Here is a 55,516-nt window from a genome sequence, read left to right as displayed (position 1 = left end):
GTTTATTTTTCACTGTGATTCGCCCTTGTGGCAAATGCCCACCGCCATCATTAGGGAAAAAAATCCCGCCAAAAATAACTTTGAATATGGTTGTTCTACGCTAATGACCATGGTCGTTTACGAGGTAGTTATGCGAACTGATGGATTAATAGGGATATTACGACTATTATCGTTAATAGAATGTTATTTCTTGCTATTTGAATTGAGTTTTACTCTCATAACATAATGGATGTTGTGGGGATACGAGTATAATGCAAATTATTATGATTTTATCACAGTCTTCCCCCCAGTGCAATGGTTAAAGTAGATAGACCAACGACACTTAATTAGGTTGGATACATGCTGGCAATACACTGTACCAACTGCCTGTATTTCTCATTATGTATTCATGACGCGATGGCTAATTGGCCTTAACGATTGTTATCAAAAGGTTTGGGGTTAAAGGGGGAGGAGATTCAGGACGCAAACACTGCGACACTCGTTACAACGGCCTGAAATTATGTGGTTCGTGACCCAATCACAGAATCCTGTAAGTGACGTAGTAACCATTTACAGAATCCTGTAAGTGACGTAGTAACCATTTACAGAATCCTGTAAGTGACGTAGTAACCATTTACAGAATCCTGTAAGTGACGTAGTAACCATTTACAGAATCCTGTAGTAGATTTTGTCAAATTAGGCTACAATACTCCTGTAAGTGACGTAGTAACCATTTACAGAATCCTGTAAGTGACGTAGTAACCATTTACAGAATCCTGTAGTAGATTTTGTCAAATTAGGCTACAATACTTAAGTAGATTTTGTCAAGTTAGGTTATCATAATTAGATTTTTTGTCAAGTTAGGGTATCATACTAAAGTAGATTTTTGGTCAAGTTAGGTTATCATACAGAAGTAGATTTTGTCTAGTTAGACTATCATACTTAAGTAGATTTTGTCAAGTTAGGCTATCATAAGTAGATTTTGTCAAGTTAGGCTATCATACTTAAGTAGATTTTGTCAAGTTAGGCTATCATACTAAAGTAGATTTTGTCAAGTTAGGCTATCATACTTGAGTAGATTTTTGGTCAAGTTAGGCTATCATACTAAAGTAGATTTTTGGTCAAGTTAGGGTATTATACTTGATTAGATTTTTGGTCAAGTTAGGCTATCATACTAAAGTAGATTTTTGGTCAAGTTAGGCTATCATACTGAAGTAGATTTTGTCAAGTTAGGCTATCATACTAAAGTAGATTTTTGGTCAAGTTAGGATATCATACTAGAGTAGATTTTTGGTCAAGTTAGGCTATTATACAGAACTAGATTTTGTCAAGTTAGGTTATCATAAGTAGATTTTGTCAAGTTAGGCTATCATACATAAGTTGATTTTGTCAAGTTAGGGTATCATACATAAGTTGATTTTGTCGTACAGAATTACTTTATGAACCTAAGTTGTGGACGCTATAACGAATGGTATCATACACTATACATATAACGTATCAAACACTGTACATACAACGCAGGGAGCAACTGGGCAAATGAGTACATACGTGGTGCCTAACTCAACCTTATCTTATCTTACGTTGATAACAGTGGGGAGGGCCATGGCTGTCTCGTCTGATATCCTTCCTTTAATCAGTCAAGTCGTTGATTTGATCACAGTCTATTCCCCTTAAACCATTTCTTTCTTTTTTTTAAAGTTATTTAAGGAAAACTTAACAATTAAAAGTTAGGATTTTGTGTGTTAGGGGGAGGTTTATAGTTAGCCACTTGTGATCATAAGATGGTTTAGGTTTAACGTTAATGTATATAATTGTTTAAAAACCTTGCCATTTTTTGGGGGGGTGGTTATATGAGTGATTTTATGAGTTTTACTTTGAGTTGAGGCAATAATTAAGATAATGCTAGGCTAACCAACCCTATGCTTTACTTACGAGTTTATCTATTACAGTTGTCTAATAACCTGACCCTTTTGATTATATGTTTTCCTCAACTTATTACGGTTTCCCTCATAACACCACATGGTACAATTTACCTCATAACCTGTTATGTATATATATATATATATATATATATATATATATATATATATATATATATATATATATATATATATATGTATGTATACCACATGGTACAATTTACCTCATAACTTGTTATATATATATATATATATATATATATATATATATATATATATATATATATATATATATATATATATATATATTCTTTCATACTATTCGCCATTTCCCACGATAGCGAGGTAGCGTTAAGAACAGAGGACTGGGCCTTTGAGGGAATATCCTCACTTGGCCCCCTTCTCTGTTCCTTCTTTTGTAAAAAAAAAAAAAAAAAAAAAGGAAAAAAAGCGTTTAACAAACAGCTTTCCTCCTCATACTTCCTCATAACAGCCCTCACCTCACAAGTCCTCATGAAAAAAAAAAGAAAAAAAGGAATTTTCCCCTCACAACACCTTCGTCTTTGGCCGTTCCAATGAAGCGACATACCCATCACCCTTTCTGTCGTCCTGTGTAAACAAGTGGTATTTCTCATGATGTTGCTATCCTGTCACCTAATTTCTTTCTGATCTCTTCTCTTTCATCATCTGACCCTCATTCTTCTTTCATTACGACGCTCATCACTCCACCGTACACCTTTCATACGACAATCCCTCTCCTTTTCTATTCAATGCTCTTGATCTTTTTCTCGTACTGAACACACTTTTTCTCTCACTCCGGACCTGCGCAACTTTATAGGCAAAAGGTCAAGCCGTAACAGGGTTAAAAACAGGTAAAAAATAAACGTCATTTCACCCCCAAGTATTTAACTATCCCCAATTTCCATTCGCCCATTTTCAGAACTGTCCAATTCAACCCAGTAAATAACCTAAAAAAAAAAAGAAATTAGGTATAATAACCATGTCCACCGCTCTGGGATGGACGTTCCAAATGATCAATACCAGAAAGTTCTGCACCCCCCCCCCCCACACAGCACCTAGTATGGGTTAGGGCCGCTATACATCGCCAGACTGACTGGTCCTCTCTAATGATATTTTGAACCCACATAACATCTCGTATCTTCCGGTATTACATAAAAGATTTCTATAAAAAAGAATTGATCTAATCATTGAACTGTTTTTTATCGTCCTGATTTATGAGCGAAAAGTAAACACGGGAATCGCTCTACATTATCTTTTAACACAAGCCTAATTTAAGAAAAGCGCGAAATTAGATTAATGAGCAAAACTCATTAGGTTAGCTAATTACATTTTATATGATAATATGCGGGATAACAATCTGAGAGACTCCAGCAGTAATGTGTACTGTATAACCCCAACATAAAAAGATTAGGTTGGTAAACTTTCCGCCATCTTGGATTTGTGTGTGTGTGTGTGTGTCGCCCTTCATGCCCAGTTGCCACTCCGGAATATCTTATTTGATTTCCTTTCAGCTCTGCCTTCCATATTCTCGCACAACAAAGTTGTAATTTAATTGACATAATTATTGTAAATATGGCAAAAGGGTTAGGGTTGGATCCGCAACATTTTTGGAGATTTTTATTTAAACTGGAATTTATGACAATGTCGAAACGGCGTATACGCGAAATCATTTTTTCATGGTCGCCTTTAACGTCCGGGGATTTAAATGTCAAATCACGAACTCGTCTCCACGTCTCTATTTTATTTTTCTCTCTTTTCGTCTATGTCATTGCTTTATCTCTTTCTCTTCCTCTATCTTTCTCACGGTATTAATTTATATATATTTTTTTTTCCAGTTATTAATTTCATACTCGAATGTCATCGAGTGTGGAAGGGGGAACTGCCATGGCGCCAACTGGAGTGGCCCAGCCAGCTGGCTGCTGACGTAACCCTATTTATAACCAGTTCTCTCCCGCCCAGATGTTATGTGTGGGGAGAGAGAGGGCGGGCGGGGAGCAAGTGTGGTAATACTGGGGAGAGAGAGAGAGAGAGGGCGGGGAGAGAGAGAGAAACGCCACATAAACAGCAGAACAACTCACCCCCAAAACAACTGGGGCCAACCTAACATGGCGGAAGCGTAGCCCAATCAATATGATGGCGTGTTTGACTCCTTTCAAAGAGCAACAACAACAACAACAACAGTAGCCCCCAACCCCCTAGTGCCTAACCTAGCCCCCAGCCCTAGCCCCCAGCCCTAGCCCCCAGCCCCACAGTACCTAACCTAGCCCCCCTCTCCCCCTCCCGCCCTAGTGCCCACCCTAGTCAGCATACAACGACTAGTGTGGACATCGACCGGCAGAGGCCACTGTTATCAAAATGGGTCATCATATTAGGGCAAAAAATGCCCCATGAGTGGCCCTCTAGGGCAAAAAATGCCCCATGAGTGGCTCCCTAGGGCAAAAAATGCCCCATGAGTGGTCCCCTATGGCAAAAAATGCCTCATGAGTGGTTCCCTAGGGCAAAAAATGTTCCATGAGTGGCTCCCTAGGGCAAAAAATGCCCCATGAGTGGCCCCCTAGAGCAAGAAATGCCCCATGAGTGGCTCCCAGTGGGTTGTAAAAGGCGCCATGAGTGACGATCATGTGTGTTCATGATTTCCCGCGTGTGGGCCATCATCCTAAGATGCGCTGTGAGTGGCCATCATGGGTTGATAATGAGCGATGAGTGGCCAATATGGGTTGATAATGCTCCGTGAGTGGCCATTATGGATTGATGATGCTCTGTGAGTGGCCATTATGGATTCATAATGCGCGGTGACCCCCATGGGTTAATAATGCCCTGTGAGTGGCCATCATAGGTGCTAATGCCCTGTGAGTGGCCATCAAAGGTGATAATGCGCTGTGAGTGGCCATCATGGGTTGATAATGCCTGATGCGTTGTCTTCACAAGGAAAAATAACGCATTTGAGTCATCCTGCGTTGAAATTACCCTGAAAATGACCTTTAAACGCCAAAAAAATGCCCTCTGAATGACCCTCATGGCGCACATGCGCTGTAAGTACCCCTCGGTCGTTTAAAATACCCTGCACCACGCGTGACCTGAAACTGAACTGTGGCCACCACGTGGTACCTAAATATGCCCTGTGAGTGGCCCGCACGTGTTTGAAATACCCTATGAGTGGCCCGCACGTGTCGGGAATGCAGTGAGAGGCCACCGTATGAGTGGCTCATACTTTCAAAAAACTTGGTCTATGTGGCCCCTAACACTCAGGAAATGCTCTGTGAGCGGCCCGATGGCCTTATAACGCCTCTTGAGTGGCCCCGCAAGTGTTAAAATTCCCGCTAAGTGGCCCCGCACGGGTTAAGATACCTTGTAAATGGTCATCACGTTTTTAAGTGTCCTACCAATTGCCATAATGCGGTAGAAATACTCCATGAGTGGCCACCCGACGGGCTGCGACAGACTGCGACTGGCTGCGACAGACTGCGACTGGCTGCGACAGACTGCGACTGGCTGCGACAGACTGCGACTGGCTGCGACAGACTGCGACTGGCTGCGACAGACTGCGACTGGCTGCGACAGACTGCGACTGGCTGCGACAGACTGCGACTGGCTGCGACAGACTGCGACTGGCTGCGACAGACTGCGACTGGCTGCGACAGACTGCGACTGGCTGCGACAGACTGCGACGGGCTGCGACAGGCTACGACGGGCTGCGACAGACTGCGACTGGCTGCGACAGACTGCGACTGGCTGCGACAGACTGCGACGGGCTGCGACAGGCTACGACGGGCTGCGACAGACTGCGACGGGCTGCGACAGACTGCGACTGGCTGCGACAGACTGCGACTGGCTGCGACAGACTGCGACGGGCTGCGACAGACTGCGACTGGCTGCGACAGACTGCGACTGGCTGCGACAGACTGCGACTGGCTGCGACAGACTGCGACTGGCTGCGACAGACTGCGACGGGCTGCGACAGGCTACGACGGGCTGCGACAGACTGCGACTGGCTGCGACAGACTGCGACTGGCTGCGACAGACTGCGACTGGCTGCGACAGACTGCGACGGGCTGCGACAGACTGCGACTGGCTGCGACAGACTGCGACTGGCTGCGACAGACTGCGACGGGCTGCGACAGACTGCGACTGGCTGCGACAGACTGCGACGGGCTGCGACAGGCTACGACGGGCTGCGACAGACTGCGACGGGCTGCGACAGACTGCGACTGGCTGCGACAGACTGCGACGGGCTGCGACAGACTGCGACGGGCTGCGACAGACTGCGACGGGCTGCGACAGACTGCGACGGGCTGCGACAGACTGCGACGGGCTGCGACAGACTGCGACGGGCTGCGACAGACTGCGACGGGCTGCGACAGACTGCGACGGGCTGCGACAGGCTACGACGGGCTGCGACAGACTGCGACTGGCTGCGACAGACTGCGACGGGCTGCGACAGACTGCGACGGGCTGCGACAGACTGCGACGGGCTGCGACAGGCTACGACGGGCTGCGACAGGCTACGACGGGCTGCGACAGGCTACGACGGGCTGCGACAGACTGCGACGGGCTGCGACAGGCTACGACGGGCTGCGACAGGCTACGACGGGCTGCGACAGACTGCGACGGGCTGCGACAGGCTACGACGGGCTGCGACAGGCTACGACGGGCTGCGACAGACTGCGACTGGCTGCGACAGACTGCGACGGGCTGCGACAGACTGCGACTGGCTGCGACAGACTGCGACGGGCTGCGACAGACTGCGACGGGCTGCGACAGGCTACGACGGGCTGCGACAGACTGCGACTGGCTGCGACAGACTGCGACGGGCTGCGACAGACTGCGACGGGCTGCGACAGGCTACGACGGGCTGCGACAGACTGCGACTGGCTGCGACAGACTGCGACTGGCTGCGACAGACTGCGACGGGCTGCGACAGACTGCGACTGGCTGCGACAGACTGCGACGGGCTGCGACAGGCTACGACGGGCTGCGACAGACTGCGACGGGCTGCGACAGACTGCGACGGGCTGCGACAGACTGCGACTGGCTGCGACAGACTGCGACGGGCTGCGACAGGCTACGACGGGCTGCGACAGACTGCGACTGGCTGCGACAGACTGCGACGGGCTGCGACAGACTGCGACGGGCTGCGACAGGCTACGACGGGCTGCGACAGGCTACGACGGGCTGCGACAGACTGCGACGGGCTGCGACAGACTGCGACGGGCTGCGACAGGCTACGACGGGCTGCGACAGACTGCGACTGGCTGCGACAGACTGCGACTGGCTGCGACAGACTGCGACTGGCTGCGACAGACTGCGACGGGCTGCGACAGACTGCGACGGGCTGCGACAGACTGCGACGGGCTGCGACAGGCTACGACGGGCTGCGACAGACTGCGACGGGCTGCGACAGGCTACGACGGGCTGCGACAGACTGCGACGGGCTGCGACAGGCTACGACGGGCTGCGACAGACTGCGACTGGCTGCGACAGACTGCGACGGGCTGCGACAGGCTACGACGGGCTGCGACAGACTGCGACGGGCTGCGACAGGCTACGACGGGCTGCGACAGACTGCGACGGGCTGCGACAGACTGCGACGGGCTGCGACAGACTGCGACGGGCTGCGACAGGCTACGACGGGCTGCGACAGACTGCGACGGGCTGCGACAGACTGCGACGGGCTGCGACAGGCTACGACGGGCTGCGACAGGCTACGACGGGCTGCGACAGACTGCGACTGGCTGCGACAGACTGCGACGGGCTGCGACAGGCTACGACGGGCTGCGACAGACTGCGACTGGCTGCGACAGACTGCGACTGGCTGCGACAGACTGCGACGGGCTGCGACAGACTGCGACGGGCTGCGACAGACTGCGACGGGCTGCGACAGGCTACGACGGGCTGCGACAGACTGCGACGGGCTGCGACAGACTGCGACGGGCTGCGACAGGCTACGACGGGCTGCGACAGACTGCGACTGGCTGCGACAGACTGCGACGGGCTGCGACAGGCTACGACGGGCTGCGACAGGCTACGACGGGCTGCGACAGACTGCGACTGGCTGCGACAGACTGCGACGGGCTGCGACAGACTGCGACTGGCTGCGACAGACTGCGACGGGCTGCGACAGGCTACGACGGGCTGCGACAGACTGCGACGGGCTGCGACAGACTGCGACTGGCTGCGACAGACTGCGACTGGCTGCGACAGACTGCGACTGGCTGCGACAGACTGCGACGGGCTGCGACAGACTGCGACGGGCTGCGACAGACTGCGACTGGCTGCGACAGACTGCGACGGGCTGCGACAGACTACGACGGGCTGCGACAGACTGCGACTGGCTGCGACAGACTGCGACTGGCTGCGACAGACTGCGACTGGCTGCGACAGACTGCGACTGGCTGCGACAGACTGCGACTGGCTGCGACAGACTGCGACTGGCTGCGACAGACTGCGACGGGCTGCGACAGACTGCGACTGGCTGCGACAGACTGCGACTGGCTGCGACAGACTGCGACTGGCTGCGACAGACTGCGACTGGCTGCGACAGACTGCGACTGGCTGCGACAGACTGCGACGGGCTGCGACAGGCTACGACGGGCTGCGACAGACTGCGACGGGCTGCGACAGACTGCGACTGGCTGCGACAGACTGCGACGGGCTGCGACAGACTGCGACGGGCTGCGACAGGCTACGACGGGCTGCGACAGGCTACGACGGGCTGCGACAGACCGCGACAGGCCGCGACGGGCTGCGACAGACCGCGACAGACTACGACAGACCGCGACAGGCTGCGACAGACCGCGACAGGTTGCGACGATCCCCATACACGAAGGGTAACTATGGATTCCAACATGGACCATCGTGTGGACCATACCCAGGCCCACGTCTGAGGTGGGGAGGGGACGGACCATCATCATCACCTAACAGACCAATAGACAGACCTCCTCAGTTGCTATGGTCTTCGTCGGGCCCCTCTGCAGGTCGAAGACCACACAGGGACGCCCTTGCCTCACTTGTGTGGATAACCTGGAAATGTGGAATACCTGGCTAGCTGGAGATATAGAAATGGTAAATGCTATAATACTATAAAACTAGTGTCTTCCCCCATTTCCATCTATAGTGATGGGTGTGGAGGAGCCCTCGGCTTCACTACATCTCCATCTACATCTACGACAGATCTGGGGATACAGTCCTTCCTTCCCCTTCCCTCCCCTTCCTTCCCCCTTCCTCACAGACGACCTCGCCCTAGATGAGCAGGTCTCCCGTCATCCGTCTCTCTCCCCAGAGACTCCCGTCTCTCTCCCCAGAGACTCCCTCCCCAGGTAGCGCACCGTCTCCCATCTCCCACTGAGTTCATCAAGGACACCCACCCATCTCCCCCATCATCCTCACAAAACAAACTCCCCACAACCCCATTTCTCCTCCTCCTCTTCCCCATAATCACCCAAATGAAGGCGCACGATAGATAGCTCTGGGGGTGATCTCTACCCCCCCAGATAAACCCCCCGTACACCCCTTATCTGGGGTGATGATGGTGGAGCTACCCATCATGAGGGAAGAGTCAGTCAGTCACCCAATCGAACTCACAAATGGGACATGATGACCTTCAACCCCCTGCAAGGGTTCGATTCCTGGACGCGGCAGTTGGCCCACAGTCAACCCAGCTGTTCATCATTCCTCTTCGGGGCTGTGGTCGTCTAAATGGGTGTGTACCTGGTGGCTTAGGCTGGCGTGGGGTGTGGTTGCCCCTCTGTCTGCACACGCCCGGGTGTGTCTAGGGAGTGTACTGCTGGACAGTGTATATATATATATATATATATATATATATATATATATATATATATTTTGGACAATCACATGTTTACCAAATGGCGTCGTAGCTTCGTCTCTTCGATGTATATCAACTGATTTATTTCTCTCTTGTGTCTCCCCCTGATGATGTGATTATGACACGAAAGTGCACTTGGGAACTTATCGTGTTTCCTTTTCCCCCGTGGACTCATAGGAATATATATATATATATATATATATATATATATATATATATATATATATATATATATATATATATATATACATATATATATATATATATATATATATATATATATATATATATATATATATATATATATATATATATGTATATATATATGCCGTGTAAGGGTATGTATATATAACCCAGGTGACAGGATACACGCCCGCCCCCCTCACTGAGGTAGTCTGGCTCAGCGGTATGGACATGAATGGTTTGTGCTGAGATCATTGTGGTGGTATGTTGATAAGCGACCTCCACCCACCCACCCCCGATATATCCCTCACTCCCTCCCTCCCTCAGCCAACCATCGCTGGCCAGTTTGGTTTTTTCTCTTCTGTTGAGCTGATCCTCGACGCCATCGCTACGAGCCACTCCCTCCCTCCCCTTCACTCCCTCCCTCCCCTTACTCTCCCCTTCCCTTCCCCTTCCCCTCCCCTTCCCTCCCCTTTAAAACCACAACCCTGACCGGTGGTTAAGACTCTATTGCTCCAGATTTCTCTCTCTCCACCACCTCCCCTCCCTCCTCTCCTCCTCCTTCCCTCCTCTCCCTCCTCCCCCTCCTCCCCCTCCTCCCCTCCTCCCTCCCTCCCTCCCTCCCTCCTTCCCTCCCTCCCTCCTCTCCCTCCCTCCACCACCGCCAACTCCTGGACCAATTGATGGCTGGGCAGGGTTGCCAACTAAACAGGGTTGCCCCCATAAGCAGGGTTGCCAACTGATCTGGTATACCCCCTATGAGCAGGGTTGCCAACTAAACAGGGTTGCCCCCATAAGCAGGGTTGCCAACTAAACAGGGTTGCCCCCATAAGCAGGGTTGCCAACTAAACAGGGTTGCCCCCATAAGCAGGGTTGCCAACTGAACAGAGTTGCCCCCACAAGCAGGGTTGCCCCCATAAGCAGGGTTGCCCCCATAAGCAGGGTTGCCAACTGATCTGGTATACCCCCTATGAGCAGGGTTGCCCCCATAAGCAGGGTTGCCAACTAAACAGGGTTGCCCCCATAAGCAGGGTTGCCAACTAAACAGGGTTGCCCCCATAAGCAGGGTTGCCAACTAAACAGGGTTGCCCCCATAAGCAGGGTTGCCAACTGATCTGGTATACCCCCTATGAGCAGGGTTGCCAACTAAACAGGGTTGCCCCCATAAGCAGGGTTGCCAACTGATCTGGTATACCCCCTATGAGCAGGGTTGCCAACTAAACAGGGTTGCCCCCATAAGCAGGGTTGCCAACTGATCTGGTATACCCCCTATGAGCAGGGTTGCCAACTAAACAGGGTTGCCCCCATAAGCAGGGTTGCCAACTGATCTGGTATACCCCCTATGAGCAGGGTTGCCAACTAAACAGGGTTGCCCCCATAAGCAGGGTTGCCAACTGATCTGGTATACCCCCTATGACCAGGGTTGCCAACTAAACAGGGTTGCCCCCATAAGCAGGGTTGCCAACGGTTCACGTATACCCCCATGAGCAGGGTTGCCAACTAAACAGGGTTGCCCCCATAAGCAGGGTTGCCAACTGATCTGGTATACCCCCTATGAGCAGGGTTGCCAACTAAACAGGGTTGCCCCCATAAGCAGGGTTGCCAACTAAACAGGGTTGCCCCCATAAGCAGGGTTGCCAACTAAACAGGGTTGCCCCCATAAGCAGGGTTGCCAACTAAACAGGGTTGCCCCCATAAGCAGGGTTGCCAACTAAACAGGGTTGCCCCCATAAGCAGGGTTGCCAACTGAACAGAGTTATCCCCACAAGCAGGGTTGCCCCCATAAGCAGGGTTGCCAACTGAACAGGGTTGCCCCCATAAGCAGGGTTGCCAACCTATGGCAACTTTTCAGGGTTACCAACTGGACAGGGGCGCCCTGTTGGCAGGGTTACCAACTGAACAAAACTGGGTAGTCTGATGATTCTGGTTGCCATGCAGTATGATGCTGGTCATGTTGCCATGCAATGAATAGGTGGAGTTTGTTGCCATGCAGTTCATCTCTGGCTGTGGTTGCCATGCAGTGCATTTCTGGCTGTGGTTGCCATGTAGTGCATTTCTGGATGTGGTTGCCATGTAGTGCATTTCTGGCTGTGGTTGCCATGCAGTGCATTTCTGGCTGTGGTTGCCATGTAGTGCATTTCTGGATGTGGTTGTCACGCAGTGCATTTCTGGCTGTGGTTGCCATGCTGTGCATTTCTGGCTGTGGTTGCCATGTAGTGCATTTCTGGCTGTGGTTGCCATGCAGTTCATTTCTGGCTGTGGTTGCCATGCTGTGCATTTCTGGCTGTGGTTGCCATGCAGTGCATTTCTGGATGTGGTTGCCATGTAGTGCATTTCTGGCTGTGGTTGCCATGCAGTGCATTTCTGGCTGTGGTTGCCATGTAGTGCATTTCTGGATGTGGTTGTCACGCAGTGCATTTCTGGCTGTGGTTGCCATGCTGTGCATTTCTGGCTGTGGTTGCCATGTAGTGCATTTCTGGCTGTGGTTGCCATGCAGTTCATTTCTGGCTGTGGTTGCCATGCTGTGCATTTCTGGCTGTGGTTGCCATGCAGTGCATTTCTGGCTGTGGTTGCCATGCAGTTCATTTCTGGCTGTGGTTGTCACGCAGTTCATTTCTGGCTGTGGTTGCCATGCTGTGCATTTCTGGCTGTGGTTGCCATGCAGTTCATTTCTGGCTGTGGTTGCCATGCAGTTCATTTCTGGCTGTGGTTGTCACGCAGTTCATTTCTGGCTATGGTTGCCATGCTGTGCATTTCTGGCTGTGGTTGCCATGCAGTGCATTTCTGGCTGTGGTTGCCATGCAGTTCATTTCTGGCTGTGGTTGCCATGTAGTGCATTTCTGGATGTGGTTGTCACGCAGTGCATTTCTGGCTGTGGTTGCCATGCTGTGCATTTCTGGCTGTGGTTGCCATGTAGTGCATTTCTGGCTGTGGTTGCCATGCAGTTCATTTCTGGCTGTGGTTGCCATGCTGTGCATTTCTGGCTGTGGTTGCCATGCAGTGCATTTCTGGCTGTGGTTGCCATGCAGTTCATTTCTGGCTGTGGTTGCCATGCAGTGCATTTCTGGCTATGGTTGCCATGCAGTGCATTTCTGGCTGTGGTTGCCATGCAGTTCATTTCTGGCTATGGTTGCCATGCAGTGCATTTCTGGCTGTGGTTGCCATGCAGTTCATTTCTGGCTGTGGTTGCCATGCTGTGCATTTCTGGCTGTGGTTGCCATGTAGTGCATTTCTGGCTGTGGTTGCCATGCAGTTCATTTCTGGCTGTGGTTGCCATGCAGTGTATTTATGGCAACAGTTGCCATGCTGTGCATTTATGGCAACAGTTGCCATGCAGTGCATTTCTGGTTCTCCATGAGAATCGCCAAACGATGATCATCTGCTAGGTCAGGGGTGGTCGTTCCGTCGTGCTCAAGGGTCGTATATACCGTCGTGTGTGCTCAAGGGTCGTATATACCGTCGTGTGCTCAAGGGTCATACATACCGTCGTGCTCAAGGGTCGTATATACCGTCGTGTTCAAGGGTCGTATATACCGTCGTGCTCAAGGGTCGTATATACCGTCGTGTGTGCTCAAGGGTCGTATATACCGTCGTGTGCTCAAGGGTCGTATATACCGTCGTGTGCTCAAGGGTCATACATACCGTCGTGCTCAAGGGTCGTATATACCGTCGTGTTCAAGGGTCGTATATACCGTCGTGCTCAAGGGTCGTATATACCGTCGTGTTCAAGGGTCGTATATACCGTCGTGTGTGCTCAAGGGTCGTATATACCGTCGTGTGCTCAAGGGTCGTATATACCGTCGTGCTCAAGGGTCGTATATACCGTCGTGTTCAAGGGTCGTATATACCGTCGTGTGTGTTCAAGGGTCGTATATACCGTCGTGTGTGTTCAAGGGTCGTATATACCGTCGTGTGTGTTCAAGGGTCGTATATACCGTCGTGTGTGCTCAAGGGTCGTATATACCGTCGTGTGTGCTCAAGGGTCGTATATACCGTCATGTGCTCAAGGGTCATATATACCGTCGTGTGTGCTCAAGGGTCGTATATACCGTTGTGTGTGCTCAAGGGTCGTATATACCGTCGTGTGTGCTCAAGGGCCGTATATACCGTCGTGTGTGCTCAAGGGTCGTATATACCGTCGTGTGTGCTCAAGGGTCGTATATACCGTCGTGTGTGCTCAAGGGTCGTATATACCGTCGTGCTCAAGGGTCGTATATACCGTCGTGTTCAAGGGTCGTATATACCGTCGTGTGTGTTCAAGGGTCGTATATACCGTCGTGTGTGTTCAAGGGTCGTATATACCGTCGTGTGTGTTCAAGGGCCGTATATACCGTCGTGTGTGCTCAAGGGTCGTATATACCGTCGTGTGTGCTCAAGGGTCGTATATACCGTCGTGTGCTCAAGGGTCATATATACCGTCGTGTGTGCTCAAGGGTCGTATATACCGTTGTGTGTGCTCAAGGGTCGTATATACCGTCGTGTGTGCTCAAGGGCCGTATATACCGTCGTGTGTGCTCAAGGGTCGTATATACCGTTGTGTGTGCTCAAGGGTCGTATATACCGTCGTGTGTGCTCAAGGGCCGTATATACCGTCGTGTGTGCTCAAGGGTCGTATATACCGTCGTGTGTGCTCAAGGGCCGTATATACCGTCGTGTGTGCTCAAGGGTCGTATATACCGTTGTGTGTGCTCAAGGGCCGTATATACCGTCGTGTGTGCTCAAGGGCCGTATATACCGTCGTGTGTGCTCAAGGGTCGTATATACCATCGTGTGTGCTCAAGGGCCGTAACATTGAAATGTTTCAGTTTATCTATATAAATGTAGGGGGCCCCCTTGGGGCATATACCTCCCTGTTACGTCACCGTTTACGGAGGAGGGAACCCGCTTTCCCTGGGGGGGGGGGGGCGACCGAACAGGGAGGGGGACCATATGGTGATGGAGGGGTGGGTGGGGGGGTCTCCGTCTAGGGGGTTAGGGGTAGGGGGCGTAGAAGGTTCTAGACTGCTGATGGCTTTAATTACTCACTTTGTCATATATTATTGATTATCGCGTTAATGAGGTGCTAAAAGGCTTTATTACTACTGTCTCCACCAGTCCACATTACTAATAAAGGTTAATGTTAATGTCCCTCAGCTGATAAACTCGTCAGAGAACCATCAGCTATGTTATCCTCGGCCTTTCCCCTAAACCCTTATATTCTCAAATTCATATTTGGCACGACGTAATTTAATAGTTATTCAATTCGGGGCTTATATATTTATTTTTTTTAACGATGTAAGTGTTAGGGGCTTTAATTACCTGAGTGAGTGTTATCGCTTGCCTTTCTGATATCTGTAAGAAACATCGGCATATTTTGACCCAAGTCGGCCATGTTTGGAAAATTCTTTTAAGCTCCTTTTTTCCCCCATAACTTTCTATATCTCGTCATTGAAGATTCTGGAAGACATATTCCTTATTTAATGGTTCAGGTGTGAATCGAACCACCGTCACCTCCCCCTTTAGCCACCAGATAAGAGCCATTTAGATAAATCACATAACGTTTCCCTCATTAAAGTCCCCCCCCCTGTAAGATTGCGACTGCCTGAAGTAGACTGGGGTGAGATAAGGCGGACTGGCGCGCCATCCTGACTCACCTGATAAGGAAGATAACAGGAAACCTATCTTAAAAAGTGTGTTGTTATGATGACCCTTTGCCTGTATGAGGTGATGTCCGCGCCAAGAGAGAGATAGATAAGGTCCCCGCGTGGCGATAGATTATCGCACGCACTTCAAAGTTCCCGCCGGGCAACCTCTGCCTTATGGCGGCCATTGTCCGAGGTGCGCAGCGCATCCCGGCCGCTCCCACGTTTGACCAGACGACAGTTACAGGCAATCGCAGACGCCACCTGCTAACAATCATCATACGGGAGAATACATTGGCTCCCCCCCTGACCCTCGGGAACGGGTAGTTAACATTGAACGTTGGGGAATCAATTGGGGGTAATGGTGGAGCAGGTGGGCGTGGCGTGAGCGTGTGTGCGTAGGTTGGTGTGTGGTGGCGTGAGGTGGGCCGGTGAGCCGCGTCAGTCGCCCCCACGGACCAGACGGTGGCACACAGCCGAGCGGCTCCTCCACGAGTGCACCACACCACACCCCACCCCCCCCGCTCCGGACACACCATGGAAAGTGAAGGCGGCCGCGAGAACCCCGTGAGGGTGTGGTGCGATGGCTGGTGAGTGTCGGCAACGGCCAACTAGGGGCCTCCCTGAACCCTCCATGAGATCCGGACGTTGTCCCCTTGGCCCATCTCAATCAGTATATCTTGTAACCTTGGACATATGTGTGGGAGATGATGTATGCGTGTCTCTGACGGCAGCCAGTGTGTTATATTAGTGCGTTTGAGGTTCGGTGTGTATATCCCGTCGATTTGCCTGGGAGGCTGGCTTGATAAGGGCGGTATTTTGTTATCATCTGGGGCTACTGCAGACGACACACCAACTCATCGAACGAGTGGTCGAGGCTGCGACTTGGGCTTCGGTTACACGGGAGTAGCCCTAAAAGTGAACTTTTAAGAAAAACTTATTGTATCATTTACAATATACGTATTTTATGAGTGATATATATATATATATATATATATATATATATATATATATATATATATATATATATATATTCCTATGAAAAATGAAACGGGAAAAATGAAACACGCTAAGTTCTCATAGGAATATCTTGATCACGCAAAATTATGATCCTTTCCAATATATATATATATATATATATATATATATATATATATATATATATATATATATATATATATATATATATAAAGGGAAATGAAACATTTAATGTTTCAAGGAGGAAATACACATCAGGTGTACACCATTTCACAGAGTTTCAACACACACACACACACACCTGTCGACCTTTTTACCGCCATGTCTCAACAGATATAATGTTGTGTATGTGTGTGTGTGTGTTGGAAAATTTAACTTGTATACACCTGACGAGACGGATTTCCTGCGTGAAACATGTTGAGTATTGCAAAGTTTCAGTAAACCATGAGAATCCCTGCTGATGTGCCATCATCTATAAAGTATATATATATATATATATATATATATATATATATATATATATATATATATATATATATATATACAGCAGAGACAATTATGTCAGGCTCCACACCAGAGAGGCAAGTATACCAGGCTCCACACTAGTGAGACAAGCGTGTCAGGCACCACACTAGTGAGATAATAGTGTCAGGCACCACACTCGTGAGACAAGCGTGTCAGGCTCCACACTAGTGAGATAATAGTGTCAGGCACCACACTCGTGAGACAAGCGTGTCAGGCACCACACTAGTGAGATAATAGTGTCAGGCACCACACTCGTGAGACAAGCGTGTCAGGCACCACACTAGTGAGATAATAGTGTCAGGCACCACACTAGTGAGACAAGCGTGTCAGGCACCACACTAGTGAGATAATAGTGTCAGGCACCACACTAGTGAGATAAGCGTGTCAGGCACCACACTAGTGAGATAGTGTCAGGCACCACACTCGTGAGATAATAGTGTCAGGCACCACACTAGTGAGACAAGCGTGTCAGGCACCACACTAGTGAGATAATAGTGTCAGGCTCCACACTAGTGAGACAAGCGTGTCAGGCACCACACTAGTGAGATAGTGTCAGGCACCACACTCGTGAGATAATAGTGTCAGGCACCACACTAGTGAGACAAGCGTGTCAGGCACCACACTAGTGAGATAATAGTGTCAGGCTCCACACTAGTGAGACAAGCGTGTCAGGCACCACACTAGTGAGATAGTGTCAGGCACCACACTCGTGAGATAATAGTGTCAGGCTCCACACTAGTGAGACAATAGTGTCAAGCTCCACTCTGGAGAGACAGGCATGTCAGGCTCCATACTGGAGAGACAGGCATTTCAGGCTACACATTGGAGAGACAGGCATGTCAGGCTCCACACCAGAGAGACATGCATGTTAGGCTCCACACTATGAGACAAGCGTATCAGGCTCCATACTGGAGAGACAGACATGTCAGGCTCCACACTAGGGAGACAAGCGTGTCAGGCACCACACTAGTGAGATAATAATGCCAGGCACCACACTAGTGAGAGAAGAGTATCAGGCTCCACACTAGTGAGACAAGCGTGTCAGGCACCACACTAGTGAGACAAGAGTATCAGGCTCCACACTAGTAAGACAAGCGTGTCAAGGCTCCACACTAGTGAGACAAGCGTGTCAGGTTCCACACTAGTGAGACAAGAGTGTCAGGCTCCACACTGGAGAGACATGCATGTCAAGCTCTACACTAGTGAGACAAGAGTGTCAGGCTCCACACTAGTGAGACAAGCGTGTCAGGCTCCACACTAGTGAGACAAGCATGTCAGGCTCTACACTAGAGACAAGCGTGTCAGGCTCCACACTAGTGAGACAAGCATGTCAGGTTCCACACTAGTGAGACAAGAATGTCAGGCTCCACACTAGTGAGACAAGCGTGTCAGGCACCACACTAGAGATAATAGTGTCTGGCTCCACACCAGTGAGATAATAGTGTCAGGCTCCACACTAGTGAGACGAGCGTATCAGGCTCCACACTAGTGAGACGAGCGTGTCAGGCTCCACTCTAGTGAGACAAGCGTGTCAGGCTCCACACTAGTGAGACAAGCGTGTCAGGCTCCACACTAGTGAGAGAAGCGTGTCAGGCTCCACACTAGTGAGAGAAGCGTGTCAGGCTCCACTCTAGTGAGACAAGCGTGTCAGGCTCCACACTAGTGAGACAATAGTGTCAGGCTCCACACTAGTGAGACAATAGTGTCAGGCTCCACATTAGTGAGACAAGCGTGTCAGGCTCCACACTAGTGAGACAAGCGTGTCAGGCTCCACACTAGTGAGACAAGCGTGTCAGGCTCCACACTAGTGAGACAAGCGTGTCAGGCTCCACCTTAGTGAGACAAGCGTGTCAGGCTCCACACTAGTGAGACAAGCGTGTCAGGCTCCACCTTAGTGAGACAAGCGTGTCAGGCTCCACACTAGTTAGACAAGCGTGTTCGACTCCACACTAGTGAGACAAGCGTGTCAGGCTCCACACTAGTGAGACAAGAATGTCAGGCTCCACATTAGTGAGACAAGCCTGTCAGGCTCTACACTGGTGAGACAAGTGTGTCAGGCTCCACACTAGTGAGACAAGTGTGTCAGTCTCCACATTAGTGAGACAAGCGTGTCAGACTTTACACAAGTGAGACAAGCGTGTCATGCTCTACACTAGTGAGACAAGTGTTTCAGTCTCCACATTAGTGAGACAAGCATGTCAGGCTTCACATTAGTGAGACAAGCATGTCAGGCTCCACACCATAGAGACAAGTATATCAGGCTCCACACTAGAGAGACAAGTGTGTCAGGCTCCACACTAGAGAGATAGGTATATCAGGCTCCACACCAGAGAAACAAGTATATCAGGCTCCACACCAGAGAAACAAGTATATCAGGCTTCACACCAGAGAGACACGTGTATCAGGCTCTACACTAGAGAGATAGGTATATCAGGCTCCACACCAGAGAAACAAGTATATCAGGATCCACATCAGAGAGACAAGTGTGTCAGGCTTCACACCAGAGAGACAGACATGTCAGGCTTCACACCAGAGAGACAGACATGTCAGGCTTCACACCAGAGAGACAGACATGTTAGGCTCCACACTAGAGAGACAGACAGGTCAGGCTTCACACCAGAGAGACAAACATGTCAGGCTCCACACCAGAGAGACAGGCATGTCAGGCTTTACACCAGAGAGACAGACATGTCAAGCTCCACACCAGAGACAGGCATGTCAGGCTTCACACCAGAGACAAACATATCAGTATTCACACCTTAGAGATAGGCATATTGAGCACCACACTGAAGTGAAGCAGGTTTGGCTCCACACCGGAGAGACAAGAACGTCATGCTTCACACTGGGGAGATAAGTGATAAGGCTTCACAGTGAAGACACGAAGTACATCAGGCTCCGCACTGGAGAGACAAGCACCTCAGGCTCCATACTGGAGAGAAGACCATCAGGCTCCACATTGGAGAGATAAGCATGTCAGCCTCCACACTGAAGAGGAGCGCATAAGGCTCCACACTGGAGAGGAGCCTATCAGGCTGCACATTGGAAAGATTAGCACATCAGGTATTATGAAGGAGAAACTAGGTTATCAGTTGAATTGAGCTCATCAAGCTCCACACTGGATGTATCACAGTATGACTTTGAGCCCAGTGATCATAAACTTTTTTAAACTGATGTAGTCTTCTACTTTCTCGAGCTTATCATGTATTTTTTTATCATTTCACACTTATCTATCTGTATCTACAATGCCCATTCTCTTCGGGAACTCTCATGAGGGGATGGCCACGGCAAAAGTCTCAACAAATTGTGACTTCCAATGCCGTTTTTTAGCCTTTAGTGCCATAACCTTAGCATGCCACAGGCAGAAGGGAAACTCTAGTGCTATTTTCTTAGTCTCCTACAGAATGATCTTACTGACTATGTCTACCTACTGTATGTACTTAATGTTCCAACCTACTACTACTAACTAATGCTCCTGCCTAAGTGCCCACCTACTTCTTTTACTTAGTATTTTTACGTAAAGTTTCTTCTTACTACTTTTATCTGTTGCTCCTCTCGTTTTGCCAGAAGGTAGAGTTAGTATATAGTGCTCACTGCAGGAAAATCTTTGAGTTACAAAGAATGAGTTTAGCAAGTTAAGTGTTGTCGGTTGTCATTTGTGACAAGTAGAGTTTTCTTGTGGACAGAATGCCAGCAGTCCATATATGGGTAAGGCAGAAAGAAAAGACAGTTACTTGGATGAGAGGAGTGTATTTTGACAGTCACCAAAGTATTGGCTCTGTGCAGTTGTCACTAACCCTCTTGATGCCTATGTGGGTAGTACTAGTGATAAACCTCCCTGTTACCTCCCTGGTTGATGGATTGATGGCTGCCTACCAACAACTGCTTACAGTCCAGAGGTCTGGAGCTAATGTGTAAGACCACCATGCAGATAAAGCATGCATCTCAAACTTATACACCAGTAAATTAATACATACATTTCTTTGGCATCTATTTAGACTTGTTAATTTTCAGTTAGTGTTTGTCCATCTATACCAAAACATGGGCCAATGGGTTACACATTGCATGTTTTTTCCAGGTATTCTAGGTATTTGTTCAAACTTTTCATTACCACTGATTTCCTCAAAAAAGATTGTTTTCCTCTTTAGGTCTTTTTAGGAACCCTCAGGTTGAAAGTATTTGTGCCCATGGTTGTCATGCACTGGCTTGGTTTATTAGTTCCAAAGATATTGACTTGACACATGAAACATCAGACAGTTTTCTTCAAAATGTATATGCTTTAGTAACTGTTAGGCTTGCTGAATGACACAATACAGTATATAACACAAATTTCTGGGATTCAAGTTGGTGCAAGAAACTATTATTTGTCCTGAAGTAATAGTACACAAACATTTTGTGCCTATCATTTTGTATGCATCATCAGCACATGTTTATGAAGGTATCCAAAGAAAATTGAAAATTGAATATGGAAATGACAAAGCATTTCAACAAAAAAAAAGAAAGAATAAGTCTGTGATATGAGCTTCTATCCGATACTTCATATGGTTACTTTAACACTCAGAATGCTCAATTATTTGTTAGTAATCTTGGCTGACTAGGGTCTTTTTCATGAAGCCAGTACTGTTTTCCTGACAGTAAGGCCTTTTGAAAGATATATGGTATATTTAGATAAAGATCAAACAAGGAATCTTGCAGAAAAATAATTGAGAACATAAAAAGGTTTGATGTTTAAAAGATAAGGCATCTGAAACTGCACAAGTAACAAAAGCCATAATATATAGTTCTTGTGAGTGGCAAGTTTTGTTGCAATAAGTTCGTATTTTATTCATAATGTGTTTGTCACGTGATAAGCACATTTGCTGAATTTGACTCAAAGCAAGTTAGAAATAGATATGTTATACCCTGATTGAGGTTTAAAGGGATATAATTTACTGCATGTGGAAAAATTGATGGAGTATTCAATGCTATAAGATTTTTTCCATGAATTATATGATAATTATGGCACAGGCAAAAACATGTCCTAATTTTTGCCATCTTTGATGAAAGGAGAAATAAAGAGCATGAGAAAGAAAATAGTGATTAAGTAGAGCTCCTCTGGTCTCAGTGATCCGAAGTCTGTGAGATAGAAGGGTAACAAGAAAAGGGAAAGGAATTTAACAGCTTTTCTGGCCAGAATACGTGCAGACATCTGTTGAAAGAAGTAGCAAAAATGATGCCTGTGCAACAGAGAGAAGGCAGCAATACTATCCAGTCATCTCAAGATTATTGGGCAAAATGATGCTCGTACAACAGAAAGAGGTCTGTAGTATCATGCAGACACCTGAGAAAATTGGTGGCTAAAATAATGCCTATGCAACAGAGAGAGAACAGTGGTGAGTAAAGGGTGAGTAAAGATATGTGATAGCATAAGAATTAATTAGTTGAATTGCTTTAATTTCTTAATGGTTGAGAATGAGATACAGGATAAGCCATCTCAGATATGCTAGCAGTATTCCATACTGATGTGAAATTTACCTCTGTAGATGTGGAATGACTACTTACAAGGAAGATGATTTATGGCACCTATACAACGCTCTAAACTTTTGGGAAACAGAATGTTTGATATTCAGTATATGGAGTTTTCCTGGATAAGCAGAGGATATTGTTATACATAACACGTTTATGGTTTTGAAGGGTTGAATTGTATTATATTGAACTTTCACTGAGGGAAAATGAGTGAAATTTAGAGATAGGTGGAAATTGCCCTTTTATGTTTATGGATTTGATGCCTTATAAGGGATCTTGATGATTCAGAAGGCTTGTTTGCAAGCTACAGTTTGTCATTCTAATTCACTTTTAGGGGACATAGTTTGCTGATTTTACCAAATACAAGGGAATGTTAAGATGAATTATCTTAAAGTTTTTATAGATGCACACAGCACTTGCCTTGAACAGAAAATTTGTATGATGCATGTCATTTTCTAGGAAAAATGATGTTGAACTGTACACCAATTGTATATTGTTTTACAAAGGTTTATTCTGGGAACTCTGAGGACAAAAAAAGATTATGTTGATAGTGCAAGTATGCTGTATAACATTCAACCATTTTTCCTTTTGTATACATAGTTTCAGTTAACAGCAAGGATTTTTGTGCCTGACCTTTACCAGATGAAGAATGTGAACCCTGTCCTTAACTTGAAATATTGCTTCCTGAACTTTTAGTTTGAAACTTAAACACATCCAGTGGTAGACTGGTTACTAAGCCCAGAGCTCAAGTTTTTGATGATCACACCTTGTTATACGAGTTAAAATATGGATGCACGTGATGACAAGGAACTTGGTGGGAGTGAAAGGTCACCTCACATTTTTACACTGTTAGTCAGCAGGCCTGAATCACCTCTCAACATCTCCATCACTTAGACATTGAACTATTAGACTTCATTATCAGTGTTTCTGTTTACATATTGTTTTTTTTATTTTATTTTGAATACATATTTTTTTTTTTAAGTCTATTCTTTCCTATGTCTCCAACTGTGATCGTATTTATTCTAGCCTCTACCTTTTGAATCATAGACTTTTACATCAGCCACAGATTTGTTAGATTTTCAAATCACAGTATTCTTTGAATGTTTTCTTTAAACTGTTGCTTTTTCAAGGATATCTTACTCCACATTCTCTGCTGTGAACTGATGTGCAACACAATTTCTTGCTAGCCATGACACAGTTATTAGTAGATTACCTCCCCTTGAATACTCAGGCTGATACTTCTCTTCTTTTGTTCTTCACTTTTTTAGTCACTTGTGTCACAATGTATGTCATTCAAGCTATAGTTTTTATGTTCTCTCTCTCTCTCTCTCTCTCTCTCTCTCTCTCTCTCTCTCTCTCTCTCTCTCTCTCTCTCTCTCTCTCTCTCGGTGTGTGCTTCTGCTATTAGTTACAGACTTTCGGTTATCTGTTTGTGTGTTTTAATTGTTTGCTTGCCTCAGCAGAGGCATGCCTTAGGCATCTGTTTCTTTAGAAGCGTTAGTGACTATTTTTGTGTCTATTAGTAGTAAAGTTTTTTGTTAGATATCAATACTTGCTTGCCATATTGCTGAAGCTCTTAATTTTAGCTGAGGGGCACACTTTTGCACAAATGTGTCAGAGCTCCAAAATTAGTTAAGGGACAGTCTTTCCTTGGGGCACTGGTACACACAGTAGTTTGGGAATATCTGATTTTGGGATGATACAAGGCCAAACTATGTGACCAGCAGTTGGCTTTTGATACAGAATCGTCTCATACTTTTCTGTGTATATGATACGAGACAACAGCAAAACCCTGTTGCATTTTTTATAAGATTGGAATTTTGGAATAGACTCTATGTATTGTTTACATATTCATAAACAATCATGACATTACTGGACTCCCTCTGCTTATGGTTATAATGCATGTGAAAAGTCACCCTTGTTGAAGTCATATTCTTGGAGTACAATCTCATATAAGAACTTCCCACTCCAAAGGAGTCTCTTCTTTCCCAGATACTAGTTGTGGTGCAGCATTGAAGTTTCAGGAGCCCATATAGAAGGGATCCATTGGGTTGTACTATAGTAATGATAATGATAACAGTAATAGGTAAATTACTTTAGATCTACCATTGTGACCTACTTGTGCAGCAAAAGTGTCTGTGTGTGTGTGTGGAGGAAGCCACACAAAATGCTTCCTCTCGTAGTTCCTTCCCTTCCTCATGTTTTGCTTGTTTGGCATGGGAGGAATTGTAGAAATTTATGTTTTGCATTTCTTGACTGCATGACCCTTCTTGTTTAGGGTTACTGTAATTTTGATATCGTTTCTGTGGGGTATTTGAGAGCTGTGATACATAACATTAGTAGCAACTTTGCACAGGATGTTCTTTTGAGTAGTTCTCAGACCTGAAGCCACTGATAACCTGAGCTGTTGATGAGGCATATGATTTTAGATAATCTCAGACTGTATGCAGAACTTGTTACATATCTCCAATTGCTGTGGACAGAATTTGTTGCTAAGCTCCCAAGACTGGGAACAACTTTTTGCTGAGGTTTTACGATTATGGGATGGCTTGTTATTTATCTCCCGGTATCATGGGCATAACTTGTTGCCAGTGATTTAGGGTTGTGAATAAGAATTTTTGCTTGCTTCCTTGGAACAAATCTTGTTCCTTAACTTGTAGAATTATGAGGAGACCTTTTATATAGTTTCCATGATCTTGATTGGACTGAACTTGTTACGTAGCTCTTAAGATTTGAAACTTGTCTTCTTCCTTAGCTGCCATGGTTGTGAGAAGAACTTATTACTATTCTCAGTTCTCTGAATATGTGAGCAGAACTTGGTTACTTATCTTTCAGAATTGCAGGAAAAATTGCTACTTGTTTTCCATACTAATAAGAGCTTGTTTTTATCTTTTCATATATGGTCAGAATTTTTTGAGGAACTTCCATATTTGTGAGTTGGCCTCTTGCTCAGGTTTCATGATTTTTGATAACATCTCTTTTTCTTATTCCCTGTGATTGTAGGTGAAATCTGTTGCTCAACTCCTATAACTGGATGTAGAAGATGATTAGTTGATCATCAGCAGAACTTATTACTCCCATTCCATTGTTGTTAGTAGAACTCATTCAAATTTTCCAGTCACTATGAGCAGAACTTGAATTAAAGTAGGAGCTAATGGTTGTCAGTAAAGAAAAATCTACATAAGGACATTTACTAATATTGTCTAAATTTTTTCCTTTATGCTCCATACTCTTATCCTTCTCAATTTTGTTTTCTGTCTTTATGCCTCATCTTGCACCATACACTTACAGCTCTTAGTTTTTCTCCCAGTCTTCACACTTTATCTCACTTTTATTTACCTCATTTTGAAAAATAAATCTTGTGTTTCTCACAACAGCTGACTGTTTTTGCCCGTAATAAAAAGTTACTACCTCCGTAAAAGCTCTTAACAATAATCATTCTTTTCCTTTTAAGTGCCTGGCCCCACCAAGGATCATCACCTGTGACAGAAGTCTTGTTAGCAGAGAGTACAAATTTGTTGGCTTGTTCGTTTTATAGATTATCTCCCTTGAAACTTTAACTCTGAATTTGAATTGTGGATGCTATGTTGGAATGTGGTTTTGAAGTGTTAGTTATTTCTAATAGAGTGTAGTGCCATTAGCGCTGTTTTCTTGTGGATCACTTTGACACATGGATTATAAAACTATAGATAACTTAGTTTTATTATACCCTGCAGCCTGAAATACAGCGACAGGATATGTGAACAGGTTTATCATATGGATTTTAGCATTTACCCTATATTTTATATTCCCTTTCAGTTATGATATGGTTCACTTTGGACATGCAAACTCCCTGCGTCAAGCAAAGGCCATGGGCGATTACCTGATTGTTGGTGTCCATACTGATGAGGAGATCACGAAACATAAAGGACCACCTGTGTTTACTGAAGATGAAAGGTACGTAAATGGACCATCCTCTTTTCATGTCCATACTGATGAGGAGATCACGAAACATAAAGGACCACCTGTGTTTACTGAAGATGAAAGGTACGTACATGGACCATCCTCTTTTCATGTTTTTGCTGTGCCATATGTGATGCACTGTGATTAGTACAGCTAAAGCGTCCTGTTTTGAAAGTAAGAGTATTTATGTGCATTGGTATTTCTAGAGATGGTTCTGTGCCCAGTGATTTTTATGAGATGTATGCTAAAAGAACAGGCCATCTGTAGTGTGAAATGTAGAATTGAATGATGGTAAAGCATTTTCATATTCCACCAACTTAAATGATAATATTTTTTTCCATTATCATGATAATATTTCATGAAATAGATATGTGGCTAAGTCAGCTATGATAGGAATATGTTACTAGAGGTATTATGCAGATATTTGTATGTAAGTTTCTGTTATGGCTTATTGGAGTGTGTATCTGTACTGTGCATTAGGTGAGCTTCAGGGAAATTAGATTGGTCTTACTTATCCATAATTGGCTAGTTGCCATGACACGAGAATGGTTCCATGTAGCTGAATCAGGATGATTCAGTGAGAAACTTCAGAAAAGACACCAGGGGAATTTGGTCTTGAATGGTAAATATGTTTGAGTAGCGTCCTTTCTCATTATCCACACTTGCATTCTTTCTATTTCTGAACTTGAGTTATTAGCACAAGACAGACCAATATCACTGACCTGGTACAAATGAACTTCAAACTGTTGTGTAATGCTTACATGCTGTGATATACATTAATACATGCATGGTAGATTGCTGGTGATAAGGTGTATTCCCATTTTCTAAAAGAGCCTAAGCAGCTTCAGCTTAGCAACAACTTATCTGTTGGTCAATGCTCTGATACTCTGATACAGGTTTCACTTGAATGATAACCCCTGTGGTTTTATCTTTCTGATTTCTAGAACAGTAAGTGTTTTGTGTTCAGCAGAAAACAATATATGAGAATACAATATTTTTAGACTATTGGTATCAGGCCACTGTAGGTCAGCATTATAGCCTCTTTCCTTTGACAACTAAACTTATTACGGGTTTTTTGTTTCTCTTCATTGAGGTCTCTCATCTCGTAATAAACTCTTACACGAGTGTCAAATTCACTTTAAGCCATTATTTCCCTGGGTAATTCATAATCTGCTTGGGCATGAAATATGTTTATCACAATAGGAAAGTTTCAGCTGCATGTGAAAGTGATTCATCTTATAGTGTTATGTACAAAACATGAAGGTGGAGGAATGTGTTATGCCCATCTTTGGTGATGTATGTGTGATATGGTTTTGTATTATTTATTGTTGTGATATTTGTAATATTTGAAAGTATTTGCTTTTCCTCTTTATTCAAAGGTTATTGTAACTGGTTATGGTTTGTCAGTGCTGTCTTATCAAACAGGAAGCCTTAAGATCATTTTCCATCATCGGAGTTTATGAATAGATGGCATTATTTTTTCTATTTGTGTAATTTCTTTTAGATACACGATTAAAAAGCACATTAGTCTCTTCCGATGTCTTTTTCATCACATCAGATGTGGACATATTATGAAAAATGAGCAAAAGCATAGATTTTTGTTTTGTATGATTATGTTCCAGACATGAGTGATTAAAACAAATGCATGTATCCCTGCATATTATACCAGTAATAAGAGATTTTGGGTTATGTGATGTGTGTTAGGAAAAGAAATATTTTGCTTGAGATTTCAATCAGTGTTTAGTCTTGGGGAGTTTCCAAAGCAGTGATAGAATTATTAGACGGAAATTTTCTCTGACAGACTTTTTCAGAATAGGGTTTATTAAATATAATCCCTGGGGATAGGGGAGAAAGAATACTTCCCACGTATTCCCTGCGTGTCGTAGAAGGCGACTAAAAGGGAAGGGAGCGGGGGGCTGGAAATCCTCCCCTCTCATTTTTCTTTTTTTTTTTTTTTCCAAAAGAAGTAACAGAGAAGTGGGTCAGGTGAGAATATTCCCTCAAAGGCCCAGTCCTCTGTTCTTAACGCTACCTCGCTATCGCGGGAAATGGCGAATAGTATTGAAAGAAAGAAAGAAATATAATCTATGTGTTTCCCAGTGTTTATTCTCTGTAAACCATATGGAAGTCTTAAGTTTCACCCAGAGATTACACTGAGATAGGTTATATTCACTGTTTTGAAACATTACCTGAAACTGCTAAGGGGAATGGGAATGTGGGGCTTGGAATCCTCCTGAGTTATTACTTTCTTGAAGTTGGTATAGAAGAAGCAGCTAAGCAGGGATTTATCCTTTAAGGCTCCGTCATATGCTCTTAATGCCTCTTTATTATTGCAGAAAATGCAAGTAGATATGAAGAATAAAGAATTATCTTCTGTTTCTCTGTTGATAGATAATTGTTAAATTGAATAATCATTGACCAATGATTATTCAATTCATTTGATCAGTCATTTATTATAGTATTCTGTTGCAAGTGTAAAAAGGATCCTTAAAGAAATATTTATACACCTGCATGTGGTCAGCTCCTGTGGGGCAGGAATGGATGAAGGCAGCAGGTATGAATATGTGCATGTGTATATATGTATGTATATATACATTGAAATGTATAGTGTTCCAAAAGAAGGATCAGATAAGGGGGCCAAGCGAGGCTTTTCCCTCTTAGGCTCAGTCTTCTGTTCTTAACGCTACTTCGCTAACACGGAAAATGGTGAATCCGTGTGTATGAAATTCTCTCTGGTGGCATATGGAATGCTTTCATGAAACATATTAATTGTTATCCTTCTCAACTCATCTTAATATTAATGATCCAGTAGCAAGATGTGAAACATATTCCAAAAGATTTCTTCTTGGTTTTGTTTATTGTCAGTTTAATGAAGCATTTGCTTCTTTAATGTTACCAGAAATGAAGTGTTTACTTTTGCAGAAAAAAAATAGTACATGTAATCAAATGGGTAGATGAAGTAGGTAAAGGAGCTAGCTGTGTATATCTCTGATGCCCATTCCTACCAGGAACTCCAATCAAAGGGACTGCCACAGCAAAATAGCTTTGACTCATCCCTGTCCATACGTGCCTCCCTCATGCACCATTCCATGCATTCTTCCAACATTCTTCTCCCTTTAATACTATTTCACCCTGTTTCCCCATGTCAGAGATGGCCTTCCTCTCACACAAACCTATTTAATTGTAATATTATACACACTCTTTGTAAGCTCCCTGTCTCGCATTCTTTCCTTATGTGAAATATATTCCAAAGATATTTCACTGATTTAGTCTCAGATTAATGAAGTGTTTGTTTTTTACTATTTTTGGAAATGAGAATGTGCTTACTTTTGCAGATATAAAATGGTACGAGCAATCAAATGGGTGGATGAAGTAGTTGAAGGAGCTCCTTATGTTACCACCATTGAAACTTTGGACAAATACAATTGTAATTTCTGTGTACATGGAGGTAAGTCTCACAGACAAAACAGCTCCTATTTTGATGAAATTTTCATTTCTGTATTTCTAAATTCATTCTTACCATATACACTATAACAAACTAGTCTTGCATATCCCAGGCCAGCTAATTAACTCCAAGTCACGAATACTGTGTTGCCTTGTGTTGTCCAGACTTCTATTATCTGGTTAGATATAGTGTTTTAATGCTTAGTTTGGCAGAAGCTTTTTGTGCATTTTTTTAGATGAAATGTAACTACTCTTAAGTCTCCAAGAGTAAGTGTCTCTATGCTATAATGAGTACTTCTTTGGATAGCAGACTTAAACAGTAGTAAACTTCAGTATTTACCAATCTTTTTTTCCTGCTGTTTTAATTTGCATGATTTTTGCTGTAGTTTTACATATGTCTCTCTTTTCATTCTAATTACTATTGTAGTTACATATTCATTATCAATATTTTAGACAGATTTTGCTTATTAAACATTATGTAGATTTTGAGTAAACCTTGGACACAACAATCTTCTCTTTGTGTTTTCAGTTTTTAAGCTTTCATTTTTTACAGATCTTTCCTTATTTTCATGGCAAAAACTCTTTAGTTGCCTGTTTTAAGTTTGTCATCCATGTTTAAAAGCCATCCCAATTCCTAATGCTGTGCAGCATTTGGTTGTCTCTTTAACCAGTACGCATATTTAGTACCCTACCTCCAGTTGTTGATAACCATGTTTACAAAACACGTGTATTAGACTTGATTTTTATTAATTAAGGGTAACTCGGTAATGGTAATTTGCTTTGTGTTGTTATTATGAAAGTTTTCTTTGTCTCCTCTGTGTAGTTAAATAGATAATAAATAGGAGGCAGTCATTTCTGTCCATCTGTTCATCAATTTTTTTTTCTGGTAGATTTAGATTTTTTCATATTTCAAATTTTCCTGAGCATATTTTCTCAGATCTTCATTTCATCATGCTCTGTCTATATAGCTACACCCTATATGTGATTTACTGCACACAGCCTGTGTAGCTTTCAGTAAAACAGTCCTAAACTGTCTCCACATCACTTGAACCTCATCTGGGACAGTTTCATATTCTTGTAGCTTTTCTTCTGACTTATCATGGAAGATATGCTTCACCTTTCTATTTTTCAGCATTTTCAGTCTGATACTTTTTATTTTATTCATTCTTATTACCAGTCCTATACCATCTGCAACCAAACACTAATATACTTGGTAATGCCATGTTATTTGACAGATGCTTCCCTACCCTCTCTTTCATCACAAGTAGTGCACATTCCCTATTATATTCCTTGTTACCCAAAACATCAGTTATTTCTTGTCCGTCTTGTCTTCCCTGTGTCCTACCAGAAGTACTTATGAATATCTTTTCTCTTAAAGTAAGCACTTTCAACACTCATGCTTGCTGATATGCAAAGTCCGTTTATTTCATCACCATTATCATTGGCATCTGGGGCTCCATGCCCGTCTATATCTCCCTTCTCTCATCTGTTCCCTACCTGTATCCAAGTCGCCTATCACCCATAGGTTCTTGCCTTGATCCACTGTATGTCCTTTTGAATTCTTTTAGTTATTTGTAGAAGGTATGGTTAACATTTTTTAATGTCATATCTGAGAAACTCAGCTGGAGTCCCGTTCACTTTTACTTCCTTTGCACATTTTGTTTAGCACAAGGTTATCTCTGCCTCCTGTCAGTTTACCATATCATTCACCTTTTTACTTACATTCCATATGCCATCTCATCCCAAACAAATCATGTGTGTCTTCTCATTTAACACACTTAGCAGTCCTTAAAAATACTCAGATCACCGCTTCTTCATATCTTCTTTTTTGTTACCTCTTCTTCCTCCACTCTCCTCACAATCTCCCATTTTTTCCTTTTTTCTCCTAGTTCATCTTCTTCCAAAACATTTTCTTATTACTTATGAAGCTTATAGATAATCTCACTCCCATCTGTTTCATCTCATATTTTTTCTTGGCCTCTTACCTTTTTGTTTGCTCCTCACACCACTCACATTCCTTCCGGTCAAATTCCATCAATACACTTTGCTTTTCTCTTTCACTAGCAAAGTAACTCTCTCTTTTCATCTCTTACTGCCTTTTTTTCACGTTTCCATCTCCCACTTTCCATATACTAACACTTCATACGCACATTTAAGCACAGCTTCTATAAGCACTTTCCCCTCCCACTCCCCTAGTGTCATTTACTTGCACCCTCTGCCAGCCTTCATTCAATTAATCGTGGTACTCTACATCCCCTTTCTGCATGTTTTTATCCAGCAACCTCTCTTCTGCGAGCCTGTCAAGTAGCGCATAATATTATCACGCATTTTGACTTGTAAACCCAGTTACTCATGTATACTTGTGTATTCACTATTTTTTAAACTGTGTATTCTTGATTATCAACCCTCATTCAGCACACAGCTTAAAAAGATATTAGCCCATTTATATTTACTAAGGGGACCCCATACCCCTGAGTTACCCTCAGTTGCCACGTCACCCAACCTTTACGATTAGATCCCCTTGTACCAAGTTTCATTCCCTTGAATTATAGCTGCTAAAACTCTCGTTTCCTTCCATAATGTCACTTTTTTTTTTTTTTACATGTCCTCTCGATTTCAGGCTTCCTAACAGATGGCCCTCTTTTATAGTCTAATGTACTATATTAGAATTAGAATTATTAACCTCTCAGTGGAGATGTGTGAAATACTTTACAGTGGTGATAATGAACTGTACAAGTATTTTCATTTTGATTTTAATCCCCCCCCAAAATGATGAAGAAAATTAGAAAGCATTCATATTTATTTATTTATTTTTTTTTTATTATACTTTGTCGCTGTCTCCCGCATTTGCGAGGTAGCGCAAGGAAACAGACGAAAGAAATGGCCCAACCCCCCCCCCCCCATACACATGTATATACATACGTCCATACACGCAAATATACATACCTACACAGCTTTCCATGGTTTACCCCAGACGCTTCACATGCCCTGCTTCAATCCACTGACAGCACGTCAACCCCGGTATACCACATCGCTCCAATTCACTCTATTCCATTCATATCTTTTATATAGTGTTGAATATACTTCATTTCATCTTCATTTTCTGAATGATTTAAGCATTACATTTACAAATAGTCATTTGTTTGATGTTTAACTGGTCTGTGAAAATATAAAGTTTCATACTTTTAATGAATTTTACTCCCATCTTGGAATTTCTTTCTATATATAAATAAATCGTTCCTGTCAAAGGAGAAACCAGAATGAATATATTTAGGCAGGTTCCATTTTTTCAGATGACCTTACCATGACAGCTGATGGAGTAGATACATACCACATAGTAAAGGCTGCACAGAGATACAAGTAAGTGTATACATGTAAAATTACAGATTATGGTTTCAAGTTACAATAATTTTTACTTCATGAGTACATATTTATCATGCTTCATATTTCTTGTACAAGTCCAAGATATGACAAATTGTCAGGGTTGTGAGAGGGGGATGTGTGGAGGCAGCTTGGGAATACTGGGTACTCTCCACAACAGAAAAGCAGAGTTGAAGCTGAGGAATATACTAGAAGTGAAACATGGCTCAGAGAGATAAGCTAGAATATGGGCAACTAATATGTTGTCCTATCTATGCTTTACTTGGATTTGGAAGCCAGAAATGGGAAGTCGAAATAGCGTACAGTGTGACATAAAGCAAATTTAGGGACAGTGCAACGTCTTTAACATAAACATGAGCTAGCAAGGTTCCTCTGTACTATACAGGTTTTATGATATTGCAGATATAGTGGGTGAATATGGTGATCTACTTTCTGCAAAACTGGAATGGAGTTATGTAGGCAGTAGATATTTGCCTGTGCTAAAAGAAATGTATGCTTAGTCACATAAGTAATAGTGTATTTTACCCCTAAAGAGAATGCAAGAGGACAGAGGGCGTCAGCACCACAGACCTGGTTGGGCGGATGCTGCTCATGACACGACAGCACCAACAGGTCAGAGATTATGCACTTTATAAGAATTAAAAAATTTGAATTTTTTTCTAGTAACTCTTGTTTGTTTGACCCCCTCCTAAACAGTTGATTGATTCTTATTTGAACCATTCTTTATTTCATTATTTCTTTTCCTTTCACTTATTACAGTCTCTTTTATCATAAAGACTTTTACTTTCATTATTTAATTTGCTTGTTCTTATTCATGTAACCTTCAATTTGCTTCATTTCCTTAATGACTGATATGGCACAAGCAAAATATGCTTCAGTCATAGCTACTTGGGGAAAGGAAAATAGAGTATGAGAAAAAGAATGAAGATAATCAAAGCTCATCATATGTTTGTGGACCTCACTCTTAAAGGTAGAAAGCTTATAGGAAGAGGGAAAGACAAAAGGAGGAGAATTCCTTTGTTTTGTTATTTTATGAAAGAGTTATCATAAGTCAGTCCTACAGTGGCTGGTCTCCAAAACAGAAACAGCCACACACTTGCCAGGGAGCCAAGCCTTAGTTGCATGGATATACACAGACAGCTTACAAGAGCAGTGGCCTAAACAGTACCTTTAGAACAGAAAGTGCAGCAACATTATGGTATATGGAAAGAGGAATGTGATATGTTGAGTTGTTTTTTGTAATGTTGGAGAAATGGATGGGAAAGGGAAGTCTGTACGAGAAAATGTTGATGAAGCCTTCCAATTCAAATGCATGGGAAGAGGACATTTGTATAAGGACTTTTGAAGTCCTGCCATAGTAAATTGTATACATACAGCTGGAGTCCTTAAAAGGGTTATGTTGAACTTATTTAGTGTTATAGACATGACTCTTGAAAGGTAGAAAGACAAAAGACAGATATGAAACTCCATACTTTTGCTAGTTAAGGAAAAGATGAAGTATTCAGTTACTTATTCCTCCCATGGCTGATCACACTGAGACTGAGAAACAGTAGGAAGATGCATTTAATGAGTCCATTTATATGGGCTGGGACACACAGATAGCTCATAGGAGCTGTTTGTTTCATTCAAATGATAAGAATTGGAGGTAGATTTGGTATGTTTTATAATTCCAACATCTAAAGGATCATTCAGGCTTTAGATAATGCAGAAGAGTTAGTATCTACCTTTAACATAGAAAAGATTACCAGTACTTAATTAGTTTTCACTCGTCAGACCTTGTTGAATGCAGAAAATTATTGGTTTGAGAGTGTTCTGACAGAATTCAAGGAATTTTCTTACCATCCTTCCCATCTCAGTTATAATTTTGTTTGATGCAGCTTTCTGGATTCATAGAATTTACACAAATGGCACCTTGGTTTTTAATTCAGCTACCACTTGTGTGTGTGGAGGTTGGGAATAATGATTAGGTGTTTGTTGCATACCTTGAATGCTGTGTTTGGCTGGTCTGGGTGAGAATGAGTGACAGAGGTGGACCTGGTGCTAGGGAACCTTTCAAGGCCTTGCATCGTGTGGGTTCCATCTACTTTGATTGGAAAGAAGCCGAGTTTATTGCATCTCTTGAGTATGGAAAATAGTCTACAGCAATATGTTTTTTCTGGCTTTGTAGTCGGTGAATAATTTTGATATTCAGATTTAAGTAACAAAGGAGTCAGCCCTTACCTTTCCAGAAGAGCTTCTCTTTTTTGCTGTTTCCTTATTGAATGTTGTTTGCCTCATATATCTTTATTTTTGTATTAGACATGGTATATCTTTATTTTTATATAAACCTTGGTATTTTTGGAATTTCATATGCTTTGAAGTTGCTGCTGTGAATGTTTGTGTACACAGGAATTTTTTTATATATAGACTCCAGAATTTGCATTGTTTGAAAGGTGCATAAAATGCAACTGTGTAACTGTAGACAACATGGAATTGTAACCCTGTGTTAGTACTTTTACTGATCCATTGAAATGGTTGTGGCAAAATTGCCAGATTTTAAGGATTCCATCAGTATTATTCACTTGAAGTGATTAGTCATCTTAAAGTGATTAAGATTTTTTTATGAAACTTGTGATAATTACTTATAGTTTATATATGTACCTTCAAACTTCATTGTTCTTCTAGTTCACTTGCAGTCTTGCTCTTCTCAGTAAGTTTTTAACTTGATTGCAGGTTGGAGAAGCAGAGTACCTTGTTGAACGTGGCCATTCTGATAGTCTAGGGACTGATGCTAGTGCTCGCTCTCCTTGGACCGGAGTTACGCAGTTCCTTCCGACAACACAGAAGATCATCCAGTTCTCCTCAGGACTTACACCAAAGGTATTACGGCCAAATCAAAATGCTACTTTTGTCATGGGAAGGACAGTCTCTTCTCATGCCATGTGTTATGCACCTCACCCTTAACTGTAGATTTCTGCTTTGTTATGGGGCATATAGTACTGCTGCCATGAGTGCTGTCACGATTCCAACCGCCTTCAACTGCATTGGGTCTCACCCCCTTAACACATTAGCCTAGGCTTATGTCCTGAGATAATTGTTTCGGTTGATAAGCTACCTCTAGGTAAAAGCCAAGAGCGACATCTTTAAACATCAAACCCAACTTTATGCTTATTACATTTCAATGGATAAATAGGTCAGGATCACTGATACTCTCAAAACGATCAACAAAACAATATATTACAAGTAATAGCAGAACACAAATTATGATCGGAACACAAGATGGACACTGTGGCAGGCTAGTGTCTCAAACATTTATTCTAATTGATTTATATTTACTTCTACTCATAAATACTACCCTCTTTCCTTTTATAAATAATGCCTATACCCACGTCCCTCAACTGACAAGTAATCAAGGACAAAGGACAACAATAAGGGCAAATATAACCTGATTATATAGAGGAACCAGTAGGCATGTCTAGTCACCAAGCAAGCAACGAGCAGAGAGAGCAAATCTGTGTTTCAACAGTTTAGCCCTAGTGCCCAAAATTATTGTTACAACATAATAAGTGCTTCTTTATACAGAAAAGTAATAAGTATGATTTTTCAGTACCTTGATAATAATTCATATAAGAAAAAGTCAGTGACACAATTAAAGAACAGAAGATTTATAACATTCTTCAAATTTATAAGAGAAAACATAATGGTATGTTAAGGGACACTACAAAACAAAAAACATTTTTGTATATGGAGGGAATGAGAAGTGGGAGACCAAATTGGAGGTGGAAAGATGGAGTGAAAAAGATTTTGAGTGATTGGGGCCTAACATGCCAGAGGATGAAAGGCATGCAAGGAATAGAGTGAATTGGAATGATGTGGTATACCAGGGTAGACATGCTGTCAATGGATTGAACCAGGGCATGGGAAGCGTCTGGCATAAACCATGGAAAGTTCTGTGGGGCCTGGATATGGAAAGGGAGCCGTGGTTTCGGTGCATTATACATGACAGCTAGAGACTGAGTGTGAACGAATGTGGCCTTTGTTGTCTTTTCCTAGTGCTACCTCTCGCACATGCGGGGAGGGGGTTTTCATTTCATGTTTGGCGGGGTGGCGACGGGAATGAATAAGGGCATACAGTATGAATTATGCACATGTGTATAGATGTATATGTCTGTGTGTATATATATATATATATGTATGTATACATTGAGATGTATAGGTATGTATGTGTGGATGTGTATGTATATACATGTGGGTGGGTTGGGCCATTCGTTCGTCTGTTTCCTTGCATTGGATCTTTTAGCAGGCTGCTTAGATGTATGTATATAACAAATTATATTTACATGATTAGATTTCTAATCTTAGTGAATTTTTCTCTCAGCCTGGTGACAAGATTGTCTATGTGGCTGGAGCATTTGACCTGTTTCATGTAGGCCACCTAGATTTCTTAGAAAAGGCTAGGCAAGAAGGAGACTTCTTAATTGTGGGACTCCACACTGATCCTGTTGTCAACCGGTACAAAGGGGCCAATTACCCCATTATGAACCTGCATGAGCGTGTTCTCTCTGTTTTGGCCTGCAAGGTAAGCAAAAGATGAAAGTTTTTCAGTTTTTTGCCCATTTTGAGCTTGATAAAGATATACAAAAATTAAATCTAATCTTGGTGGTTAGAAAATTTGTGTATTTGAAAGTTTGATGCCATTTCAGCAAATATCATGATTCAGGGTGAAGATATTCTGCTTTTGGTACTGACCTGCACACTTATTAATACTGCAGTACTTTGCTTTTGTGAAACATGTAGATTATCTTTAATGTATATTAAAGTTATTTTATTAAAGTTCTTTGATCTGGAAATAATGTAAGCTTCAGCATATGACAGCAGGATTTTACAAAAGATTTAATACACCTCAAACACAAAATTTCCATGTCTTTACTCTATTTACCAAATGCCTATAACAAAACATGTGCATACACATACATGTACATTTACCCAGTGATCTTTTAAGAATGTAAAGTTAAAATTTCAGGCACCTGAAGTCAGAGAGATCAACCAGCTGACCAACCAATGTCAAGACTGAAGCTTTAAAATGTCTGCCACATGCTTTTCTAATCAGCCAGATGAGTTCTCACCCCTTACATAGTGATGAATTATCATTTCCTTAGTTTGGCTGGTAAGAAAAGCATGTGATAGACATTTTGAAATTTTAATCTGAACATTGGGTGATCAGTTGATTTATCACTCTGGCTCTGAGCACCTGATTTTATGTATGATGATCTTGTCTCCTTGGTGTCTGGGAATACAAAGATCAATAATTATACCTTGCATCCTAATGATACCACCCTCTTAATGTTCCATGTTGATAACAGGAATATTGAGCATCTGTTAGCCAATTCAGAACCTTTAGGGTCAGATTGCAGGTCTTGCATTAATATGTGCATTTCAAATTACTTATGAAGATAGTGTCTGAAATATTGTTTGTAGCTGATTTTTTAACTTTCAGTATGTGAGTGAGGTTGTTATTGGAGCCCCATATTCAGTGACATCAGATTTAATGGACCAACTGAAAGTGGATTTGGTGTGTCATGGTTTGTCTGAGATCATGCCAGATATAGATGAGTCTGATCCTTATGCTGAACCCAAAAGCAGGGATAAGTTTAAACGACTGGACTCGGGAAATGACATGACAACCCAGAGAATTGTTGAGAGGATCATTGAACACAGGTAAGAGACCTTTAAAGTAATAGTTATCCATTTCATTAGTTTGAGCTCAGGATTTGGAGGTCATAATGAATACTATGGATATTAGTGACAATTGTGCAACTGGCCAGAAGCTGTACCTTAATGGACCTTTATAAAACACTTCACTTCCTCCAGTTTTTCTCCATTCAAACTTACCTCCCAGTTGACTTGTCCCTCAACCCTACTGTACCTAATAACCTTGCTCTTATTCACATTTACTCTCAGCTTTCTTCTTTCACACACTTTACCAAACTCAGTCACCAGCTTCTGCAGTTTCTCACATGAATCAGCCACCAGCGCTGTATCATCAGTGAACAACAACTGACTCACTTCCCAAGCTCTTTCATCCACAACAGACTGCATACTTGCCCTTCCTTCCAAAACTCTTGCATTCACCTCCCTAACAACCCCATCCATAAACAAATTAAACAACCATGGAGACATCACACACCCCTGCCGCAAACCTACATTCACTGAGAACCAATCACTTTCCTCTCTTCCTACACGTACACATATAAATACCTACAGCATATAAATACCTACTGATAATCAGTTGTGTTGATCTGACGAGCTTCTATACTGTACAGTGCTAGATTTTGATTAACCCCATAATGTCTTCAGACAGATATTTATGTGAGTTGAGCAATGCCTCCAGACAGATGTTTACACACCAAATTTTGTGCCCTACTTTCAAAGTAACAAGAAAAGATTTATTATATAACAAGAAAAGATTTATTATATGAAATGAATTAAAGTAATATGTGATAATAATTTTTTTGGTGTAGGTAAAACAGATAATAAATCATTTATTGTCACTTATTCCTTACCTGTTGTTCTTTTTAGTGTATTGTTCTGAAAGATGTAGAGAACTTGTACACATTGTTAAAGTGAAATTAGTGAATGAAATGAATGCCTAAAGTTATTTTTTTCTTGTTACAGTGTATGATTATTTTAGGGATTGTAAGGTTACATACATTTTTTTAAATGACTTGAAAACATGTATTTTTGAGGGTTGAAAAGAAAAACTCGTTGAGAAGTTAAAGGGTTAATGCATAAGATATAGTTCTGATTGATATGCTGCTTTAGCTAGACATGACTAACATAATACCCTCAATTTATTGCTGCTTAGAATAGAATTATGAAAGGCATGCACAGTATAGAGTGAATTGGAACAATGTGGCCTACTGACGTTGATATGCTGTCAGTAGCCTGAACCATGTCATATGAAGTGTCTGGGGTAAACCAGGGAAAGTTCTGTGGAGCCTGGTTGTAGACAGGGTGCTGTGGTTTCAGTGCTATACACATGACTGCTAGAGAGTGGATATAAGCGTATGTAGCCTTTCTTTGCTCCAGGCTTTACCCCACTAATGCAGGAAATGACAACCAAGTATGAAAAAATAGAATTTTAAAGGTAAGTCTATCATTTTTTTTTTACAGGTTGGAGTATGAAGTGCGTAATAAGAAAAAGGAGAAGAAGGAGAAAGCTGCCTTTGCTGCATACATGAAGGCCAAGGCTGAGGGTCGCATTTATGTTGAACCTCCAAAAGCAGAGTGACCTCTAACTCCGCATTTAAAGACTAGTTCATGCCTAATAGTATGATTATTGTACAAGTTCATCATAAATCTTTTTTATAAAGTTATATTCATTGCACTTTCTGGGTATGTATTACAAGGACTCCAGTATTTCTCATTCTTGAGAAATTCTAAAAGAAGTTGCAGTTGAGTAAAGATTATGGATGGGGATCTGTTCATTTTGAAGTATGAAAATTTAAGGAATGAAGAGCATTAGGATTTTTGTAATCTTTGTAAAAGAAATGTTATCAAAGGTAATCTAGTCATTTCTGCCTTAGACTCCTCAAACTCTTCAGATGTTTGGTTCACAGCCACAAAACCCAATATAGAGTATAGGCAACCTTTGATTTATTTTCATTTACATATTTATTTTTAACCCAGTATGATTGCAACTGTTACTTTATTGTAAAAGAATGATAAGCTGAAGCTTTGTATGTTTTAGTTTCCTGAACCCTTTGTTGCAGGTAGTAATAACTGATAATATGCATTTTATTAAACCATTCCCTTAGAGAGTCTGGGTGTTTTAGGTAGTAATTTTGAGAACTGTGATGAGATCATTACAGTGATCTTGGAAATATGATTATTCCCATGATCTTGAAGACAAGATCACTTTGCTGTGATCTTTGAGATAAGATTATGATAATGATCTTGGAGATGAGATCATTTTAAAGTGATTTTGGAGACGAGATCATGAGAGTGATCTTGCAAGAATTTCTTTGATAGCTTTCATGAAATCATTACTGTGATTTTAGGGTAATTTCATTGATGATTGTGATCAAGTCATTAATGTGGTCTTAGAGGAATCTCCAAGGGATATTTTATGCTTCACAGTAATATCATTTATCAATACAGTTGAAGAATGAAGCAATGGTCAAGTAGTTGATGCTGATACGGGACATTGTAATGGGAGAAAGTGTTACTTGGAGCTAGTCAGAATGCAGGTTTTGTCTGTTTTCCATGAATGAAAATCATTGTTTTTATCGATATTATAAAAGTCTTGAAAGTTTGTCCTCCATAGTCTTTTGGAATCATAACTTGTCATTTTAACTTACATGTACAAAGTTGGAAGACACATCATTCCTCTTCTTTATTATTATTATTATTATAATTATTTATTATTATTATTATTATTATTATTATTATTATTATTATTATTATTATTATTATTTTTATGTCATTATTGTTATTGTTTTTTCCATTATTACTATGAAAATAAATACTGTATTGTATACCTGTATTTGTATATACTTTTTTTGTGTGTGCAAGTGTGTGTGTGGCATCTTGTTATGTACTATTGTATTTCAGGGGTCAAATGTAATTCTATGATTACCACAAACAGAGGAATGCAGAGACAACTTCATAGATAACCATGTCTCTCTTGTGCCTGTTTGTTGTAGAAAAAAGAATGTAGCTCTTTGTGAATTGATAATTGTTGAGAGATCTCCATAAATTAGTATTGCACAGGTACTGACCGGAGAAGGATCATGAGAGACATGTAACAAATGAACATTATGCGCGTTGATGGTAAGACACTTATAATCTGTACCTCTATTGCATAATGTAATGCAGAATGGTCCATTGAATATATATATATATATATATATATATATATATATATATGTACAGTTTCCACAAAAAACATTAACCGCCCTCCTTATATTTTCGAAGGCGAGGTATGTAGGAGGTTTGTTGTTTCTAATGGTGGCAGCACTTGCAACTGACTTCAGTGTGCCTCAAGCTATCTTGAGGGAAGGGTGTTCATTCTTTGCTCTTCATGCCTGCTACTTCGTTTTTGGGAATTTTTCTTTTAGGTGCTGTATTTTTTCTCACCTGTGGTGGTTCAAGATGGTTGGTTATCTTTTTAAGGAGGAGAGAGCCCAAAGTCTTATCTGGAAGCAGGAAAATGTATGCACACATGAGATTTATAGGTGCACTGGGCATTGAGAATGCATGATCAGTTAGCTGCTTCCTGCTACATTTCATCAGTGCCTCACTCTTTCAGCAGATCAAGACTCTATAGACCAAAAATATGGATGTAGAATACTTCAGGAACCTTGCCAATTCCATATCCTGACATATGCAGATGGTAATCAAGGCCAAAGGAGGGATGACAAATTATTAAAAGGAAAGTGTGGCATTGCCTTTGAAATTGTATGGGGAGGCAGACAGTTTTTGTGGACATTTCCAAAAGAAGGAACAGAGAAGGGGGCCAGGTGAGGATATTCCCTCAAAGGTCCAGTCCTCTGTTCTTAACGCTACCTTGCTAACGCGGGAAATGGCGAATAGTATGAAAGGAAGATATATAATTTTTTTTTTCCTGCAGAGCTTATGATTACTTGTTAGACACAAATCAGATGCAGCAGATACTTGACCTGATGAAAGCTCAGCACTTGAAAAGCTTAACCCCGTGAGGATGAGAGCTTTTGCAGCCCTTTGTGAATATGACTTGCTTAAATATATAACATACATACATAGTAGTTTGTGTCAAGTATTCCCGTGTTAACTAGTTTGTTACTGCAATGCTTCAGACAGAGATAATATGAAATATATATATCATTTAGACACATGTCTTCCTTTTGAATTGTGGGCATTCATGATCACTTAAAAGACATAAGTAACTGCATCTCCAGATATAAAAGCATATGTATATGCTTAGTTAGCAAGTTTAAAGAATATTTTTCCTATTGTTCATATTGAACTCAACATTTTAAAGTACTAATAGGATGAACAGACTGTTTTCAAAGTTTATTATACTTACAGTATAAATCTACATATAATGCCATTTGTAAATAAAATATCATTAAACATTTCGTACTGGACTCTGTTGTGTTGCTTGACTTAGAATTTACAACGTAGAGATGTTAAATAGCAACTAATTAAGGTATGATTTTGAAAGCAGCAGCAGCAGCATGAAGTTTAGAAATGTAGTGTCTGAAAAATGTGCATGTTATTCTCTTATGTAAGTTCATGTGCCTCTTTTAACAGGCAGCTCACAACAATCAAAAGACATGAGTCTCCTAGATCAGAGATACCTGTAAGTCACAAAGTACTTAAAGTACATAATTGCTGAAAAAAATCAGCAAGCTTGTTCTTGTACTCCTCAGCTTAAGAGCCCACTGGCTGGTGAGTGTATGTGCCAGCATTGAAAAAAAAATTTTAATGAGTAATTTTGTATGATTGAAGTATGTCTAAAATAGAACTACATTTGTGGTGACCAGTGACTTAAAAGTGTCTCTTGTGGTATCCTCTTTAAAAAGACATGTAGATGAAAATATCTAACAGATGACTCAGAATATGTTAGCTTCTAACTATTGTTACACAAATTGTTTAGCAGAGAATGTTTGTGGACCTGATAGCTTCTAACTAGTGTTACACAAACTGGTTAGAGGAGAATGTTGAGTGTACCTTTTCAGCTGAATCAGATTTGGGATTAACTTTTATTTTTGTTACTTTTCTACATTGATAATGTACTTTCTTATAATGTGAAGCACATTATCTTTATACAACCATTGTTATTCCGAAGAAAGCTGCTGTTTGAAAGTTGAGGTAGTACCCAAAATCACTGATGTTATGATATAGCAGACTGCCTAATGATTTTAGAGGGTATTGCAACTTAACATTTTTTCATTCTGATACCAAAAATATACCTATGATATTGTAAATTCACTTTTTCAGAACATTTTTTTATGTTTTATTTGCCCACTTTATAGAGCAAAATGTATTGTGTGGGTAACCATAAATCATGGTCAATATAAAATTGGTTGCTTAGTTAGTTACTAGCTTTCATAAAAACAATTTGGTTATGTCATATTACTGAACTGTATTAAGTTGCAGAAGTGATGTAAATGAGTTTTGTTTTGATACTGACTTGTCAAAGGTGTATCTCTTTTGGTGAAAGAATTATTCTAAGACCAAAATTTAAGTCAGAAGAATTATTGACAGGCCTTGGCAGCTGTTTTACTGACAGGGAACAAGTAGATCAGCCATTTGAGGTAGATGGGTCAGTCACCTTTTCATGTCATTGTTTATTATCATGTAGGAGTCAATGAAACAAACAATAGAAAGTTGATCTAAACTGTCACTTGTCATTCTCGGTCATGCTGTTTTGATGTGCAGAAGCTTGCATTGTATTTGCTTAAGTTTGCTGTAAATCTGGGTATTTTGATTGGCACACAATCACACACACACACATCCATGCCTGCATGCAAGCATAGCCACGAACATTCACACATGCTGTGCAAGAGATGGGGCCTGAGTGCAGAACTCCTCTACCTAATGTCCAAATAATTTGCTTTGCTTATGACCAGCTTCATATGCTTTCTTGATTAAGTTTTATTTGAAATGTACTCCATGGTCCTTTTTCACATGATAATTGTGCTGTGATGTGTAAACTTAGTTTTTCATCTTAAGTATGTAAGCCATTTGTCTGACCACTGCTGCCTTTTGTCTCATATTTCTGCAGTATTTTGATCTCCCTGTTACCCTGTGTGTGTGGGTATGTCTATGTGTGTGATGATTAGAATATGATAGTGTCTCTTTCTTCTTCAAATGGCCTCTGTTTCTCTTGAACTGGAGTGGCACCCCAACATTATTAAGATACAAGGTTCTATATATATATATATATATATATATATATATAATATATATTATATATATATATATATTTATATATATATATATATATTTTTTTTTTTTTTTTTTTTTTTTTTATACTTTGTCGCTGTCTCCCGCGTTTGCGAGGTAGCGCAAGGAAACAGACGAAAGAAATGGCCCAACCCCCCCATACACATGTACATACACACGTCCACACACACAAATATATATACCTACACAGCTTTCCATGGTTTACCCCGGACGCTTCACATGCCTTGATTCAATCCACTGACAGCACGTCAACCCCTGTATACCACATTGCTCCAATTCACTCTATTCCTTGCCCTCCTTTCACCTCCTGCATGTTCAGGCCCCGATCACACAAAATTCTTTTTCACTCCATCTTTCCACCTCCAATTTGGTCTCCCTCTTCTCCTCGTTCCCCCACCTCCAACACATATATCCTCTTGGTCAATCTTTCCTCACTCATTCTCCCATGTGCCCAAACCATTTTAAAACACCTCTTCTGCTCTCTCAACCACGCTCTTTTTATTTCCACACATCTCTCTTACCCTTACGTTACTTACTCGATCAAACCACCTCACACCACACATTGTCCTCAAACATCTCATTTCCAGCACATCCATCTCCTGCGCACAACTCTATCCATAGCCCACGCCTCGCAACCATAAACATTGTTGGAACTACTATTCCTTCAAACATACCCATTTTTGCTTTCCGGGATAATGTTCTCGACTTCCACACATTTTTCAAGGCTCCCAAAATTTTCGCCCCTCCCCCACCCTATGATCCACTTCCGCTTCCATGGTTCCATCCGCTGACAGATCCACTCCCAGATATCTAAAACACTTCACTTCCTCCAGTTTTTCACCATTCAAACTCACCTCCCAATTGACTTGACCCTCAACCCTACTGTACCTAATAACCTTGCTCTTATTCACATTTACTCTTAACTTTCTTCTTCCACACACTTTACCAAACTCCGTCACCAGCTTCTGCAGTTTCTCACATGAATCCGCCACCAGCGCTGTATCATCAGCGAACAACAACTGACTCACTTCCCAAGCTCTCTCATCCCCAACAGACTTCATACTTGCCCTCTTTCCAAGACTCTTGCATTTACCTCCCTAACAACCCATCCATAAACAAATTAAACAACCATGGAGACATCACACACCCTGCCGCAACCTACATTCACTGAGAACCAACCACTTTCCTCTCTTCCTACAGTACACATGCCTTACATCCTCGATAAAACTTTTCACTGCTTCTAACAACTTGCCTCCCACACCATATATTCTTAATACCTTCCACAGAGCATCTCTATCAACTCTATCATATGCCTTCTCCAGATCCATAATGCTACATACAAATCCATTTGCTTTTCTAAGTATTTCTCACATACATTCTTCAAAGCAAACACCTGATCCACACATCCTCTACCACTTCTGAAACCACACTGCTCTTCCCCAATCTGATGCTCTGTACATGCCTTCACCCTCTCAATCAATACCCTCCCATATAATTTACCAGGAATACTCAACAAACTTATACCTCTGTAATTTGAGCACTCACTCTTATCCCCTTTGCCTTTGTACAATGGCACTATGCACGCATTCCGCCAATCCTCAGGCACCTCACCATGAGTCATACATACATTAAATAACCTTACCAACCAGTCAACCATACAGTCACCCCTTTTTTAATAAATTCCACTGCAATACATCCAAACTGCTGCCTTGCCGGCTTTCATCTTCCGCAAAGCTTTTACTACTCTTCTCTGTTTACCAAATCATTTCCCTAACCCTCTCACTTTGCACACCACCTCGACCCAAACACCCTATATCTGCCACTCTGTCATCAGACATATATATATATATAAGGGAGCGCCATTTGGTAAACATGTGATTGTCCAAGACATACGTATGTCTTGGACAATCGCATGTTTACCAAATGGCGTCCTAGCTTCGTCTCTTTGATGTATATCAACTGACTTATATTTGTCTCTTGTGTCTCCCCTGATGTGATTATTACACGAAAGTGCACTTGGGAACTTATCGTGTTTCATTTCCTCCGTGGACTCATAGGAATATATATATATATATATATATATATATATATATATATATTTTTTTTTTTTTTTTTTTTTTTTTTTATACTTTGTCGCTGTCTCCCGCGTTTGCGAGGTAGCGCAAGGAAACAGACGAAAGAAATGGCCCAACCCCCCCCCCCATACACATGTACATACACACGTCCACACACGCAAATATACATACCTACACAGCTTTCCATGGTTTACCCCAGACGCTTCACATGCCTTGATTCAATCCACTGACAGCACGTCAACCCCTGTATACCACATCGCTCCAATTCACTCTATTCCTTGCCCTCCTTTCACCCTCCTGCATGTTCAGGCCCCGATCACACAAAATCTTTTTCACTCCATCTTTCCACCTCCAATTTGGTCTCCCTCTTCTCCTCGTTCCCTCCACCTCCGACACATATATCCTCTTGGTCAATCTTTCCTCACTCATTCTCTCCATGTGCCCAAACCATTTCAAAACACCCTCTTCTGCTCTCTCAACCACGCTCTTTTTATTTCCACACATCTCTCTTACCCTTACGTTACTTACTCGATCAAACCACCTCACACCACACATTGTCCTCAAACATCTCATTTCCAGCACATCCATCCTCCTGCGCACAACTCTATCCATAGCCCACGCCTCGCAACCATACAACATTGTTGGAACCACCATTCCCTCAAACATACCCATTTTTGCTTTCCGAGATAATGTTCTCGACTTCCACACATTTTTCAAGGCTCCCAAAATTTTCGCCCCCTCCCCCACCCTATGATCCACTTCCGCTTCCATGGTTCCATCCGCTGCCAGATCCACTCCCAGATATCTAAAACACTTCACTTCCTCCAGTTTTTCTCCATTCAAACTCACCTCCCAATTGACTTGACCCTCAACCCTACTGTACCTAATAACCTTGCTCTTATTCACATTTACTCTTAACTTTCTTCTTCCACACACTTTACCAAACTCAGTCACCAGCTTCTGCAGTTTCTCACATGAATCAGCCACCAGCGCTGTATCATCAGCGAACAACAACTGACTCACTTCCCAAGCTCTCTCATCCCCAACAGACTTCATACTTGCCCCTCTTTCCAGGACTCTTGCATTTACCTCCCTAACAACCCCATCCATAAACAAATTAAACAACCATGGAGACATCACACACCCCTGCCGCAAACCTACATTCACTGAGAACCAATCACTTTCCTCTCTTCCTACACGTATATATATATATATATAGTTTTCATCAGAAGAATTTTTGTTCATTTTTATAACTTTCCTGATTATTTTTTAAGAATTTATTGTCTGGAATTTTTATGACTTTTAACTATGTATCTAGAATTAAACTAGTGAAACATGCCATAAAGTTTTATTGCAAAATAAATCAGCTTGGTTTTCATATCTCAAAGCTTTACTTCTTAGCATACATCTGCCAACTAATGCAAATTTGTAAGCCACAAAAAATATACCAGACATACCTTTAGGTGCATGTGCTTTTGCATGACTGCATCTCTTGTAGGTAAACATCAGTGATGTTTATTTTACATTGGTTTTTCATACAGATAAGATTTTTTTTAAATTATTTCTAATGTACCGGAACCACAGCTCCCTTTCCACATCCTGGCCCCACAGACTTTTCTATGTTTTACCCCAGACGCTTCACATGCCCTGCTTCAATCCACTGACAGTACATCGACCCAGGTGTACCACATCGTTCCAATTCACTCTATTCCTTGCACGCCTTTCACCTTCCTGTATATTCAGGCCCTGATCACTCAAAATCTTCATCACTCCATCTTTCCAACTCCATCTTTCCACCTCCAATTTGGTCTCCTGCTTCTCCTTCTTCCCTCCACCTCTGACACATATATCTTTGTCAATCTTTCCCCACTCATTCTCTCCATGTGTCCAAACCATTTCAACACATCCTCTTCTATTCTCTCAACCACACACTTTTCATCACCACACATCTATCTTACCCTTTCATTACTTATGTGATCAAACCACCTCACATCACATATTGTCCTCAAACGTTTCATTTCCAACACATCCACCCTCCTCTACACAACCCTATCTATAGCCCATGCCTCGCAACCGTATAACATTGTTGGAACCACTATTCCTTCAAACATACCCATTTTTGCTCTGCTATAATGTTTTCGCCTTCCACACATTCTTCAAAGCTCCCAGAATATAATTATAAATATTTATTTATTATACATAATCACCTGCATCAGCAAGGTAGTGCCAGGAAACAGATGAAGAATGGCCCATCCACTCATGTACACACACACACACACACACACACACACACACATATATATATATATGGAGGTGGAAAGATGGAGTGAAAAGGATTTTGAGTGATTGGGGCCTGAACATGCAAGGAATAGAGTGAATTGGATCGATGTGGTATACCGGGGTTGACGTGCTGTCAGTGGATTGAATCAGGGCATGTGAAGCGTCTGGGGTAAACCATGGAAAGTTGTGTGGGGCCTGGATGTGGAAAGGGAGCTGTGGTTTCGGGCATTATTGCATGACAGCTAGAGACCGAGTGTGAATGAATGAGGCCTTTGTTGTCTTTTCCTAGCGCTACCTCGCACACATGAGGGGGGAGGGGGATGGTATTCCATGTGTGGCGAGGTGGCGATGGGAATGAATAAAGGCAGTCAGTGTGAATTGTGTGCATGGGTATATATGTATGTGTCTGTGTGTGTATATATATGTGTACATTGAGATGTATAGGTATGTATATTTGCATGTGGACGTGTATGTATAAACATGTGTATGGGGGTGGGTTGGGCCATTTCTTTCGTCTGTTTCCTTGCGCTACCTCGCAAACGCAGGAGACAGTGACAAAGCAAAATAATAAAAAAAATATATATCAAAAGTAGGTACTCATGTCCATAGCAATCATATGATAATGGTCCAAAAGCAAATGACTCTGTCAAGTGTTATTGGACCCCTGCCTGCTTACGGTTACACTGCAAGTGAAGATTCACTTTTGTCAAGGTTGTATTAGCATCAGTGGATGAAAGGGGGGTTTAATCTCGGTCCTTTTCCTGCTACTGATTGCTTTGCTGCCTTGAACCTGCAAGAGCCCAGTAAAGGGATTCCTGGGGTTTTATGATTACAAAATAAATCACTTTGTCACAATCAAAATTGCATCATGGAATATTTGTAGTGTGTTTTGCTAAGACTGTGCATGCAGATTCACCCACATGGAATATGAATTAAATTGATTTTTTTTTATAGCACCACACAGAACATTCCACTTCAGTTGTGTATTGAGTGGTAAAACTGCTCAACTTCTCAGTACTCTCCAGAAGTGCAGTGCATTTATGAAGTATTCAGTGATTCATTATATCCGATTACCAAATCAGTACCTGATTTGTGATGATTAACCTCTGCGTGGAGTCACCTCTGGTAAATTTATTGTAATGATCCTCATGCTAGGTTATCTATTATATGATTAGTACTATAGTTAACATTTCATTTTTTTCATATCTGTTTGTTGTTTCCAACCCTAGGGAGGTAGCATCAGGAGCAGATGACTGAGTATAGAGGAAAAAAAATCCTCATTTTTGCTCTTCCTCTGTTTCTTTCTTTGGATCTTTTAAAGTAATAATACTGGAGGGAGGGTTTCAAAGCCCCAACCCGTTTCTTTCTTTGGAATGTACTAATATTGGAGGGGAGGATTTCGAGCCCCTCTACCCCCATCCCTCTAAGTCACCTTCTGTGACATACAGGGGATGCATTGGTAGTATTTTTTCTTTCCAGTTATGTTTTGTCTCTTTACACCTGCCTTTCCATGTATCATAATTGTGTAATGCACTCTGAATTAGTGCCCATAGAAATGAACCTTTTAGATAGATCAGTTATATGACAGTAATTATGAATTTAGCACACCAGATAATCAATGAAGTTATTATGTTTATATATTGAAATATTAAAAGATGATTTATGATAGTCTACATCACTGCAATTTGGCAATGAAGAAGGTTCCTGAGAAGTGTACCTGTTGCTTATTTAACACTAAATTTGTAGGGAGATGTTGTAGATTCTATTTCTTCAGTTAGTAAACACTACTGTTTGTAAATACACTACAGTAGCTTCTTGTTACAGTGGTCTTTTAAAGGATTAAATTGGGATTGGGAGCTGTGTTCACCATTGATGATAACTGTACAGAGTTATCTCCACACTGTATGTGAATGGAGCTGTTTTCACTTGTATACAGAGTTCTCACTGTATGAGAATTAATGACATTTTAATAGTACTGTATTTAGAACCATAAAAATATTTTATTCTTTGAATACAGTCATATGTGCTTTCAAAAGTGTGTAACCTCATATTTATTTAAGAGAAAGCTTGGTTTTGGAATTCACAATGAGTAACATCTTATGAAGGTAACAAGTAAAACAGTATTGTGTATACTCTAGTTGACCTCAAACCATGTTTCTCTGGAATTTTTAAGCTCAAGCTGTCTTGGTATGACATTTGACTCAGCTGCAAAGTCTAGTGTTTCTGATACCCAGCACCAACATTTTTTGAAAGCAGAATCAGTGGATTAAACAATTATATTTATGTGACATGATTAGTTAATCCATCCATATTTTCTGCTTTTTATTGTGATACTTCAACACTTAGCTTTATTCACTGTGGTACACTGATGCGGATATGTCTAGTTTTAGATCAGTTTAGACTTGATTTCTTTTTCTTTATTACCCATCATTAAAACTTGATAGGCCATGTTTTGACAGAGTTCTCTGTAAAGATAATACAGTAGGTTTATGGCTATGATCAAAGTACATATACAATAGCACAGCCAAATATATATGTATATATATATGTAATGCTGATGATAGACCATTTTAAGAACTTGAAAATATGATTATCATTAAAAATATAGACATCCTGACTGTGGATGCTCATGATGTTAGGATTATACTGCTTTGTAAAGTACTGAATATCAACACCCTAGATTAGTATAGGACCAGAGTGTTTAAAGGTATTTTGTTTTTTATATTGTGATTATTGATAACCAAGACCTTTCTTGTTGAAAACCTACAAATTTTGATAGTAGTAGATCTCCAGTCTGACTATCCATGAACTGAAAACATCCAAAACCTGATTGCCCATACATTTAAGATTGCTGCCAAAATGGAGCATGAGTGTCTGTAGTTTGAATTTGAGGCCAAAGTGCTCTATGCGCTTCTCAGTTGTATCTGTTATTTCTTTAGTTTTCTCTCTGTACTTGCGATAGCATCCAACAAGTTTCCAACTCTAAACCTCATCATCAATATAATCAGCAAATTATACTTTTGTTTACATTATGTTCTTATTTGAAAATAAAAAAGAAATTGGGTAAGCACAGTAATTAGATAAATTTTGTGTTGCATATTGTATGTATTTACTACACCATTCAGATAACATAAGTATTGGAAAATCCCACTGGAGAGATCTGTATTGAAAAATAGAAAAGAAATATCAGAAACCTGAAACATGGCTCAGTTTAAAGGAATTCAAACAGGAGATCTACGTTGGTTATCATCATTAGCAACTTGGAATGCTGTTAGTAATATTCTGTTTTTAAAGTGCTGATTACCAGGGACAAAGTTAGATTATTCATTTTCATTCTATTCATCATAACGTTAAATTTTGCGATACACTTTTGATTTCATAACATCCTAGAATGTTGATAATGATACTATATGGCAATTTTTTTTAAGCACTCATTATTAATAAGATGAGACTTGTTGAAAAGGACCTAATATTCTTTGAGGCTTTACGAAGATTATTTTTCTACAAAATCTTTAATGCAAAATCTTTTGGAATGTTAATTTATTAACTGTTTTGTTAAATTATAACACTATTCTATTCCTTGCGCTACCTTGCTAATGCGGGAGACAGCAACAAAGTATAATAAATAAATGAATATCATATATATATATATATATATATATATATATATATATATATATATATATATATATATATATATATATATATACCAAGGAGACATATTTTATGGTTAGTGTGAATAAATGATTTAAAAAAATGTGAATAGAATCAGTACCACCGTGATTCTTATTCTATTTAATAGCCTCAGAAAAAATGCTACAACTGTTTAGAATATAGTGAATGACATTGGTTTGTTTATTTATAGGCAATTAGAAACTAAAATATCAGAAAAAGTGAATTAACCAATTTTTATCAGATTTAACACATTGAACCTCAACATAATTTTCCACATGCTATTTGACTTAGAGATTTTCTTGATCATCATTCATAAATTGGAGTTAGGATGACTAATTGCATGGTAGTTGCAGTTGTGTGTGGAATTCTAACTGTAGTTTAGGTTGAGTTCCTGGCACATGGCACTAGTGTTCACTTTGAAAGGGCCAGAGCTGGTTACTCTTTATATGCCCTGGACTTGCTTCCAACACATGTACAGTATTCAGTACAGTAGTGTGAAATTTAGATATGCTCAAATCTTAGTGAATGAAAATATTTGAAGGTCTTCTGTAGCTAGTTCTGTCTTTGCATGTTGTATATGCTTTCTCTTGCAACGTAGCTGAGAACTGTTATTGACAATGATTATCCATTACTCAGATAAATAAAAGCAGAGGGGAGAGTACATGATGTCATCAACCTTTCACAATCATTTTAACAGCCAAGTTCTGAAGTAATAAATGAATGAATTATAGTCACCACGGTAATGAGAAAGTGGTTGTGGGAAGTGAAAAAAAATTATGCATTTTAACATCTTTTGAGGTGGTAAAGGCTTAGATGAGAAAACTTAACTTATTCATCTAACCATTATTATAATTTAATGACCAAAGAAGCTAACAAAGAGCTATTCCAGATATAATGAGAGACTCTTTGTGTGATAGAGGCAGGATTTTCATCAATGAAAGGATGACAAATTGGCAGTTTTTTATGATACATAATGAAGCTTAGAATATAACTTTATTTTTGTTGTTGCTTATTATGCAGCATCTTTTCAATATCAATATATGTTTAAGCAAATGTACATGAAACCCTGTGATGATGATGGTGGAGTTTCATCGTGTATCTATACTAATGAGTATTGTTATTATGGTAGACATATGTGGGGGGATATGGTAATGCTGATTTTTTTTTCTACAGAATTTTTCCCTGCAAACATTATTCAATGTTGAGTATATTTGATCTCCTTAACCTTTCTTATCATGCTTCTGAAACCAACCAAATATGGAGGTCAGCTATAGCCAATATCTTGTAGTGATATAGGTCCACTATGAATATTAGAAAAAATTAGCTTGTTATACACCGCATGTTTGATTTTTATGGTGACAATTAAAGCACTGACCATGTTTTCATATTAAGTTATATTAAGCCAACAACATGGTATGAGATGCCTGAATCATGCTGTTTTAATTCCATATTCTAGAATGTTGCTAAATAAAGGAGCTAGGTCAATAGAAAAATTATAGAAATTAAGAAATATAAGAATATGTGGTTTTTGCATTTAGATGAGAGATTAAGAGACTTGATAGTAAAGATTTCATGTAGGAGGTATGAATGGGAAATCTTATTGGATGGCTGATCAGTTTTGATAAATAGAAATTATTCTTCCTTTCAAACCATTTGTAGAAAACTTACTAAACAACTGTAAGAAGTTTGTAATTTTTTCCATAACCATTGTACAGTATCTTAACTTGCAGTATAAGAGTAAGAATCAGCTGTTTTAACACAATCATGTGCTAATATTTTTTGTTCAAGTTAAAAATTCTTAATGCTTTACTAATTCATTAAGTGGAATCCCATCAGGATGTAATAAACCAAAATTCTTGATTACCTTACACTGTGTGAACAATTGCCTTGAATGTGCAGATCTCGAAGCTTAAACTCTTTTAACTTGCTTGACAATGGAAAGCACAATGAGTTTATATATATATGTATGTATATATATATATATATATATATATATCATAGTTTGAACACAGTAATTAGGGTTGGGGTTTGTTTATCAAGCGAGTTTAAATTGGCAGCATTTCTCTTCATGAAGGAGTTTTAATTTTTGCGGATACTGTGCTTTGTATGTGAAAGTAAGTTAAGAGAGTTATGCCCAAGATTTTATTTTGCACAAGATTGACATTCTCTGAAACACTGGGATCTGTACAACCAAACCGTTATCTCTGTAGACATACGGGGATATTTGGTGTTATTTTA

At 41.4% G+C, this 55,516-nt stretch overlaps 1 protein-coding gene across 5 annotated transcripts; it reads left to right on the top strand.

Annotated features, from left to right (window-relative positions):
* Window positions 1-15,958: 15,958 nt before the first annotated feature.
* On the top strand, window positions 15,959-41,833 carry Pect (phosphoethanolamine cytidylyltransferase). 5 transcript variants are annotated; one of them, XM_071685489.1, is made up of 9 exons: window positions 15,959-16,135; window positions 26,349-26,576; window positions 29,828-29,940; window positions 33,215-33,296; window positions 33,851-33,929; window positions 36,030-36,176; window positions 37,675-37,875; window positions 38,794-39,014; window positions 40,470-41,833. In XM_071685489.1, exons 1-9 carry the CDS (start codon window positions 16,083-16,085, stop codon window positions 40,585-40,587), a joined length of 1,242 nt encoding a protein of 413 aa, XP_071541590.1. In that variant the 5' UTR covers window positions 15,959-16,082; the 3' UTR covers window positions 40,588-41,833. The 5 variants fall into 5 exon arrangements, with proteins under 5 accessions (XP_071541590.1, XP_071541593.1, XP_071541591.1 ...); XM_071685492.1 differs by having other exon boundaries at window positions 15,966-16,135; window positions 26,349-26,486; XM_071685490.1 differs by having other exon boundaries at window positions 15,966-16,135; window positions 33,230-33,296.
* Window positions 41,834-55,516: the final 13,683 nt, after the last annotated feature.

This window comes from Panulirus ornatus, chromosome 40 (assembly GCF_036320965.1).
Source record: "Panulirus ornatus isolate Po-2019 chromosome 40, ASM3632096v1, whole genome shotgun sequence".
Taxonomy (NCBI): Eukaryota; Metazoa; Arthropoda; class Malacostraca; order Decapoda; family Palinuridae; genus Panulirus; species Panulirus ornatus.
The sequence above is the reverse complement of the archived record's forward strand: the minus strand, read 5'-3'. Positions and strand labels throughout refer to the sequence as shown.

Bases quoted from the DNA above. Each gene is read 5' to 3' on its own strand.
- Pect (XM_071685489.1), top strand. From the start codon at position 16,083: ATGGAAAGTGAAGGCGGCCGCGAGAACCCCGTGAGGGTGTGGTGCGAT. The intron at 29,941-33,214 runs GTAAGTCTCACA...ATATTTAGGCAG, and splicing joins TAATTTCTGTGTACATGGAG to GTTCCATTTTTTCAGATGAC. The intron at 39,015-40,469 runs GTAAGAGACCTT...TTTTTTTTACAG, and splicing joins GAGAGGATCATTGAACACAG to GTTGGAGTATGAAGTGCGTA.